Source organism: Homo sapiens, chromosome 1 (genome assembly GCF_000001405.40).
Source record: "Homo sapiens chromosome 1, GRCh38.p14 Primary Assembly".
Lineage (NCBI taxonomy): Eukaryota > Metazoa > Chordata > Mammalia > Primates > Hominidae > Homo > Homo sapiens.
In genome coordinates this window covers 229,808,698-229,871,604 of record NC_000001.11, presented here as the reverse complement: position 1 = coordinate 229,871,604, position 62,907 = coordinate 229,808,698, and the positions used below count along the sequence as shown (strand labels likewise).

General features: G+C 44.1%; 2 long non-coding RNA genes across 2 annotated transcripts, besides 2 other annotated features; both read left to right on the top strand.

Moving 5' to 3' along the window:
• Positions 1-4,642: 4,642 nt before the first annotated feature.
• LOC105373162 (uncharacterized) lies at positions 4,643-35,729 on the top strand. The gene is made up of 4 exons (XR_001737830.1): positions 4,643-4,846; positions 22,617-22,780; positions 23,596-23,781; positions 35,527-35,729. It is a non-coding gene; the product is annotated as an uncharacterized LOC105373162 (long non-coding RNA).
• Positions 13,655-13,850: a silencer, noted in NCBI's record as "fragment chr1:229993502-229993697 (GRCh37/hg19 assembly coordinates)". NCBI's record gives its function as "represses an EF-1alpha promoter that drives an FKBP-Casp9 reporter gene in an ReSE screen in phorbol 12-myristate 13-acetate-treated (for megakaryocytic differentiation) K562 erythroleukemia cells {active_cell/tissue: K562(+PMA)}" and the evidence as "EXISTENCE:reporter gene assay evidence [ECO:0000049][PMID:32094911]".
• Positions 35,730-51,007: 15,278 nt separating the features above from the next.
• On the top strand, positions 51,008-57,538 carry LOC107985464 (uncharacterized). The gene is made up of 3 exons (XR_001737829.1): positions 51,008-51,114; positions 57,216-57,354; positions 57,440-57,538. It is a non-coding gene; the product is annotated as an uncharacterized LOC107985464 (long non-coding RNA).
• Positions 56,011-56,566: an enhancer, noted in NCBI's record as "OCT4-NANOG hESC enhancer chr1:229950786-229951341 (GRCh37/hg19 assembly coordinates)". NCBI's record gives its function as "activates a minimal SCP1, AML or CMV promoter by ChIP-STARR-seq in naive H9 embryonic stem cells {active_cell/tissue: H9 hESC(naive)}" and the evidence as "EXISTENCE:reporter gene assay evidence [ECO:0000049][PMID:30033119]".
• Positions 57,539-62,907: the final 5,369 nt, after the last annotated feature.

The following is a 62,907-nucleotide window of genomic DNA, read 5'->3' as shown; positions in this document are numbered from 1 at the left end:
TCCCACTCCGCCACTATCTCTTGCTGCCAAGAAGTTACCTGTGACTTTCAGCTGAATCTGAGGTCCAACTGAGGTGTTGTGCCCTAGAGAGAACCTACCCTTTAAAGAAGTCACGTGCCTCCCATATCTGTGCAGGGATTGGCCAGTGCTTGTCCATCAGAGCACTGGGAACAGTTGCTCCAGAGGCATGAAACCAGGAAGCCAGGTTTAAGCAAACTTTTAGGCAAAGCCTCCTTAGATGGCTGGCAGTGGGTCGTGTTTCACTTTTCTCATAGACATGCTGACTCAGAAGCCTAGAACTGGCAAGGGCTGTGCCATCTACACCACTGGGGCGAGCTCTATCCTCTTCTCCCAGGAGGGGAGGCCCAGGGCTGTCCAGAGTGCCCAAGAAGGGCACAAGATAGTGGAAGAGCTGCGAAGGGAAACTCATCGTCACTCACTCGGTTGGCATCCTTCCACTCTACAAACTCCACACATGGCCCTACAGGGAAACTGTGCGTGTGGGATGTGTGTGTGTGTGTGTTTGGGAGTGTTGTGTATGTTATGTGTTATATATGTGTGTGCATGTGTGTGTCAAGTGTATGTGTATTGTGTATATGTGTGTTTGTGTATATGTGTTTGTGTATATGTGTGCATGTATGTGTGGTATGAGTTATGTGTTCATGTGTGTTGTGTGTTTGTGTTATATGTATATGTATGTTGTGTTGCATGTAGGTAGTGTGTGTTGTATGTGTCATGTGTGGAACTTGTGTTTATGTATATGTTGTATATATTGTGTGTGTTGTGTGTATGTGTACATGTGTGTTTTGTGCATGTGTGTAGTGTTATGTGTGTGGTGTTTGTTTCCATTTGGAAACTCAGGGATAGGAATTGTGCCCTGCCTAGGAAGCTGCCCCAAGCCCACAGAGGGTCCACGACTCTTTCCTCCACCTTGGCCTGTACATTACTTTGCTCATGCTTAGAATAACAATTACCTGTGTATACATCTGTCTCCACTACTGGACAACAGCCAGCCCTGTGCCAGCCCAGAGAGGGCACTCAAAAAGGCCTGCCAAGATACATCAAGCCACTCCTTCAATTGGCCTTCAAAGCCTGTCATGATTTAGCATGAACTCACTTTTCCACCTTGTCTCCCATTTTCATTACAAACTGTCATGCCAAGCGGAACTCTTTAGTATTCCTTGAGAAGAACCCTCTAATTTCCACCTCTGCCTCTTTGTTAACCCTCCCTTTCTGTTTCCTGAATTCCTCCCAGGTCTCAAAGACAAGCTTGTATGCTCCCCATCCATGGGCCCTCTGGGTCTCCTGCCTGACTGCTGTCTCCCTAACCTCCAGATGCCCTCTGTCAACTAGCCTTGGCACCCAGTGAAAACAGTGCCATCTCTGAGAATCCCTCCTGAAATTTCTAGTATACAGAGTCACAAGTTCCCTTTTCGTATCAATCACTATTTTCTCCGTCAGGAGCCAGGTCCTTTGTGCCTCTGCCATGCAGTGTCCTGCCTTACCTAATCAGTGAATCCCAAATTGCAGGTTGATTGAGAATCATCCAGGGAGATGGGGGAAATTCTGCCTTCACAAAGTTTCAGGTGAGGCCCAGAAATGTGAATCTGCCCTGCGAGTCCAAGAGACTTTCATGCAAATGGTTCAGGATCTCACTTTGAAAACAGCATCCCAAGTACTGAATAAGTGTTTGCTGATGGACAGATTTATGAGGACCACACCCTCTCTGATTTCCTTTTCAACTTGCTTGCCCAGAGCCCTTTCTCCATGTCTCAGTCAGATCCTTGGAGTCTCATTTCGAGGCAGACGTACTAAAAGCAAATAATGAAAACGTGTTCTGCAGAGACCCCTCCCCTCTGCACAGCTGTCTTGCAGCTCTCTGGGTGGCAGAGGCCCCATAGCTGAGAACCTCTCTGTGGGCTGCAATCCTTACCATTGAACATTCTTCTCTGGCTCTCAATTCTCTTTCTCCACCTTTCCACAGGCTCCTGTTGTTCAGTCTACAAATATGCCTACAATTTCTACAGCCTCAGTCCAGCTTCAGCCTCAAACTAGCACTTGGCTGCTTTCTTTCTTCCCTGCCTGAGTTTTTGACAGAGTGACCTGAATTCACCTCTCCTCTGCTTCCTTGCCTCCCATCGTGATCTCCCTGAGTCAGATTGGTTCCAAAGCTGTTTTCTCAGAGTTTGTCTGTGGGTTGGTTGCCCCCAGCTGGGAGTACCAAGGCTAAGGGATGATGGTCACAGCAGAGCTGTGCACATGTGTATATTTACCACACCAGTGGCCAGGCAGATGGCTGTAGGGGGTCCAGTTCCAATTACATCACTGAATTATAATGATTCCCCACCAGTGGAACATGAGGCTTCTGAGGAGGGTGTCTCTTTCTAGTTTGTATGAAGCTGCTGGAAAGGCCCAGGCACAGTGAACTCCAGATCCCCAGAGCCATGGCCCCACCCTCTGTCCTCATCAAATGGGAGTTGTCACCAGTGTCTGCCCCCCTCAACACTACATCCTCCTGAGTTTAAGAGTTACAAGTATTCAATAATGTTGGGCTGATTCTTCCCCATCTCTGCTACTGGTTTCTCTCCTTTCTGCTCCCTCAGTTTGGGTCATTCTGAGGGGGTCCCACCACCTCCCTCTCCTCCTACTGCACGCACTTCCCCTGGGCCCCTTCATCCCAGCCCGTGGCTTCACTCTGCACTGCACATAATGAGTGACATCGTCACCTTTGCATTTCTCCAGCATGAGAGTTACTGTTGACCCTTGTACAATGCGGGAGCTCGGGGGTGCCGACCCTGCGCAGTAAAAAATTCATGTATAAATTTTAACTCCCCAAAAGCTTAACTACTAATGGGGTACAGTTGACCAGAAGCCTTACTGATAACATAAACAGTAAATTAACACATATTTTGTATGTTTTGTGTATTATATACTGTGTTCTTATAATAAAGTAATCTAGAGAAAAGAAAATACTACTAAGAAAATCATACGGAAAAGAAAATACATTTTTTATTAAGTGGAAGTGGAGCATTGTAAAGGTCTTCATCCTCATTGTGTTCATGTTGAGTAGGCTGAGGAGGAGGAAGGAGGAGCTGGTCTTGCTGTCTCAGGGGTAGCAGAGGTGAAAAAATAATCCCTATATAAGTGGACCTGGGCAGTTCAAACCCGTGTTGCTCAAAGGTCAACTGTACTATGAATATTTCAAAAAGGTTCTTAGAAATCTAAAACATCAGAGCCAAAAAGCACTTAGAGGTGACTTGGTGAGAACTGCTTTAGTTAAAGATAATAATGAAAGAAAATAATAATGTATAGTATGTTCCATGGACTGTCCTAAGCCCTTTCCATATATTAACTAATTTAATCCTCACACCAACCATCAGAAGAGGTGGTATTATTACCCCTACTTCACATTTGAGGGCCCTGAGGCCCAGAGGGGTTGAAAGGCCATGCCCAAGTTCTCTTAGGGAGTGTGTGGCAGAGCCAGGGTTCATGCCCAGGCAGCCTGGGTCCAGATTACAAGATGTTCAAGGTTAAAATCAAATTAACCACTTGGCGTAATCAAAATCCCACACAGTCCAGCCCCACTCACCTCCCCAGGTATTTGACAGACTGAGCCCAAACCTGCTTTCATCTTACCCACATTGACCTTTGTACTGCATCCCCTCTGGCTGGCCGCAGTGCCTTTGCACATGCTATTCTCTGCTTCAGGCAGTCATCCCCACCCACTTTCTTCTAGTCCACACCATTCGTCCTTGTGGTTTCTGCTGCTGAAGCTTTCCCTACTTTCTTAGGTTAGGGCAAAATTTCCTCTTACAGCCTGTAGTACCTTGCAGTTTCATATCTGTTGTGATAATTCAGCTAACATCAGCCTCTCACTACACTAGAAACTGCAGGAGGAAGGAATAAGGTCTGCTTGCTGCTGACTCTTCCCGGGCTGGCACAGCGCCTGGGCCATTGGTATCTGTGGGGGAAATAACTGGATGGCAGGACCCATGCCTCTCCTGAATCCCAACCTATGTTTTCCTGGGATTCTAGGCTTTTCCCCTCCATTACCGTTGAGGAAAATAGCCCTAGTAACCAGCAAAAAAGCCTGGTATTATATCTCCTGGGTATAGAAAAGACATCAGATGTTTTTCTCTCTGGTCTAAATTTCTTTTTATTCTCTCTGTAAATCTAGAAAAGTATTCACATTTCATTAAATTGATTCAGATTGAATCTAAATGAGGGTTAAATATAATTTTCTGAATGCTACCAACCTATAATTCCTGTGTCTAAATAAAAATAACCAACAGTTTAAAATGAGGTGATGGGTGAGATTTCATTTGGTGGTTTGAAGCCCTCTGAATTTGCTACAGATAATCAGATTTGCCACAGAAAGTATTTGTATGCTTTCTTTACTTGTGCTTAATATTGGCCCACTTTTTTTTTTTTCTTTGAGACAGGGTCTTGCCCAGGCTGGAGTGCAGTGGCACAAAGCTCACTGCAGCCTTGAACCTGTGGGCAAGTGATCCTTCTGCCTCAGCCTCCCAAGTAGCTGGGACTACAGGAATGCAACACCACAACCGGCCTTTTTTTTTTCATTTATAGGGATGGGTCTCAGCGTGTTGCCCAGGCTGGCCTCAAACTCCTAGCCTCAAATGATCCGCCCACCTCAGCCTCCTAAAATGCTGAGATTACAGGCATGAGCCACCCTGCCCAGCCTGGCCTGGTTCTTTTACAAAACATTCTAGATGTTTATGACTCACGTGTCTTTGGTACAAAAGAGGGGTGGGGGAAACAGGGTGTGTCCGGAATTGGTGGGTTCTTGCTCTCACTGACTTCAAGAATGAAGCCGCAGACCCTCACGGTGAGTGTTAACAGCTCTTAAGGTGGCGCGTCTGGAGTCTGTCCCTTCTGATGTTCAGATGTGTTGGGAGTTTCTTCCTTCTGGTGGGTTCGTGGTCTCGCTGGCTCAGGAGTGAAGCTGCAGACCTTCACAGTGAGTGTTACAGCTCTTAAGGTAGCACGTCTGGAGTTGTTCATTCCTCCCGGTGGGCTCATGGTCTTGCTGGGCTCAGGAGTGAAGCTGCAGATCTTCGCCGTGAGTGTTACAGCTCATAAAAGCAGCGTGGACCCGAAGAGTGAGCAGTAGCAAGATTTATTGCAAAGAGCGAAAGAACAAAGCTTCCACGGTGTGGAAGGGGACCCAAGAGGGTTGCCAATGCTGGCTCCGGCAACCCGCTTTTATTCTCTTACCTGGCCCCACCCACATCCTGCTGATTGGTAGAGCCGAGTGGCCTGTTTTGTCAGGGTGCTGATTGGTGTGTTTACAATCCCTGAGCTAGATACAAAGGTTCTCCACGTCCCCATCAGATTAGTTAGATACAGAGTTTCGACACACAGGTTCTCCAAGGCCCCACCAGAGCAGCTAGATACAGAGTGTCGATTGGTGCATTCACAAACCTTGAGCTAAACACAGGGTGCTGATTGGTGTGTTTACAAACCTTGAGCTAGATACAGAGTGCCGATTGGTGTATTTACAATCCTTGAGCTAGACATAAAGGTTCTCCACGTCCTCACCAGAGCAGCTAGATACAGAGTGTCGATTGGTGCACTCACAAACCTTGAGCTAAACACAGGGTGCTGATTGGTGTATTTACAATCCCTGAGCTACATGTAAAGACTCTCCACGTCCCCACCAGACTCAGGAGCCCAGCTGGCTTCACCCAGTGGATCCCGCACCAGGGCTGCGGGTGGAGCTGCCTGCCAGTCCTGCGCCGTGCGCTCGCATTCCTCAGCCCTTGGGTGGTCGATGGGACTGGGCACCGTGGAATAGAGGGTGGTGCTCGTCGGGGAAGCTCGGGCCGCACAGGAGCCCATGGAGTGGGTGGGAGGCTCAGGCATGGCGGGCTGCAGGTCCCGAGCCCTGCCCCGTGGGAAGGCAGCTAAGGCCCGGTGAGAAATCGAGCGCAGCGCCGGCAGGCTGGCACTGCTGGGGGACCCAGTACACCCTCCGCAGCCACTGGCCCGGGTGCTAAGCCCCTCACAGCCCGGGGCCGCAGGGCCGGCCGGCCGCTCCGAGTGCGGGGCCCGCCAAGCCACCCCACCCAGAACTCCAGCTGGCCGGCAAGCGCCGCGCACAACCCCAGTTCCTGCTCGCGCCTCTCCCTCCACACCTCCCTGCAAGCTGAGGGAGCCAGCTCTGGCCTTGGCCGGCCCAGAAACGGGCTCCCACAGTGCAGCGGCGGGCCGAAGGGCTCCTCAAGTGCCGCCAAAGTGGGAACCCAGGCAGAGGAGGCGCCGAGAGCGAGCGAGGGCTGTGAGGACTGCCAGCACGCTGTCACCTCTCAAGGGGATATGGGATGAGCCAGATACCCCAAAATATCTTCCTAAACTCCACAGAAGGGAGCGAGGCAGGGCAGAGGGCACCAAGGGAGGTGCCCCGTGAGATTCTGCACAGAGGGTTCGAATGACAGGGCCTTGCTGTGAAAGTCACCGAGTGCGCTTGTTTTTGTTTGGGTGGAAATCACTCAGAATAACATGGCTCGCTGCACTCAGATGCCAGCTCTTGGGATGATATTAAATCTCCCTACTGAATACAAAGTCTCCTGTTAAAAAGCAATCAAAATAATCCTCAGGAACAGGTGGACGATAAATTAATGAGCACAATCTTTTCCTTCAAATTGAGCTGGGGAAGAAATTAATTACTGGGCAAACCGGTAACAAAGAGGGATCCCCGCCTCCTGCAGCCTTGGAGCCCTCTGTGATTTTGTTCTCCCGAAATCTAATTTCCATGAAACACTTCAGGGAAGTGTGTATCGCAGCATAAGAATTTCTTAGCAGGCGTGCTAATATGAACGCCATAATTCCCCAGTAAGGAGATCTCGCTCTGCTCGAAAGGCCTGGGACTGACAAGGATGATATTTCAGAGAGGTCTGCAGTTCGTTCCCAGACACTGTTAATAACCACCATACAGATTAAATGAGGACTGAGCTGGTGGGACTGGACCCCCGGAAGGTGGATATAAATTTTATTTATAGGATAGATATGTACAAATACATAAAATCTTTATTTTCAGTGGCATAACTTCTATATCTGCCTAGAATACAAATACACTTTCCTGGGTGATCCAGTGTCCTTTGCAGAGAGTTTCTAAGGCAGAAGCCTTAGCAATGTCACCCTTGCAGCTATTTATAGGGCCCTGGCACTTGGTGGAAGCTGACTAATGGTGGCATGCCAAATGACACCGAGAACACTGCTGCTGGCCCTAAATCATCCTCTCATGAGTCCACACTCTGTGGCCCTTCTCCCTTCCCAGGCTGGGATGCCGCTTCTGTCTGGGGTTGGGCAGACACGGCCAGGACTCAGCCCCTGTTAAGGGGAAGGAGAAGGAGAGTAATGTTTGCCTGAGCCAGGTCCTGTATTAGGCTACTTACATTAAATCCTCTGGGCCACCTGGGAGGTTGGGCAACTGGCTTCCTTGGCTTGAACACGAAGAAAACAAGACTCAGAGGTTACATTTCTTCCCTCTGGGACAGACCACTGAGACCTGGCTAATAGCAGTGGGATATTCCCGACTCGGTGGCCTTCCTTTGTCCCTTACGCTTCTCACTGCTGTTCAGTGAGTAACACTTGATTTTCTTTATCCTGCTTGACTTTCAGTGAGCAGCTGGATCTCAGCTGGGAAGGAAACCTTGGAAGTGCTCCTAGGACCAGGGCTGGAGGAGCCAGCCGGCCCTGCCCTCCCTGTGGGAGATGCTGACCTCCTCCTAACCTCCCTTTCTGTTTCCAGCCTGTAAAGTGAGGGCGTGAATGCTTAATTTCCCAGGCTGGTGTGAGGAATCGATGGGACAACTCAGTAAACGGCTGACCCCTGCCTGGCACGGAGGTAGTGACAAGCCCTGCCAGGGTGGCCCGAGTGTCCCGGTGCTGGGCCCGCCACTGCCTCTTAGATGTTCTTTCATCTTGGACGTCTGAGAGGCAGTGAAATCGCTTCATTTCTCTGAGTCTCAGTTTCCTCATCTGTGATGTGACAATCACATCCTCTCATGACTTTACGTATAAATCAGTGAAAATGGTAGGTTATTAATTTTTAATTTGAAAAACAGAAATTTTTACAAATGCAAGCCCCATTCTACAATAGTGGGCCACATGGGACTCAAAAGTGATGGGACCCACCCTTAGACCCATTAGGATGGCTATTATAATAAACAAAACAAAATAGAAAACAACAAGTGTTGGTGAGGATATGGAGAAACTGGAACCTTTGTACCCTGTTGGTGGGAATGCAAAATGGTGCAGCCATTGTGGAAAATCACATGGTGGTTTCTCAAAAAATTAAGAATAGAATTGCCATGTGAGTATATTCCACTTCGGAGGATACACCTGAAAGAATTGAAAGCAGGGTGTCAAAGAGATACTTGTGCACCCATGTTCACAGCAGCACTATTCACAATAGTGAAAGGAAGGAGTAACCTACGTGTCCACTGGTGAAAGAAGGAACAAACAATACGTGCTCCACATACAATGGAACATTATTCAGCCTTAAAAAGAAGGAGATTCTGGCTGGGCGCGGTGGCTCACGCCTGTAATCCCAGCACTTTGGGAGGCTGTGGCGGGCAGATCCCCTGAGGTCAGGAGTTCCAAATCAGCCTGGCCAACATGGCAAAACCACATCTCTACTAAAAATATAAAAATTAGCTGGGCGTGGTGGCACACACTTGTAGTCCCAGCCACTCGGGAGGCTGAGGCAGGAGAATAGCTTCAACCTGGGAGGCAGAGGTTGCAGTGAACAGAGATCATGCCATTGCACTCCAGCCTGGGCAACAGAGTGAGACTCTGTCTATAAAAAAAAAAAAAAAGAAAGAAAAAAGAAAAAGAAAAGAAGGAGATTCCTGCAACATGGGTGAAACCTCAGGACATCATGCTCGGTGAAATCAGCCAGTCACATAAGAACAAGTAACAGTATGATTTCACTTATATGAGGTACCCAGAGAGTCAAATTCATAGAGACAGAAAGTGGAATCGTGGCTGCCAGGGTTGTGGGAGGGAGAATGTGGAGTTCGTGTTTAAGGAGTACAGAGTTTCAGTTTGGGACGATGACAGAGTTCTGGAAGATGGATGTGGTGAAGGCCGTGTAACAACGAGAAAGTACTTAATGTCACTGGACTGTTAAAAAAAATGGTTAAAATGGTAAATTGGTTAAAAAAAAAGAGGAGGGTTTTTAAAATGTTTCCCTTCCCACTCTGCCTTTGCCTGCTTCTCTCAGGCAGGGCCAGCTTAGCCATGAGAAGCTGACCCCTTCGACATCGACTGTCTTGTTTTAGACAAGAAGACTCAGAGAATAAACAGGCTTTGTCCGGGCAGTTTACATCGGTGGGAGGGAAGTGAGCTCAGGGCGGGCTTGCCTGAGCTGGAGTCCCTGCCGTGGCCTTCCTCAGCAGGCCTCAGCTTTCTCCCCGTTACACTGGGGGTGATGATAATGACACATCTCAGAGGTGGTGAGGTTTGAATGAGCGAACACACAAAACGTCTCACAGCCTGTGGCATGCATAAGCAACTCAATAAGTCTTAGCTATTAGTATTTTACATGTAAAAAGAGAGAAGGAAGGAACCACTTCTATTATTCCAGCTTACATGGAAAATAAAGTGGTCTGTGCAAGCAGCTTAATGCAGCTGCTGGCAAAATTTGGTTTGCCCTTCCAAAGTCAGCCCAGAGAGTCTGCTGGGGCACTCTCTGTGTAGCTGGTGGGACCTCTATATGCACAGGAAGGTCCACTGCACCCCAGATACCCCTTTCCCAAGGGGAGCCTCTGGAGCCTGCCTTACCTGGGAGGGAAAGACAGAGGAAGAATTATCTCTTCTCCCTGCCCCGTTAGTCTCGGGAAACTTCACAGGCTTGTGACAACCTGCTCCCCTTTCACCTCCCACTCCTCCTTGCCTGCCACAGGGGAGGATGAACTGAACTCAAAAAATGACTGTTCATGGCACAAAGCCTAATGTATTACTGGGGCCATATTCATGGCACCAGCATAATGACAGCCTCAGATCTAATCACATAAATATGAACGTTGAGATTTGGACAAATCATGACCTTGTTGCTGTGTTCCATCGCTAAATCCAGAAGAAAGTGTTCTACACTATAACTATGTAGGAAGCCGGGGTAAAACACCAAAGATCATTTAAACTGAGATGAAGCTGGCAGAAGCTTCTTAATGCTGCACGCAGTTGAGAGGTAGAGACTCAAATCACCCTTTAAGAGCTGATAGTGCCTGTGTTCTAAGAAACCCACCCTACATGAACAAGTGACCATTAACCACAAGTCAGAATCTGAGAGTTGGGTCTGGGGAAGCAGGTGTGGAGGGGTGACGAAGTGGGGTTGTCACTCTGCAGCCCTTGCTGATTTGATTTAAAAAAAAAAAAGAGTTTCAAGTGTATGTTTGGGTGGAGATGAAAATGTTCCTTCACAAACAGCTGCTCCAACAAATCAGAAACCAAAGCTGGGGGCCTGGAGTGGCCCCAGCTGAGCTGATTCATCCTAGACTGCCCTGACGGTCTATATGTGGAGTTATCTAAGACAAAACAGCCGGGACGTTGGCTGATGAAGAAGTGACCATTCGGCTGGAGACAGAGTCAACGCTTTCTCTAAAGCAAGAGCACATCCCTTAATCTCCTGCTAAATACTGTAAGGAGACATCAGCATAAGATTGGGGTTGAAGGCAGAGGCCCCTAGGTTAAACTCCTGCCTCTACCATTGGCTAGTTTATAATCTTGGGCAAATTTCTTAACCCCTGGAACCTCAGTTGGCTCATCTGGAAAATGGAGATGATATCTCTTTCTTACATGATAAAATGAGATAATTTTATGAAGTATCTAGCCCGATACCCAGGCTGAATCTGTCCTGGAGAAAGACGATTCTATGGCAGGACCTGGGAGGCTGTGGCCAGCAGCTCTGTGCACCATTCCAATCTTCGCGACCCACTCTTCCTCCAGCCGCTACTGTGCAAGCTTCAACCGGCTTCCAGCAGGTGTAAATAGGTGGCCCACATGGCCTATCTTGCCCAGGGCTGCTTTGAGGTGAGAAGTGGAGTGACCCAGGGAACCTCCTCTACACACACACACATACACACACACACACACACACACACACACACACACACAGAGAGAAGCACAGGGCGTTGCAACCCCTGGTCAGTGTCAGCCTCCCGTGGGAACGCAGCCTCAGCTGCCCATAGCTGTGGCATATGGAGACTGTGTCCCCGTGTGGCTTTCTCTCCTTCTCTTCTTCCCAGTCAGGCCCCCTCTCTGGCTCTGCTCCCTGGGATCACAGCTTGTACTGTGATAAGATTTAGTCCCAGGCTCTGCTTTCCAGGTGCCAGGCTGAGACATGGGATGAGTGGGGCAAGGGGAAACATTCCCCTTCTTTTGGCGTTCCATGGCTGCTACTAGACTTGGAAGGGCTCCAGCATGCTGGGACCCTCTAGGTGATGAAGGGAGGCTGCTCCTTAACCCTTGGAGGCCCTCAGAGCTTGGCAGGGCAGGGAAGAGAAGTCTCTGGTGGTTGCCATGCCTAGAAGCTCTTCATTCACCCCTAATATCCTGCTAAGTATTGTAAGGAGGCATCAGGGGAAGATTGAGGTTGAGGGCAGACGACCCTGGGTTAAAATCCTGCCTCTACCATTGGCTAGTTTATAACCTGGGGCAAATTTCTTAACCACCAGAAGCTTGGTGGGCTCATCTGGAAAACGGAGGTGATGTTCCTTTATTACAAGATAAAATGAGATAATTTTATGAAATATCTAGCCTGATACCGAGGAACTGCTTAAGAAGTGGTTATTGTTATGGCATTCTCTTTGACCTTGGCTTGTCTGTGTTACAGAGACTTAGTGAGTGACTATTAGATGTTGATGCTTCCTTTATTCTAGAAAATAACCTAAACAAGTAAGGCTCCAACACCATTGTTCTTGGAGAAAGCTGTAAAGTAACCATTGATCTAAAGAAAGATATTTTAGACTCAGAAACCAAGTAAGTTGTTTTGCTTTTATCTTTGCAATACAAATGGTTGGGCTTGGTGAAGTCAGAGCTCTTTTCTGTATAGTTCTGTCTTGGGCCTGTGTGGTCAGGGGAGGACAGCACAGGGGAGATATGTGGACGAGAAGGTGCCGCAGGAAAGAGCGAGAAGCACAGCAAACAGAAAAGGCAGCAGGAGATAGCCTGGAGCTTGGGGACAGTACCACTGCCACTGAGGACACCCATGAGGCACTAAGGGCTGGAGGAAGATGAAAGGGAGTGCTGGGCCTGATCTCCCTTAAAATTGTGTCCATGTACACGTGACATCATCGTTTGTCACCAGTAACACAAGTCTGAGGATTAATTCACCATCAGTGGCCAATGCAGCAAAGGGCCTGGGTGGCTGGACACCCCCAGGCTGGCTACATAAGAATTCCTCAAACAAGGCCTGCTTCTGACAGCCACACGCAGATGAAAGAGGCACCAGATGCGGAGGAAGGGCCTGCTGCGGGTGACATTTCAAAAACAAGGATACTTTTGATATTTCAGACTTTAAAACAAAGACCTTTCTACAGTGTTTATTTTTGTTATAAATCGAATGTGTACTCACGTTAGAGATGAGAAAAGTATCTGAGGACAGAAAGACCCCCTGCTCTCTCGCTTTCTAGATACGACGTCTTCATAGCTCCTTCCCATTCATCTCCTTCATGCACATTGAAACTCTTTTTGAGGAGATTGGGATCGTCTTATATAAAGAGATTTTTATGATGGGCTTTTTTATTTATTATTATTATACTTTAAGTTCTGAGATACATGTGCAGAATGTGCCGTGGTGGTTTGCTGCACCCTATGATGGCTTTTGTTTAAAGACAGTTTTTGCCCTGTTGCCCAGGCCGGAGAGCAGGGGTGTGATCATAACTCCCTGTAATCTTGAATTCCTGGGCTCAAGCAGTCCTCTCACCTCAGCCTCCCAAGTAGATGGGACTACAGGTGCGCACTGGCTAATTTTTCTAATTTTTTTTTTTAGAGACAGGGTCTCACTATGTTGCCCCAGCTCATCTCAAACTCTTGGGCTCAAGAGATCCTCCTACCTCAGCCTCCCAAAGTGCTGGAATTATAGGTGTGAGCCACCACGTCCATCTGATGGGCTTTTTAAGAGCGAATATTTCTGTTTTTACTAAAAATTCTCTTTTTTTAAGTTTTAATGGCTATATGTCATTCTGCTTTACGGCTCAGCATCCATTTTTAAAATAATCCCCTATTGTGGACCATTTTGGCTTTTTCCAATTTTTGTAATAATTAACACTCCAATGACTACTAAATTCTTTACCTTCATCTCTGGTTGTTCCCTTAGAATAGCTTCCTTGAAGTAGAATTGCTGGGACAGGTACATAAATATGGTAAAGCCTCCTACCTCAAACTATCAGACTGCTGTCCCGGGGGGGACTTCATCCATTTTATGCCCACCATCTCTGCTATCACTTATGTTACCTTGTGTCAAAATTAATATGCTATGAGTTGTTTGATAGGGGTGGGGACAACTTTTATTGCCTTGCCGGTGGGCTTAGGACTGTCTGAGTAAGATTCCATTAAGGGCTAAGCTAAATGAACTCAAAATGCCTACCCTGGCCCCATTAGCAATGGGCCTTCCCACCACCCAGGAGCCAGGGATGGGCAGGAATGGTTTCCATGTGAAGGGTTTTCTCTGCTTCCTGGTCTGCAAACCCTAAGAACCTCCAGAGTGGGTGTGTAATAGGAAAACACAAACCATTTTCTCCACTCTCCACACTTCCAGAGCCCTTCAATTCTGACACCACAGTCAACACAGAACACTTCGGTGACTCAGATGTGTGGGTTTTGTTTTTTTCCCCCACTGACCAGTTCTCCAGCAGGGTGTCTTACAATTCAATTTAATTCTGGCTCGATCTGAAGTCAGCACAGATCCCACAGGTTCAGGACTCAGTCCCACAAGCCTGCCCCTAACTTCAGACTCCAACTGCAAGGAGAGGGTCTTCAGGCTACCCGCGACACTAGTCTAACTTGACTACAAATGGAGGTTCTCACAACCTTTTTCTCGGGTTTGATCCTTTCCTAGAGGGGCTCACAGAACTCAGGAAAACAGTTTGTTTTCTAGGTTACCTGTTTATTACAAAGGATACAACTCAGGAACAGCCAGATGGAAGGGATTCCCAGGGCAAGGTCTGGAGGAAGCTGCTCGGGGCCACCATATCTCCCCAGGGTGCACCACCCTCCCTGCACCCCCCTGTGCTCACCAACCCAGAAGCTGTCAGCACAATGTCCATTGGGGTTTTTAATGGAGGTTTTCATGGTGGCCAGCAGAGTAAATACAAGCTGAGTATCCCTAATCCAAAAGTCTGAAATCCAAATGTTCCAAAATTCTGAACTTCTTGAGTGTCAACATGACACTCAAAGGAAATGCTTATTGGAAAATTTCAGGTTTTGGATTTTCAGATTAGAAATCTTTAACTGGTAAGTATAATACAGACGTTTCAAAATCTGAAGAAAAAAATCTGAAATCTGAAATCTGAAACAGTGCTGGTCCCAAGCATTTTGGATGAGGGATACTCAACCTGTATATATATTTTTTCTTTTTTTTTTTTCCTTTTCCTGAGACGGAGTCTTACTCTGTCACCCAGACTGGAGAGCAGTGGCACAATCTTGGCTGACTGCAACCTCCACCTCCCAGGTTCAAGCAATTCTCCTGCCTCAGCCTCCTGAGTAGCTGAGATTACAGGCACACACCACCACGCCTGGTTAATTTTTGTATTTTAAGTAGAGACAGGGTTTCACTGTGTTAGTCAGACTGGTCTCAAACTCCTGACTTCAGGTGATTCACCCACCTCAGCCTCCCAAAGTGCTGGGATTACAGGTGTGAGCCACCACACCTGGCCTATATTTCTTATTCTACCACAAAACCACCATGGGGCTGCTCAGGTTGGGGAACAAGGAAAAAGCCTAGCTCATGCCAGACAGTCTGATACACCTGGCTCTTCCAGGTCCCAGGTGTCTGCTTGATTTTCAGTGCTAAACCGAGCTTCTGAGTCGGAGGCACCTTCCCTCCCAGTTTCACGCACCAGCAGGGCCCTTTTGAGCACTGAAGCTGTGCTAAGGGGAGGGGCTGGTGGCTCCTCTGTGAGAGCCTGGGCTGCTGAGCAGCTGTGGGCCTTGCAAGGCCCCTCCCTCCCCAGAGCTGTGCCTTCTCCTGCACGCTCATGTCCAGAGGGGGCTGGCAGGACCAGTGGACCAGCAATGTCCAAGAGAAATTTTGAAGGAAATTAAAACCATGGCTTGCAAGCAAAATAGAATGAACATGTAGGGGAAAAACATAATTTCTTTGCCTTTTTAGATTCTTAGTGGAGACACTCTCTTGAAAACGAAAGTCAGATTAACGAAAGAGAAAAGCAGAAGTTTACTAACCTTGCTGTACCCATCACACGGGAGAGGCCTTAGTTCAAAAGGATTTCCCTCTCAAGGCAGTGGCTTTGGGGTCTTGCTTAAATAGCACTAAAGAACTAAAAATCCTATGTAGTGACAAGACAAGAAAGAGAGTATCTTCAGGCTTCCAAAAGGTGGGAAAATGAGGGAAAGTAAACTAATGGGAAGAGTGAAGTCCACTCCTGGGTCCTCTGGCACTGCTGTCTCTGAGCTCTGTTTCTGAGCTGATAAAGATAGGAGGGCAGAGAATATCCCTGTGTTTTAACTTTAACTAAAATGCCCAGTATTTTAGAGAGGAATATTTTGATTTCCTTCAAATGCAAGCTCTTGATTTTATTCAGCTCATCACTTAAGGAGAGAGCCAGAGAGTCAATAATGCTAGTCAAATGGCATTTGATGCACTGGGATTTATGTAGCCCACTGGGAAAGGCACACTGAAATCGATTTTTCAATGTTTGTGACAAAACCGGTTCATGTCCTACAGGGCAATAAATCGGTGGATTATCTTTTCACTAGATGGGAATCATTTGCATCTCTACTGGACAAACATCTACAATATAACATGGAATGCCATAGAATCTGAGTCCTCAATAGTAAATGGCAGTCAAACAACGGCCCATCCTCCTGAAAAGTAGATCATCCTTGGGCAAGCCTGTGAAGCAAAGCTCCTGTATGACTCTGGAAACATTCTTTCATCCCCTTGGCTTTATTTCCAGATTTTGGATTCTTCTGGTCAACAGCACAAGCTTATAACACCCCTGCAAAAGCCACCCAAGTCACACATTCAGCTGTGGCTGCTCCACAGGGACAGGCATCTTTGCACATAAAATATCCCTAGAACTTGGAGGAAAACAGTTGCCATGCCAGTGGGGATTCTTCCCTGAATCTGTCTTAAGTGAGATACTTGTGCTCTCAAAATATTTTTGCTACATTTATGTGTCTTGTATCTCCAACTATGTTGCAAACTTTTTGATGGCAGGGTCCATGTCTTCTAAATCCATAGACATCTAGAAATATAGATCCTTTGAGATTTTTAGTTCAATGCCCCCATTTCTCAGATAGCCTGTGACCCAGCTTTATTAAGGGACCTGCCCAAAGCCAACTGACTAGGAGGTGCAGAACCAGGAGAAACAAAAGACTTTCAGATCCCTGCCCCATGTTCTGCCCAGCCTTGCTTCTCTACCCCCAGCACAGCTGTGAACACAGTATATATGGGTGAGACAGAAGGATAGAAGAATGGATAGACAAATGGTAGGATAGAAGGAAGAAAGAAAAAAGAAAGGAAGGGTGAAAGAAAGGATGGCAGGAAGGATGGATAGATAAATAAATGGGTAGAAAGATAGATAGATGGAAGGACGGATGGATGGATGCATGGATGGATGGATGGATGTAAAGAATTGACAGAAAGATGGAAAAAAGGAAGAGAGGGAGGGAAGGAGAGAGGGAGGGAAAAGTGAGCAGATGGATGGATGTGTGGATGGATGCTGAAAATAGATTATCCTTTTTCTCTTTGATGAAGAAAAGAACTTGTGACCACTGGCACAATTATTCACTTTGCTCGTGGGAGATGAAAAATCAATTCTAGCTTTGCAAAATCTCTTCCCCAGTGTCCCATGCCTGCATTTTTTCTTTTATTTTAAAAGTAATGCATGTTCAATTTTTACTTTTAAAATGAATTTTATTGTGCATATTTGAGGTTTATAACATGATATTACAGGATGATATAGACACACAGAAACATATAGAAACAAGCAGACTGAACAATGGTTACTATGGTGAAACAGATGATCACATCTATCATCTCACATAGTTCCTTTTTTTTTTCTGATAAGACCAGCTAAAATCTACTTATTTACAAAAATCCCTAGTACTGCTTCTGCGTTTTTGTTAGGGACAGTCAGCTCCTCAGGGGTTGGGGGCAATGGTGAGAACTTCATCTTTGGCAGTGGTTCTCTCCCGAGGCTACACGTTGAAATTTCCTGATCCCAGATTTCCTCCTCAGACCAATCCCATCAGAACCCCTAGGAACTGGGCCCTGGATCACAGTTGTTTCCCAGCTCCTTGGGGTAATACTCCCTGACAACTGCAGTGGGAGTGTGAGAAGTCAGCGTGAGGGGCGCGGCCCCAGGTCTTCCTCTTAATAGGAAGAGCCACCTTGCAGGGAGCCACTGAGACTTCACAGCTGGGTTCTACTCTCTGGGGCTCAGAATTAACCCATCAGCTAAAATGCCTTTCAGCAGGCCCCCTTGGGTGAGTGGAGAAAGCCAGACCTCTCCTCTCCAGGGGAGTGAGTAGCAGACTATTCAATGGCCTTTGCTAGAAGTCAGTTTCCCAGATGGTAGCAACTGGCATTGCCTCCTAAGGCCAGAGCAATGGGCATCCTGCTGGCAGCCCCTGAGGAGACCTTCAGTGTTGTGGGGGCAGGCGGTGGGCAGTGCACCTGCTCTACATAGAATATTTCTGAATCGTTATTATTAATTTGTACTTACATCCTTCTAAGAAAAGAATAGCTCCCCATGGAGCTTTAACTTTTATCCAAATTCGCTATAAGAAATGGACATATGACAGCTTCTGAATTTTTTGACACCGCTTTTGAATACACTGTCCATTGTGTTGTTCAGAGTCACTATAAAGGGGCCTTAACAACACATCCCTATTAGAGTTAATGACAGGAGAGTGTTTCTTTCTTTAAATAAATGGAGTATCCTTTCGGCAAACAATTAGAACCATTTTTGCTTTCACATCAAGGCAGAGCTACTTTTACTACTAAATTACATCAATTCCTGCCAGCCCTGGCCCCGCAGAGCATCATTTTCCTCTTGTGCTCTGCGTCTAAACCTCGGCTGATGGCTCATGATCTCTGTCTTTTTGTATCTTTCCTACATATGTATTTAATGGGCATTTATGGGATGCCAGGCCCTTTACATACATTATTTCATCTAAACTGGACCAGAAGAGCGGCCTAGGAAGTGAGAACTCGTGAGGTCAGCACTTTGCCAGTTTTTGCAACCTCCTAGGCCTCCTCTTGCTGAGGCAGCCACCACCTCAGAGAAGGGTGCCTGGGAAACACATAGTCCACACTGACTTTATTCCTTTGGACTATGGTGGCACCAGAGCCCATCTGTAAAGGACACAGCTCTGGAGCTTGACAAACATCAAATATGAATTAGCTACATGTCCTTGAACAAGTCTTTTACCCTCCCTAAACCTCCATTTCTCCCCTGTGAAATGCAGATATGAATATCTACTTTATGAGGACTAATTTGGTTCTCAGAAACAGACACTCACTTGGAGACGAATGTGGGTTACATAGGAAGTTCCTGGGGCCCAAGGCAGAGCTAGTGGGGGCCGTGGGGGAGACAGACGGCCCCCAGACCCAGTGCCTATAACTCTCAACACCTCCCCAAGCCCTTCTCTGTGTTCCAGCTTCCAGAGGCCTCCGTTTACCCTGCTACGATGCTCTGAGGCACACATGATAGGACCTGAGCTCTGAGTCTCTCAGGGCAAATGACCAAAGAAAAGGGTCTGGTTGGCCCCACTTGGGCATACCCGGGTCCAATGGGCTCTGGCCACAAGCTAAGCATGACCTACAAACAGGAACGGTGGATGAGGGCTGGCAGGGGCAGTGCTCAGAGCATCTGAAACATCACTTCAGAGGACTGTCAAATGCATTGATTGAAATCATGTAAAACACCATGCAGGGTGCATGGCACTCAATGGGGTGGGGAGGGGGAATTATCGCTGGACCAGACTTAGTACAGCTCAGGTCTAGTCATGACAGAGGCAGTGAGTGTGTCATCAGCATGCATTATGCCATTTGGTGACATTTTTAAATTAAAAAAATAGTCAACTTTATTTACGTGTAATTTGTGTACAGTAAGCTGCGTTCATTTTAAGTATACAATTTGGGCTGGGCACAGTGGCTCAGGCCAATAATCCCAGCACTCCAGGGCATTGTGTAGGAGGATCCTTAAGGCCACGAGTTCGTTCAAGACCAGCCTGGACAACATTACAAGACCCTATCACTAAAAAAAAAGGTAAACAAAATTTGAAAAAAATAATAATAAAGTATACAGTTTGATGAGCTTTGATATCACTGTCCTGGCAAAGACATAGACTGTGCAGAATCACCCCAGAAAGTTCCCTCCTGACCCACACACTTTACCTCCCTCTCCACCCCCTGGCTCAAGCAACCACCAACCTGCTTTCCGTCACAACAATTTCATTTGAAATGTCTAGAATGTTCTACAAAGGGAACCGCATCAGAAGTATTCCTGTGTCTGGCTTTCACTCAGGCTGATCATTTTGAGATTCACCCCTGTTGCTGTGTGTCAGAAGTTGGTTCCCCTTTCTTCAACAGAGTAGTGTTGCCTGTACCACTGACCCCTCATTGGCCCACCAGTCCTGGCTGGTGAATGCTCTTCACGTAAGGGGTGAGGTCAGCACCAGGCAGATGATCAACACAGCAGCCCTGCTTCATCCGGCTGCCTGACACCCTCTGGGGAAGTCAGACGTGAAGCAGCTCTGTGCCTAGCTCCTTGTTCCATGACAGCCACAGTAAGCGATACTGGAGAAATGCAGGCCCAGAGGGCATGGGCGCCTGAGGGCCAGTAGCCTTGAGGGAGGAACATTTGTGCCAAGGTAGAAAAGAGGTGTTTCTTTGACGAAGATGCCAGAAAAGGCCCTGGTGTGGAGCGGTGCCCTGGTGAAGGCTCCGAGGCCAGGAGGGGATCCTGGGAGGGAGACAGGGGCTGGATGGTTCGGCTTGGTCAGGTGTCTGGAATTATCCCAGCGACAGAAGAGTTTCAAGCAGATGAGTGGTGTGATTAGGTTAGCTGTTTACCAAGGCCCCTGGCCTTGGTCTGAAGAATGGACCTCAGAGCCAATGGTGAATGTGGGAGATGGACGAGGAGCTTTGCCACAATCCAGATCAGAGCCAGGGGTGGCATGAATCACCCTGAGGACCTAAGGCAAAGATCAGGAGACGGCAGGCTCCTGGGGACATAAAATGTACTTCAGTTTAGGGACCTGGGGTCCCATAGCCAGGCATAGGAGAGAGACCTGGGTGCTGGGAGGAAGACTGTCTGGCGGCACTCCCTGAGCTCCACTTGCTGGATGTGGCCTTCCTAGCAAAAGACAGTTGCTCTGTCTGGAAGCCCTGCTCTGAACCCAAATCCCCAGTTGGGTCTGGGGCGGGAGCTGGGTGTCCTGCCCAGCTCTGCAACCCTCCTGAAGATCAGCTCTTGCATCCCAGGCCCCTGGGCACCAGTGTGAGTCTTTCTGGGAATCCACAGGGCTCTGGACTCCTCTGAGGCTCTGGCCTCCCCGTGAAGGTGTCCAAAGAGGCTCCGTGTCCCTAAGGGCTTCCCCTCCACCCAGATCCAAGGCTGCAGGCCCCTTGGAGAAGCTTCAATCAGGTGGCCTCTCTCTTGGTCACAGGAGTCTCTTCCTGTCCTTAACATTTGTTAAAGCCCCTCTGTTCTCTTACTCCTGTTCTGTTGCTCCAGCCAGACTGCTCCCCTCTGCTGACGCTTGCCTGTGGGCCCGTCCTCAAGCTGCACCACTGGGCACTGCCTTTGGGATGTTTTGGCCCCACACCCAGTATCCCACTCACTGCTGGCCTTTCTCTAAGCCCCAGAACCTCTACAGCCTCATGGGGCCAGAAGGGGAGGGAGGACAGGGATCTCTCATTGCCACCTGCTTCACCCTCTGTAGGGTGCCCTGGCACCAGGCTTACCTGAACTGTTGTTGATGGGTCTGCCTCACCCTGATGCCTGGCCCTGCTCTGTCCCACTGCCCTGGGACAGAGGACAAGGACATCCTTTGTAGTCCCCATGTCCCTCTAGCCCGTTGGTCACTGCTTCCTGCCCTCCTGCTCCTCTGCTGAGCCCTACTGTTCTTCCTTCTGGAGGATCCCAGATTCCAGTTCTAACCAAAAGCATACCCCATCAGACAGCCATACCTGTGAAGATAACGAGTCCTGGGTCACATAGAAACTTAACACTCTCCAGCCAGGTGCAGTGGCTCCCTGCTGTGATCCCAGCACTTTGGGAGGCCAAAGCAGGAGGATCACTTGAGGCCAGGAGTTTGAGAGCAGCCTGGGCAATATAGTGAGACCCCCATCTCTACAAAAAATATTGTTTAAAATTAGCTGGTCATGATGATGGGTACCTGTAATCCCAGCACTTTGGGAAGGTCGCTTGAAGGCAAGAGTTTGAGACCAGCCTGGGCAGTAAAGCAAGACTCTACCTCTACAAAAAAAATTTTAAAATGTAGCCAGGCATGCTGGCATGCACCTGTAGTCCCACCTACACCAGAAGCTGAGCTGGGAGTATCACTAGAGCCCAAGAGCTTAATGCTGTGGTGAACTATGATTGTGCCACTGCACTTCAGCCTGGGTGACAGAGCAAGACCTGTCTCAAAAAATAAAAAAGAAAGAAAGAAACTTACTCTGTGTGGTGATGTTGGACGTGAATCAGGTGTTAGGGAAAGACTGTATTCACACTCGGTTTCCTTTTGCCAGTAATTCTACATAATTCCCAGTTTCATGATGTACTTCTTATGGAATTTCACTTGAATGGCTTAAAATTATGTACTTAATTACCTACAGCTCCATTTGCCGTGATCAATGGTTCAGTCCTGCTAAGGTGACACCTGGCAGCAGTCATTTACAGTAAGCTGGCAGGGGCTAAGTGGGAAGGCCAGTTCATTCCATTTGTTCACATCGTCTATCGAAGATGCAAAATGTTTTTTTTTTAATGAAATATCTTAGACAGACCAACACCTCAGGCCAAGGAAGCTACATTTCACCAGGTGCTCAAGAGCTAAACGATCCCCAAGGTCCCTAGAAGCTGTACCATACCACCATTCCACTGCAGCCATAAGTGGCCCTGTGTCCTCTAGGGGCAGTATTTCCAACAAATTGCCTTGATTTTTTTTGTTCTTCTGCCAGCAAGACGCTTATGCCTGTCTACTTAATTATGTTTAATGCTTCTAGCTAAACTGACTTGTTTGAAGGGGAAGAGACTAATTCGCACACCAATGCAAATAGAACGAACATGAATAGATTATGGGAGAAGGAGGGAAGTATTTATTGTTTATCAAAACAGCAATGCAGACTCCTCATTGTGCACATGAAAGTCTACTGATATTTGTACTTTATGTTTATACAGTACCTAACCATGTGCAAGAGCTTCCACATACATGACCTCATCATATCAAGAGTTCTTCAATGATACGACTTTCATTCCTGTGCCAAGTCAAAGAGTTTCAGACAAAGTCAAGAGACCCTCTTGCTTCTACCTGTGGCTCTAAGACAACCTTGATTCAAACCTTGGTAAGTCTTTTCCACTTTGTGCCTCCAAAAACAAATAGTTGAATCTCACTCCCCATTTCCCATGGGGCAAGAGGCTAGTGAAGCATGAGGAATTTACTGGATACTCTTTGGAAGAAGGGAATTAGGACCTAGGTTGTGGCCTCATTACCTTAGATCCCAAGCATGCTAGTAGGCCTGCAGTTGTGTTACTCAGACTTATGGTGGGGTTTCAGAATCTGAGACTTTTAAAATAGGAAAAGAATATTACTTTTCCCTATTACCATTTAGAAGTAACTGAAGCTATTTTCCACTGACTTCACTAAAAATGCCACTACTGGGCTAAAAACAAGCAGAAAGTGTTTGATTCTGATGGAAAATCCTTTCCAAATTAATAGAATGCAACCAAGGGGTGTACCTAGAGTGGTGCATTCCAGGATGATCAAGCTGGGAAGAATCAAGGAGATCACCTTGCCCGATGCTCCCATTTTACAGATGGGCAAACTAAAGCCCAGAAATCGCAGTCTGAGGTCCTCCGGCAAGTGTGACAGAGCCAGGGCTAGAATGCAGACCTCCTGACTCCCAGGCCTGGGTTCTTTCCACCACCTGCGCTTCTCAGATGGGACACCCACTCCCAGGAGGCACCTGGTGGTGAACCCAGCCCATGCAGGGCCATGGGCCACATGTGCTGTAACTTCTGGATCAACAATTCTACTTGATGTGTTTTAGGACTAACACTGTGCAAAACATACAGCAATCTCTCATTGAGTAGAATGAAAAACTCCCATAAATTTTCACGTGACACAAATTTCTACAAATGCATGTTGGCCACATGGTAGGTCACCGTGTGCTGAACCCCCAGGTGCCAGACTGGAACGGAGATGTTTGGTTAGGACAACTTATATGGAGAACTTGGAGAGGCGCTGCACTTTACCATTCAACATCAGAACACCACCACTGCCACTCTAAGAAATGGAAGGTCATGCCTCGTTGAACCTTCCTTTTTGTTCAAGAAGACTAGAAAGGTGGGTGAAAAAAGTCTTTCCTATACCTTTTCTAAAGCATTCCTGCAACAGATTTGATGCTGGTTTGCACTGTCAAAGCAGCATTCAACAGGGCAAAGGGATGCTCTCGAAGGATACTCCTGCCATGGGGCTGCCAGAAAGAAACAGAGCAGTGACCCTACCCAAGCCCACACGTCCTGGTCCCATCCCTGTAGGAGGCCAAAGATGTTCCCCAACAGATTTGCCTTGGTCATTCTGCTGCTCCTGAACCCTGGGACCTGTAACAGAAACCCTTTTCTCCATCTCCACATAGAATTCCTGAGGGGTACTGGGGGTGAAATGAGAGGATGACCAAATAATTTAGCTTACTCTGATAAAACTTTTCAGGGAAACTGGCATGTTCAATGCAAGTCAGCAAGGTTGTATGTTTTAAATTAAGCACCTTGGGACCAGGCAAAGTGGCTCAAACCTGTAATCCCAGCACTTTCAGAGGCCCAGGAGGGCAGATCGCCTGAGGTCAGGGGTTCGAGACCAGCTTGACCAACATGATGAAACCCCATCTCTACTAAAAATACAAAAATGAGCTGGGCATGGTGGTGGACGCCTGTAATCTCAGCTACTCAGCAGGCTGAAGCAGGAGAATTGCTTGAGCCCGTGAGGCAGAGGTTGCAGTGAACCGAGATTACGCCCTTGCACTCCCGCCTGGGTGACAGAGCAAGACTCTGTCTCAAAAAAACAACAACAACAAAAAAAATTAAGCACCTTGGGAAACTCTGCATATGTGTCATCAGCCACCATGAGGGTCCAAAGCTTCCTTTATGTCATATTCATGACGAGTTTGTTCATTTAAACACCACAAGGCTCTGAATAACACAGTGGATAAAAACTGTGTGAGGAAAGAAAATATACCTGTGAGGAGGAGAAAAATAACAGGGCAGAAAGAGGAGGGGTGACACCGGGCCGTTAAGCATTCATTGGCATTTGGTGACTGGCACAGAGAGAATGCACTGTGCAGGGAGCCTGGTGCCCCATGGAAAGTTCCCGAAGCAGAGGCAGCCACAGTGCTTAGAATATGGCTGCTCGGTATTTCCACAGCATCTAGAACATCTTCCCTTAGAAAAGCCTTCCTCTGTCTTCAAGTGGAGGCACACGCTATGCATTTTTTTGTTTGCTTGTTTTTTTTTATTATACTTTAAGTTTTAGGGTACATGTTGTAAATGACAAGCTACGCAGTTTTAACTTCCTCTTGGAGACAAGGGGATTATTATGTTCCCTCTGCCTGGGGCAGCCTTCGCTGCCATAAACACACCTGGCCCCCACCTTCTCAGGTGTTTGCTCAGCAAGGCCTCCGGTCATCAACTTCTTTAAAATCAATCCCCATTCCTGGCCCCTGGCATTCTTCTACTCACTCACCTGCCTTATTTTTCTCTTGAACACTAATCATTGTCTATTACTATATATTTAGTCGTTTATATTTTTAATGTCTTGTCTTCCCCCATTAAGACTCCATGAGAGCAGAGATTGTGGTCTCTTTTGTTTACTGGATTTCCAATGCCTAGAACAGAGCCTGCCACATAGGCTGTATTTGAAAATTTTCATTTCTGATAGTGCCTTTCAGTACAAACACCTAAAGCTGCTGGGGGAGACATCTCAAACATTCTTTTGAACGCCTGACTAAGATGATAGCAACAAGCACAATCCTGAGAGCATCAGAAATGAGGTTTTTTTCTGAGACTCCATGCTGATCCCTGGGGGCTGAGATCAGGTTCAGAAGATGATGGGGTGATACGGGTTTAGAAGTAGCCAGGTGTCTGGTCAGGGTGGGAGATCACGTCAGAAACCCTTCGAGAAAGTCATCATTCCTGTAAGGTAACACATCCCCATGGGTGAACTAGGGCACAGCCCATCCTGCAGAGGGAGGCAGAGGGAATAACTGCCTGTTTTTGCCTTGGTTCTGAAATAGCAATCCCTCAATCAATCAATCAATCACATACCTTCTGAAAATTCCTAGCCACTCACCCACACTCATTCAGATCTGGAGTCTGAATTCCCACTCTATGAATGGCCTCAAAACTTCCAAGACAAATATCTACATAAAGTAATCCCAAGTTGGCGCTTCCCCAGATCTTGGCAAAGGAAAGTGTCAATTCCCAATTCTCTCTGCAAAACACAACTCTAAGAAGTACAAGGGACTTGAGCTCCCAGTCAAAAGTCACTAAATATATGAGGAAGTAAGTCACCATGAGAAAGTCAGCAGAAGCTACAAACCACAAAATAAGTACTGCAAAAACAACAGGTATGGCAATCATCAGATACAGAAAAAAAAAAATCTATTATTACATTTAAAGAAATACCAGGGAATTTCAGAAAAATATCTAAGTGAAGAACAAAAGACTATAAAATCACTAGGTAGATCCTAAAAGTACCAAGCAAAACTTCTAAAAAGGGAAAATATAATTGATATTAGAAACTCAATGAATGACTTAAATAACGTATCAGATTCAAAGAGAAAATTGGTGAACTGGAAAGTAAATATTAAGAAATAGCACACAAAATGAGACAAACAGAGAACATGAAAAAGAGGTATCAACGGAAATAAATCACCAAGAAAGAAGACCCAAAATATATGTTTTTAGAACATCAGAAGAACATAATAGAAACAGCAGAGAAAAGCCACACTTTGTAGAAATAATGACCAACAAATTTCTAGAATTGATGAAAGACACCAATCCTTAGATTCAGCAACACCAAGGAATCTCAAGAACAATAAACAATAAGAAATGAACACTCAGTCTGCAAAACTCTAAACAGTGCCTGTGAAGCAGAATAACATACATCAGTATCAATCCCTGTGAGGGGAACACTGTGTACCTGTTGCTAATCCTAGAGGAACACTCAAAAGTCCTTGCATTTTCTGCTAAGGTTCCTAGATATGGCAGGCTTCCAGGTCTAGCAGGAGGTTTTGCACTAGCCCGGCTGTCCCAGTGAGTCTGGTGAGATGGAACTGTCACACAAGTCAGGCAAAGCAGATTTACAACTCACAGGTGAGCAGCAAAGATAAACAGAAGCCGAGGATCCATGGCAAACCAGTCCCTCGGGTTCAGGAAAGCTGCCCAGGGCAGATGGAGTCTTGTCTACACGTGCCTCACTTCGCATCCCAGCCGAGAGACCCTGAAAGGGCTGTGTTTTGGTTTTTATACCCCAGGGGCAACATGGTTTGCTGAGCCCAAGCTTTGCAGGATATCCTGTTCTAGGAAGATGTCCTGGATGGATAAATCCCAGCCTGTTTCAGATGGTTCCTGCTTATCTCAGGGTGTTGCATTCTCAGTACCTTCTCTCTGAGAATTGCAGGCAAGAGGGGAGAGAGCTGGGTTGGCCAAGAAAAATTTGGAGATTTGCCTCCTGCCATGCCTTCCCTCCACACCAAAGACACTAAAAGCACTAAAAGTCGATGGAAAGAAAAGCAGATTATCAACAAAAAGAATGACAATTTCATAAAATCAACAGCAGTAATGGTATCCAGAAAACAATACAACAATATTTTCAATATCCTAAGGGAAAGTTCTGGTTTTACGAGACTGCATAGGCTAATAACAACTGAGCCAAGATATCACCGACTTTTTACACAAAGATTTATTTTATGTTTGTCCAAAATCTCCTATTAATCAAGTGACTCTCCAGGACATTGTGTACCATACAGTGAGTGACTCATCAATCCAGGCTGCCTACATCTTGAGGCTCCACCATCTCAACACATGGCCTGCAGAATCACCAGAGAAGGAGAAGAGCTAAAGGGTCATGCTGGAGATGCTCACTGTGCCTCAGTCCAGAAATGACACCTGTGGCTCCGGCTCCCAGTCCATCAGCCAGAGTGACTCACAGGGCTCCACCCAGCTGCAAGGGAAGATGTTGCAGGGGAGGGGAAGAGCATGTGAATGTTCAGGAAGCACTGAAACTCCTGCCACTCTTCCAAGGACAAAGGCAAAGTAAAAACATATACTGATAAACCAAAACTGTTAGAATCTGTTACCAACTGATTCTCATGAAAGGAACTTCTTTAATAAGACAGCATTTAGGAATAGGGAAAATGATCCCTCCCACCAAAAGGTCGGAGGTGCAAAAAAAAGATGGTGAACAAAGAAATGGCAGCCATGTGAAAATTAAGTAATTACTGACTGTATCAAACAATAGCAATGATACTCAATTTGTAGGATTAAGAAAAAGCTCAAGCTGGAAACGAAATTCTAGACAAAAGCAGCATAATCCTGGAGGGATATGACTAACAGTACAGTGTTTTATGGTCCTTTTACTGTTCTAGAGGACTCTGTCAAGTTAAATATAGATATTAAAATATCTAGGGTAACCACCAAAATAACAGAACTAAAATGCATAATTTTCAAACTTTTAGAGGGAGGAAAAAGTGAAATGAGAGAAGAATAATTCAATCAGTCCAATAAAAGACAAGAAAGGATGAGGGCAGGGGGAATGGAGAGACAAGATAGGACAGGAGTACAAAATAAAATCATATGAATAAATAAAATTATTTTAAAATTATGGTTTTTTTATTTTTCTTATATAAATGAATAAAATTATATCAATAATTGAAACAAGTGTAAATGGGCCAAACTCTTAAACTAATAAGCAAAGATTATCATTCTTGTTTTCCTAAGTCCAGCAATACACTATCTATAAGAGCTGTATCTAATCACAATGAGTAAACACTTACGTGGTCCTCACCATGTGCCAAGCACTGTTCTGTTCTGACTACGCCGTATTTATCTATTTAATCTTCCCAATAGCCCAGTGAGACAGAGACTGTTTTGATAAGAAAAGTAAATCATAAGGACACTGTGGGAGGCCACGGCAGGCTGATTGCTTGAGCCTAGAAGTTCAAGACCAGCCTAGGCTACATGGCAAAACCCCATCTCTCCAAAAAAATACAAAAATTGGCCAGGCGTGGTGGCATGTGCCTATAGTCCCAGCTACTTGGGAGGCTGAGTTGGCAGAATCGCCTGAGCTTGGGAAGTTGAGGCTGCAGAGAGCCGTGACCATGCAGCTACACTGCAGCCTGGGCAACAGAGTGAGACCCTGTCTCAAAAAATAATAATAATAATAAAAGTTAATCATAAGGAAGTGAAATAATTTGCCTGAGATTAAATAACTAATGAGAGTGTGATTTGAACCCAGGAAGGCCCCTCCTAGAGCCCATACATTTAGCCTTTGTATTACACCACCTCTTAACCCCAGAAAGGGTGAAAACGAAGTAACACTGAAAGATATACCAGGTAATATTAACCAAAAGAAAGCTGACATCATGACATTTATATCAGACTTTAAGGAGAAAAGCATTATCAGCAATAAAGAGATAAAAAAATAAAGATCACAAGAAGATTTAATAATTCCGGGCTGGGCATGGTGGCTCACACCTGTAATCCCAGCACTGTGGGAGGCCAAGGTGGGCGGATCACTTGAGGTCAGGAGTTCAAGACCAGCCTGGCTGAAATGGTGAAACCCCATCTCTACTAAAATTCAGAAATTAGCCAGGCAACATGGCGGGTACCTGTAATCCCAGCTACTCGGGAGGCTTGAGGCAGGAGAATCACTTGAACCTGAGAGGCGGAGACTGCAGTGAGCTGAGATCGTGCCATTGCACTCCAGCCTGGGTGACAGAGTGAGACTCCATCTCAAAAATAATAATAATAATAATAATTCCAAACTTCTATGCCCTTTATAACATAACTTCAGAATACATAGATTATCCAGTCTGTCCCTGGATCTAAGGGAAAGAAAAGAGCATAGAGTAAAAATGGACAAAACTACAAAGAGAGGTTGACAAATACACTATCACAGTGAGATTCTTTAACATACCTCTCTCAGTAGACAGAAAACCAATAAGGCTATAGAACATTTGAACAAGCTTGATCTGTTGGAGACATATGAAACATAGCACCCAACAACTCAAGAATACAAATGCTTTTCCATGTATATATGGAACATTCATAAAAATTAATCACATACTAGAACAATAAAACACAAAGAACAAATTTCAAAGCATTATCCAAACCATGGTTTCTGATCACAATGCAACTACCTTAGAAATCAATAATAATAATACACAGCTAAAAATAGTGGTTTGACCAGAGGGTAGACAATTCAGATGAAGAATGTGCCAAGTTAAACTAAGAAAGTAGCACTAGGAATAGAAAAAAAAAAGAGGATGGATTCTATAGATATGTCTAATATTGGCAAAGAAGGAGTTGAGGAGATTGCCAAGGATTATAGCTCAGACAACTGGAGGTTGGCAGCAGAGCCACTAATCAAGAAGTGGGGAAATCTGCGAAAGAAGAACGTGTGAGGGAAGAAGTGAAAGTGATATCAGCTACTGCAAGGAGTTGAAACAGGATGAGGGCTAGAAAACAGGACATTAGCCCTGCCTTCAGCGAAACTAATTTCATCAGTGCATAAAGCCGTGGGTGCCAAATCCAGACAGGACTTGTTTGAGGAGTGAACCGGAGGCAAGGAATGAGTCAGTAAGTGTGGATCTCCCTTTTAAGAAAGTTAACAAGGAAATAATTTAATAAGGAATTGTATAAGAATTTCTTTCTTTTCTTTTCTTTTCTTTTTTTTTTTTTTTGAGACACAGTCTCACTCTGTGGCCCAGGCTGGAGTGCAGTGGCACAATCTCGGCTCACTGAAACCTCCGCCTCCCAGGCTCAAGCGATTCTCCTGCCTCAGCCTCCCGAGTAGCTGGGGTTACAGGCATGTGCCACCATGCCCGGCTAATTTATGTATGTATATATATATATATTTTTTTTTTAGTAGAGACTGGGTTTCACCATGTTACCCAGGCTGGTCTCAAACTCCTGAGCTCAAGTGATCTGCCCACCTTGGCCTCCCAAAGTGCTGCCCACCTTGGCTCCCAAAGCATAAACCACCACACCCAGCCAGGAATTATATAAGAAATGTAATAAGGAAAGAGGGATATGGGAAGAGTCAGAATGCTAAAGAGGGAAGGATTTATTGTGTTTTCTAATTAATATTTAGAAAATAGATTTGGGGGTACAAGTGCAGCTTTGTTACATAGATATATTGTGTAGTGGTGAAGTCTGGGCTTTCACTGTAACCCTCGCCCAACAGTGTACACTGTACTCATTAGGTCCTTTTTCATCCCTCACCTCCACCACCCTCCCACCCTTCCGAGTCTCCAATGTCTATTATTCCATACTCTATTTCCACATGTACACATTTGGATACACATTTAGCTCCCACTTACAAGTGAGAACATGCAGTATTTGACTCTGTTTCTGAGTTATTTCACTTAAGATGATGGCCTCCAGTTCGATTTATGTTGCTGCAAAAGATATGTTATTCTTTTTTGTGGCTGAGTACTATTCCATGACACACGCAGACACACACACACACACACACACACACACACACTCATCACATTTTCTTTATCCAGTCATCCATTGATGGACACTTAGGTTGATTCCATATTTTTGCTATTGTGATTAATGCTGCAATAAACATATGAGTGCAGGTATCTTTTTGATATAATGATTTCTTTCCCTTTGGGCAGATACCCAGTAGTGGGATTCCTGGATTAAATGGTAGTTCTATTTTTAGTTCTTTGAAACATCTCCATACTATTTTCCATAGGGGTTGTACTGATTTACCTTCCCACCAGTAGTGTACAAGCATTCTCTTTTCTGTTTCCTCACCAGCATCTGTTATTTTTTGACTTTGTCATAATTGCCTCTGTTTGTGTTAAACGGGAAGACTTGAGAGAGTCAAAAGTAAAATAACTATGTACACAGCCACTAGGGGCTTCAGTGATCCCCTCCAACAGCTGCCCTCCATCATGACTGCATGCCACCCTGCTCACCGCCCTTTAATTCTTGTGGGGTTGTGGGGCTGGAGAGATGCTGCTGAGCCTGTTCCTGTCCTCTACCATCCCCAAACCCGATTACCAGCCCCTTCCCCTTCAACAGCTCCCTGCCCTTTCTAAATCCCAATGCTGGAGTCATGCCAACACTGGTGACAACCCCCAAGTTGAATAAAAATTGAGAGAACTGTAGTTCTCAGTTGCAAGGAAAAGAAAAGCCCCAGAGTAAGACGGGGTGTGGTGAGGTACCGGACAGAAGGAAGGTGGGTGCATCGTATCCTTGGGAAGACGCATTGCTCTTTCTGGTCCCAAATGATTGGTCTTTCTAAAAACTACTGCGGGATTGAATGGGTTGTGGTGGGATGGGACAATAAAATTCTCATTTTAACATATGCAGGCAACTTGAAAATGGTATTGTATCGGAGCCAAGCATGGGCTCTCGCTAAAATTAAGGATGCACGTATTAGACTTCTTCTTTTGTAGTAGCAGGATGTTAGGAACAAGCACAATGCCTTGGAGGATAATGAAAGTACAGTGTGCAGAAGAGGAACCTGAAATTGTTATAATTATCATGGTAATTGTTAGTCAACCTCCTAAAGCAGGAACACAATGGAGCCAAATTATGTTACCTTCAAGTGATGATCTGGTTCCTTTCCCATTTCTTTGTTTCATTGTTTCCTCCCCAAGTCCCCTATTCTGGTGTTCCCTCCCGCTCCCTGGCCGACTCAGACCTTCTCCTCCGTGCTCCTTGTGCCCTTGCCTTTGTCAGGGATGGCTCACAAACTATTTTAATAATGTTTTTCTTATTAAAATTTAATATATGTGCATTGTGCACATTTTATAAAATATGTTTATCGTAGAAAAGTAAAAAGAAGAAAATAACAATCATCTATAATCCTGACCACCCAGAGATACTCACTGAGTGTTAACATTTTCATGTATGTAATTCTCTTCTTTCTTATGTGTACTCTCTCTATACCTATACGTATATGTCTATATATAAAACTTTATTAACATAATAGCTGGCACCAGAATTGCTCTTCAGAAGATACCTGACTTTGGTTGGAAAGATGCTTAGATAAATACTTGCCATAGTTAAAAGTTGAGAGAGTCCCAAATTACCCCCACATCTGAGAGCCAATGGGGGAAGATCCTGTAAATATCCCAGGGAAAGGAATTCATTGTTTCCAGAGGGGCGAGGGAGAGGGAAGGGAAAACAGAGAGGGGGACGAGTGGAATGGCACAAAGCTGTGCACTTCATTATGTGACTTCTTCATGCCCCCTCCCCCCACACCCCCGCAATCCTCAATGAAGTTTGCTGAGCTCAGGAAAGCCTGGTGTAAGTGACTTCCATGTTGTGGAAATAAAAGAAGGGGCTGAATCCATATCATAAGCAGTGGTTGAGGCAGCCCTTGAGGAAGATGGAATCGCAGAAGCAAAGGAGATCAGAAAGATGTAAGACTCTGCACCAGCCTGCACCCTAGAAATTAGAGGAAATCTCAAAAAGAGAGTAGGGCCTCATGGGAATTTCATTCAGCATTCAGCAGACAGAAAGGCCAGTTGCCAACTTCGAATTACACACACACGCACATGCTCGCACACGCATACACACATGCACGCAGAGCCAGAAACCTCTCCCTTTTTTTTTTTTTTAAAAAAGGACCATATTACTTATAATTGATATAATTTACAAATCGTGATGATTAGTCTTGCTTCACCTATGCACAAATACCCTGTGATCCAAGTATATACTTCACCTGGTAGTGCCAAACCAGAAAAATGACCATGCAAGTCGCTGAAACCATGCAAAGCCATCATCTCAGTAATCAATGGGAGAAATTATTACTGTCTTACGGCTTTTAAAAACTCCCCTGCTGTCAGTTATAAATAGACAGGGAAATTAAAAGCTAGTAAAACGAATAGTTATTTAGTACACTATAATTTAAACATTAGAAACATTCAAAATTAAAGTGTTTTATTTCTTTGTAAAAAAAATACTAAGAGGTGTTTGAACAGTGGCTGCCTTCTTCTTATCATAAAGCTTACAATACTGAGTGAGCCTCTTTTTTATGCCTTGGCAAAGCATCCTACTCCTTTATAAGTCTGGATCTGTTTCCAATATTTTATCCTCAGTGCTTTCAATGTCATGGAATATCTCGGAGAGTTCCATTAACATTAAATTTTTTGCTGATGCCACTTTCTTGGTTTTTCTATTCTCTGAACTTTTAATATACAATTTATATAGAGTAGTTTCATGCAGACCTTGGTCTCTCCTAACTTTGCTTTCTTGTTGTTATTTTCAAATCATTTAATCATGTTCAATTTCACTTCCAGCAGGTGAAATTCACTTTCTTTGTTGTACTTTCATCTTTGTTGTCCAATTTCTTCTTTTGATTATCTTTTTTTTTTTTTTAAGATGAAGTTTCACTCTTGTCACCCAGGTTGGAGTGCAATGGCGTGATCTCGGCTCACTGCAACCTCTGCCTCCCGGGTTCAAGTGATTCTCCCACCTCAGCCTCCTGAATAGCTAGGATTACAGGTGCCCACCACCACACCCAGCTACTTTTTGTATTTTTAGTAGAGATGGGGTTTCACCACATTGACCAGGCTGGTCTCAAACTCCTGACCTCAGGTGATCCACCTGCCTCGGCCTCCCAAAGTGCTGGGATTACAGGTGTGAGCCACCATGCCCGGCCAATTATCCATTTTTGTAAAATGACACAAGGATTATCACTGGGAGACAAGGAGGTGACATGATCACACACTTTGCCATCTATGTAAAAACTGGAGTCCTGGATAACAGATGCAACAGACTTTGAAAGAAGTGGCATGGTTGGCCACTGATCATAATATGCATCTGTTATTTACTTAGGAATTAGTTGGAAAGAGCTACAATTATCCACAATTAATATATTGTGGTAACTGAAAGCTGAACGATGTTTCTGAGGGACTGGTATACACAGGAAGACTGCCAGTATATACTTGGATCACTAGTACAGTTTTAACTCAACTGTAAAAACTGAAATTCTTGCATGCAAAACAAGGACTGTCTGTACAATGTATTTTCTATACTTAGGGTATAAGAAATAAAACTTAATTTGGAATTCTTAGTTCAGGTTCTCACTCAAGTCTCTCTTTTCTGGAGTTCGTTTCTATTTTTTCCTCCCTATCCTTGCCATCTTCTCTCTTATTTGAGATCCCCTAGTCTCTTCACCCCCAATTCCCACTTCCCTAAGTTTCTTGTCTTCTTCTTGGCTCTGTTTGGGCCACCTGAATATTAAAAGAAAAGCTTTGGATAAATTAAATTTAACAGAGTTTAATTGAGCCAAGAACGTTTCACATATCAGGCAGCCCCTGAGCCAGAGCAGATTCAGACCCTGGCTTTGCCACGTGGTGGGAGAGGATTTATGGACAGAAAGGAGAAAGCGACGTACAGAAAGCAGAAGTGAGGCACAGAAACAGCCCGATTGGCTGCAGCTCGGTATTTGCCTTATTTGAATACAGTTTGAACAGTTGGCTGCCTGTGATTGGTTGAAGTACAGCTTTTGTGATTGGCTGAGACTCGGCTACTTGTTCCAAGAGTAGGTTACGGTCTCTTTACACATCCAATTGGGTTCACTATGTATGGAGCAACGTTTAGGCTGAACTTTAAATAGGTAAGGAGGCAGCTTTAGGCTAAACTGAATTTAACATGAGAATAATATTAAGGTCTAGAGAATGTTTAGACTGTCGATGGTACTGCCGCTCACTGACAGCCTAAATGGGCTGGGCTTGTCCCCTGAAAGATAAAACAAGGGAAACCAGCTCCCTAAATTAAAGGCATAAATCGTTGTCCAATCCCAAAACCAAGACACCATGGAGTGTTGATAGATTTTTTCCAGGTATCATCGCTGCGATTCTACCTGTAAAAGAACACCTTGAGAAGACGCCATTCATCACTCTGTCTGGGGGTGAGTATAAAGATGGCACCCAGAGGACCATCAAGGAGAGAAAACTCCAGGAGAGCTCATGGAAATAGTAACACAGCAAAGGGAGAAAGAGAGAAAAGTCGAACTCTGAGTTCCTCTCTAGGGGAAAGGAGGAGGTAAGGAGATGGATGGGATTCTTGAGGACCAGAAACTGTGTGTGTGCTGCAAACTCATTTTGTAATCACTGGAGCACCTAGTCTCTTGCATGGAGTGGCTATTCCTCCGGTATTTGTTCCACAGAGAAAAGACCCCTCATTTGACCTTCACCGGTGATGGGGGCCTGGGTTATTCTTATTTCTTCGGAGGAGGGATGCTGCTCTGTTATTTTCTATAAAATGGAGAAAATTGCCTCCAACTGACCTAAGGTAACTAATTAGCAATCTTAAGGGCGCTTGGGGGGGGGGGGAACACAAGTCATTTGATTAATAGAGCACAAACGAAATAGGTGAGGAGAGGCAGCCAAATGCATCTCCCCGAAACCCAGTCAGCCACACAAACTTTCCATATTCACTGGAACAACGGGGCTGGAGGCAGAAGGTGTTTGTTTTGCTCTGATAACAGGCAACCCCAGCATTTGGTGCCTGCTTCAGGGAGCCAGTGGAGCAGAGGCAGAAGCCTGAAGTAGCTGGGAGGAATTCAAGCAGACTTGAAGAGGAAAACAAAAGCTCCTCTGCATAAAATCCCAACAGCAATCTGATTTGGGCTCGTTATAATTCTGTCTTCACCTGCTTCTAATGGTCTCCCTCTTGGGGAAAAAAGAAATCAGAGACAGCTGATGCCATATAATGAATTCTATATGCAAAACAAACAGAGAGAAGGCTTTGTACCATTAACATGAGATACCACCACCCAACGCACTCTTTGCGTTTTGTTTAATAGAGCTACTCTCCAGACCCCTCATTAGCTGCTCTGAACAGGGAGGGAGAGGCCCAGCAAGGTGGTTCCAATAAAGTGATTTTTTTAGTTCCTGAGATCTGGGGCAGCTGGCAGAAAACTGTTTGCAACATAGACACAGCCCCTGAAGTCTTCTTCTGTCTTCTATGAATTCACTCATTTTTTCCTCCAATTAAAATAAAAAGAACAAACGGTCCGATAAAGAATGTTACTCAATTTATAAATTTGTTTATATGGGCTAGGGTGGTGGCTCATCCCTGTAATCTCAACACTTTGGGATGCCAAGGCAGGTGGATCACCTGAGGTCAGGAGTTCGAGATCAGCTTGGCTAACATGGTGAAACCCTGTCTCTACTAAAAATACAAAAAATTAGCTGGGCTTGGTGGCGTGCGCCTGTAGTCCCAGCTACTAAAGAGGCTGAGGCAGGAGAATCACTTGAACTTAGGAGGCAGAGTTCAGTGAGCCGAGATCGCGCCACTGCACTCCAGCCTGGGCAACAACAGTGAAACTCCGTCTCAAAATAAATAAATAAATAAAAATAAATAAATTTCTTTATATGAGAAAAATGCCAAGGAACAGAGATTAAAGCACACTTAAAAGTTTTTTGGTTTTTGTGTTTTGTTTTTGTTTTTTGAGACAAGATCTTGCTGTGTCACTCAGTGCAGTGGCATGATCCCAGCTCACTGCAGCCTCAAACCCCTGGGCTCAAGTGATTCTCCCACCTCAGCCTCCTGAGTAGCTGGGGCTACAGTAGGCACATGCCACAATGGCCAGCTAATTTTTTGTATTTTCGTAGAGATGGGGTTTCACCATGTTTCCCAGGCTGATCTCGAACTTCTGGGTTCAAGTGATCTGCCCGCCTCAGCCTCCCAAAGTGCTGGGATTACAGAGGTGAGCCACTGGGCCTGGCTACACACTTAAAAGTTTAATGGCTACAACTATATTTAAATTAGATGAAATAAAATTGATTAGATTCTAGAAGATGATATATATGAGTAATACATATATTTGGAAACTACAGGAGTATGAAAACATTTAGTGTTCCAATTTCTTTAAGGCTGTGGTTCTCAAAGTGTGGTCTATAGATCACCAGCATGGATGGTGAAACTTAAAAATGCAGAATCCTTGGCTTTACCCTTGGATATACCAAAGCAGAATATGGGGGAAAATCACTCAGGAATCTGCAATTTTTAACAACTCACTCACTAAATTTTGCCATGCTGGTCTAGGGATTATCTGTGAGAGAGGAGCAATTGGTCTGTCTAGGAATACTGTCAGAAAACCTACTCCTTGGCCCTGGACCCGTTCCATTACTGGACTTCTCTGCTTTTAGTAATGGCTTTCTTTACAGGGAGTTATAATGACAGCCTTCGGGTGTTGGATCTGCTTTCCAGATATTTACAGATTAAATGTGCTTCAGTTAAGATAGTGAGCCTCACTGAATGCCTGGCAGGCTGTGGCTTCTCGTGGGGACAGAATAAACATGTGCCAGTGGGACTGGACAATTGTCCTCAAAGATCAAGACTCTGGTGCTCAACTTCGATTCTCAGGAGGCTCTTGTCCTGGTGGTAGGGTGACAAGCAGTCTCAGTCTTCCCAGGAATGAGGCACTTCCCAGGGCATAGGATTTTGGGGTTTAAAATCAGAAAAGTCTTCTTCAGCAAACCAGGGTCTGGGAATCCCATTTGGTGGTAATACTATACCCTAGCAAGAGAGACTAGGAACCCATTGCCTCATTCTATTTATTCTGTGCTGAGAAATATAATTCCTAAAATGTGTTGATTAGTCAACTCAATCTTTCTACCATAGAAAAGTCTGAGAAACCAAATTACCATCAAGGTTGATTTGTTAACAAAACTATTGAGAAAGAAGCATTAGATTAAGAGACACTTTATTTCTGTGAGCAGTTTGCAAACCAGGGAGATGCAGCCTCCAATACAACAAAGGTACACTCAACTGGAACAAAGAAAGGGGTTGTCCTTTATAGAAAAAGTTTTTTCCCAGGCTTCCACTCCAGTATGCTATGCAAATGAGGGTTGCAAACTTGCTTAGTTCTTACTGGTTGATGTTAAGATTGACCAGAGGTTATAGTTTATTGGTTGGGTCCAGGTGTTGGCAGCCATTGATTCAGGCAGCATAAAAAGGGACAGATATGAGTGTCCCAAAGTTATGGAGTGTGTGGTTTTTCCAGGAGTACAGAGTACATGTTTAACCTTTAGTCAGTAAATGGCCGCTTGGGTCCATTTGAATTTAGGCTCAGTTAATCATTCACGATCAATCTTGAAGAACTGGCTTTTTCAAAGTAGACAGTTCCTGCTTTTGATCAAAACCTGTCATCAGACAGCTCTGGTGATTGGTGGTGGGTTATGTCCCATCATGGTGCCAGAGTGGTCGGCTTCCTTCTCTGGGCCCATCTAGTCCCACACTGGGATCCTCATGGCAGGGCAGTGGTTAGTTGAGCAACTAGAGCCATTTACCTACAAGAGGCAAACAGGTACCTGTTAAATTTGAATTAAAGTATCTTGGGTTAAGTTGGTTCATTTCTGGTATTTCTGGATGGAGTGAGTTTAAAGTCTTAAGGTATTGGGTCAGCATGATTCTGGTGGGAGTCTCTTGCAGACATCTCTTAAAACAGGCAAGAATGATTTTAAAGAGGAGCCAAATACTTAGTCCAAGTATGAGGAGGATCATTAAGTAAGCATTGTAGAGGGGAACACAAAAGGGATACTATACCAGACAGAAGTTGTAGTAGATCCAGTCAAGGGCTTTCTGAAGGTGTCCCTTTCAGAGATTTGGCTAGCTTTAGGATCTTGGATATTTCTAATTCAACTGACTGGCAGTATTTACCCAGGTGCAATGAGAAGTGTTAGTGACCACACAAACACCACCCAAGGAGATAGTCTAATGCAATGCAGTTGTCCAGGACCACATAAGCAAGGGAAAGTAGGGACGTCTGTTGTGCCATGATGGCTTGAGTGGTGGGCTGGGCCATTCTCTTAACAGTGTGGGAAAGGTGTCTCAACATATATTTCTCCCAAGCATGGCTCAGTCAAAATCATTACCCTGGAATCCTTCCTAATCTATAGCTCCTCTACTTGGGTTCACACCTCTGGGTAAACTGCATCCTTGGCAGTGTTCACAACTGTCATCTTCATAGTCTGAGGGGTTGTCACCAGGGTACTCATCAATTATTTATAGGACTCTTTTGACCCTGACCCTGGAATACAGACTTTATAGTCTCAGAGTTAGGGAGATAATGGTGATAGGAGAAAAACTCAACCCAGAAACCAAATGCCTGCATTTTCCCAGGACCTGAGACAATGGTAGGCAAAATCTCAGCCAAGATACCTGCAGCCAAAAAGACAGCCTGGAGGGAAACATAATTGTCCCAAGAGGTTATAAAAATCCAAGGAGCCACTTACAGACAAAAAAGAGGGTTCGGTCAAACCAAGAGCTGGTCTTAGGTAAAGACAGAGAGGTATGATTTAACTGGAAGACCTGGGAAGTCAAGGGGGAAACTCCATGGTTTCTTTCATATAATCTTCAGAGGGGGGGTTCCACTAAACATTTTATTTTTACAGGATTCTGTGAGGTATGCAGAACAGAGGGGCAGTGAGTATTCATTCCAAGTGGAGGAAATGACAGGCAGAGAAACAAAGATTTTCATGGGATATCCCAGTGAGGAAAAAGCAGGGAGAACTTCAGGAGCACAGGTGATCATCCAATAGGCTACAGCCAGTGGTTCAAAAAGGGGTGCTGAGCAGTTGGGCCTGTGAGTGAGGTTGGTAACTGAGATGATCAGAGGGTCATTGGTTTCTCCAAATGGTCTGGCTGGGGAAAGGTGGCATAACCAACATTCAGTTAAGTTGCCTGCAGAGGCAAAGGATTGGGATAGTTGTATTAAGGAATCATCTTTCCATCAGTAGGAAGAAATGGCAAGGGTAGTAAAGGAAGGAGAAGGAGAAAGTACAACATTAGGTAAAAGAAGGGTTTATGAGAAGTTCATCAGGCAAGATGTCCCACAGTTTGCAGAAGCTTATGGGCTAAGTCTGGTATCTTGGGAGAAAGTAGACTCCATCAGATGTTGTCTTCTTGTCCTGCCAGCTCTACTTTGATCAACTTAAGTTTGCTATCAGTGACAGGTTGGGAGGTTCACTTAGGAGGAGGATCAGAAGACTTTTTAAAATGATAAATAATAATCCATGAGTCAGTGCTTTGTAATTTAGCAGCACATGAGTCAGTTAAGAGTACCTGATAGAGGCCAGGCATGGTGGCTCACACCAGTAATCCCAGCACGTTGGGAGGCTGAGGTGGGCAGATCACTTGAAGTCAGGAGTCCCAGACCAGGCTGGCCAAAATGCTAAAACCTCATCTTTACTAAAAATACAAAAATTAGCTAGGCATGATGGCAGGCACCTGTAATCCCAGTTACTCGGGAGGCTGAGGCAGGAAAGTCGCTTGAACCTGGGAGATGGAGGTTGCAGTGAGGCGAGATGGCACCACTGCACTCCAGCCTGGGTGGCAGAGCAAGACCCTCAAAAAAAAAAAAAAAGTATCTGATTAAAAAAAAAGCCCAGCCCATTTAAGTCTCAAAAAAAAAAAAAAAAAAAAAGAAAGAAAGAAAAAAAGAGTACCTGGTCCCTTCCAGAAAGGCTGGAGGGAATTCTTAAGCTGATGTCTTTTCCAATACACAAAGTCTCCAGGTCTGAAGTTAAAAGGATGTTCTTCGTCTCCTGGGAGCACACAATTAAAGGAATATTTGACAAAGTTAATACTATGTTGCAGACATTAATGAGCTCCTTGCACTAATGTAGGAGGCCTCCTTTGATGAGTACTGGCTGGTGAAGTATTTCATCTAGGCACATAGGGTGGCTGCTAATAATTTCCAAAGGAGATAATTTATGTTTTTCTGTAGAAGTGGAATGAAAGTTGAGGATGACTAAAAGAAGAGCCTTGGGCCATGGCAGGTTAAAGACTGCACAGATTTTTACCTATTGGATTTTTATTATTCCATTGGCTCGTTCTATTGCTCTGGAGGGCTGGGGATGGTAAGCACAGAAATGTTGATAGACCAAATTTTAGAAACACTTTTAATAATTTGCCCTGTAAAACAAGCTCCTGAGTCACTGTGAAGTTCTCGTGGGACTCCTCAGGTTAGTATAATTTTTTTCTGCTAGGGCCTTAGCTACTGCCATGGCTATGGTCTGATGACAGGGGAAAGCTTCAGGCCAATGTGAAAACATTCAAACCATAGCCAACACATACTGGTACCCTTGTGAGGTAGAAAGTTGAACTGAATCTTGTTGCCATATCTTGAAGGGGCATTTGGTAGTGAAAAGTGGTCCATGGGGGCATGTAATCGTTTTCCAGGATTGTACTGTGGACAGATTTTGCCCAGTTAAGTAGCTGTAATCCCAGATACTCAGGAGGCTGAGGCAGGAGAGTCGCTTGAACCTGGGAGATGGAGGTTGCAGTGAGGCGAGATGGTGCCACGCACTCCAGCCTGGGTGACAGAGCAAGACCCTCAAAAAAAAAAAAAAAAAAAAGAAAAAGAAAAAGAAAAAAAGAGTATCTGATTTTTAAAAAAGCCCAGCCCATTTAGGTCTCGATTAAAAAAAAAAGCCCAGCCCATTTAGGTCTCAAAAAAAAAAAGAGTATCTGCTCCCTTCCAGAAAGGCAAGGTGGGCAATAGTGAGAGAGGGACCCCAACACTATTATTTCCCTCATTAGACCGTTTTTTCCATGTTCCAATGGTTAGGTCATGAATGAAAGTTAAAATATCCTTTTAGAGGCCATTAGGGAGAACAGGGTGGCAATTGGAACCCACCCAGAGGGCTGCAAAAAGTCAAAAGAACAACATTCTTCAAGCAGTTTCCCACTTTTATCCTTCATTGAGATAGCCTGAGATTTAGCCAGCGTTTGGTATAACTGGGGAACTGGAAGTAGGGCAGAAATGGGCAAGCTTCATGTTCTCATCATAAGTGGGAGTTGAACAATGAGAACGCATGGACACAGGAAGGGGAACAACACACACCGGGGCCTGTCGGGGGGTGGGGGACGAGGGGAGGGAGAGCATTAAGACAAATACCTAATGCATGCAGGGCTTAAAACCTACATGATGGGTTAATAGGTGCAGCAAACCACCGTGGCACATGTATACCTAGGTAACAAACCTACACTTCTGTACTTGTATCCTGGAACTTAAAGTAAAATTAAAAAAAAAAGAAAAAGAAAAAGAAATAGGCGAGCTTTTGATTAATAGAATTTATGTTATATTTTGGGACATGGATGACTTGGCAGCGATATCAACCATTTTGTTTCCAAATGTTTCTTTATTTTGGGCAGAGGAATGTCCCTGAACTTTAATAATAGCTAAAGCTCTTGGAGCTTGAATGGCATTGAGGAGTGCCAAGACATGGTCTTTGTTTTTTATTTTCTTTCCAGATGAGGTAAGGAAGCCTCTTTATTTCCAAAGCATGCCAAAATCATGAGCTACTCTCTAAAGGCATGACTACTGTTTACATAAATATTGGCTGTTTTATCTTTAGCTAAAAGACATGCCCTAGTAAAAACATGTAGTTCTGCTTGTTGGACAGATATGGCATCAGGAAAGGGACCAGACTCAATAATCTGGTTAAGAGAGACAACAAGTTTCTAGTTAGGTATTTGCCACTGGGTCCCCTCAGTTATAACCCATCAGTAAACCAGTTATAGTCTGTATTGGGTAAGGGAGCCTCCCAGAGATCTAGCCAAGGGGTGAGAAGTTGATCTGTTCAGGTAGCACAGTCATAGGGAATGTCATCTTTTGGAAGGGGAAATAAGGTGGAAGGATCCAGAAAATTACATCAGGTAAAGTCGGGAGGCTAGCAGGGAGATGTTGAGTGTGATGAGAATTGAGAAGAGCCTTGAGAGAGTAAGGAACATAAACAATGAGAGGAAACCCCATCACTATCTTTCCTGTGGCTTTTACAAGGATAAAAACAGCAGAAGCCATTTTGAGGTGAGAAGGAAGTCCTTGAGGAACATAATCTGTTGAGTATAGCATCCCATGTGTCTATTTTGTCCTCCAAGAGGTTGAGTAAAAACTCCCAGAGCATTCCCTTTGCATTCATGAGTGAACAGATTAAAAGAGAGGTTATAATTAGAGTGTCCTAAGGTTGGGGCCAAGGTAAGTTGAGTTTTTGTATTCTCAAAGGACTCCTGGGCATCAAAAGTCCATTGGATGGAATTGGGAGAGAAACTTTTAAGGAGATTACAGAGAAACTGAGACATTAAGGAAAAATTGAGAAGCCAATTTCAGCAACAGCCTGCAAGTCCCAAGAATCCAGAAAATTGTCTCTTTGGCAAAGGGGAAAGGCCAATATACATTGTAGGCACAAGGGGTCTACCTCTATTGAATTCCTAGGATACCTCCTAACCTCTAAGAGGGGCTTAGGAAATATCCCGTGAATTTGACAGAGGTCTGACAAAATTAGTTTTCTTTGGAGACTTTGTGTCCCTTAGAGGATAGATTGTGTAGTAAGTAGGTAGAGGCTGCCAAGGAGGCAAACCTCTTAGGAAGGGGAACATAAGAACAAATCATCAACATATTGAAAAAAAGAATGAATCATTGACATATTGGAGTAAAGTGGACCCTCACCAAAAAGAAATGGTAGCTAAATTGGCCCTATGGATCTGGGAGAAGTAGGTTGGGCTTGCTGCATACCCTTGGAGAAGGACAACCAAGGTGTATTGTTGGCCTTCTCAAGTTAAGGCAAAAAGGTATTGGCTGTCAGGAGCTATAGGTATACTGGAAAGGACACTACAAAGATTGATAGCTGGAAATTTCAGGGGAAGCATTAGAAAATAGGGCATAGGGATTGAGAACCACGGGTGTTGGGGATTGACTGTGTTACTGATAGCCCAGAGATCCTGAACACATTGCCATCCTGTACTGTTGGGCTTGTGGATGAGTAGGATGGGGGTATTGCAAGGACTGGTGCAGGGACAAATTTTTTTTTTGGTATAAAATCATCCATTATGGGTTGTCTGCCAGCCAGGGCCTCAGGATCTAGGGGATATCGTTTGACACTGGAGAGGGGTTTATTATGGTTAATGTGGATTTTAATTGGAGGTGCTGAATGGCTGTGACCAACATCAGTGTTGGATTGTGCCAAAGGCTATCAGGTAGCTCTTGGAAGGCAAGATGGGTAATGGTGAGGCTAACTGAATAGATGAGTATTTGGGTAAGAGCTGCTTCTGTGGCAAAAATCTCCTGGTGAATATAGTTTAAGCATTATTTCCTCCTTTTGGGAGAATAAAATATGGGCCTGGTAGGCTTCTGAGAAATCCCTTTCCAGGAGGTGTATGGGAGCTGATGGGACAAGCAAAAAGCAATGACTGATAGTGAGAGATCCTAGTTGAAATGGAAAATTGGTAGAGATTTAGGATCTGTCATAGGCTGGTTGGCTACCTTGACCATTTGGATGAATTCAGAACTCTGGGGAGAGGTCATTGAAAGCATGTCGGGGTTAAGGACAAATAGAGTAGAACAGAGTAGCCCCAGTGTCAACCAGAACTCTGACTACTTTATCATCAATTTTAATATCTAGTCCTTCTTGCTGGTTAGTTTTAAGTATGGGAAATATCCCCTGAATGTTCCCAAAGCAGGCCCAAGTAGCTTTATCGGCATTTATCTTTAGCCATTATTTACATCTGGGGTAATCCTTCTTAAAATGTTTAGTGCGTTTGTAGAAAAAGCAGGGTTTTTTAATTTTAATTTTGAGGAGAGGACATTTTGGAGGAATCCCTAATTGTTGTAGCTGAAGGGCCATTAACTTGGTAGTCTTTTCTTGACAATCTAAGGCTCAAGTGGCTGTAGATTCTTTGTCCTTTTCTAAAGTTTTGGATACTTGATTGGCGGAACAGGCTATTTCATGGGGTTGTTTTGCACCTCAATTAAAGTCATGCTGTTTTACTAGGGTATTGAGGACTTCAGAAAGATTGGCCACAAAAAAATGGAATTAAATGAATTGAGCATTTCATTATTTAAGTCTGTGATCTCTAAATTTTGTTGGAAAGTTTGTTCAAATTTAACAAATAATCAAAGACAGGTTTGTCCTTTTTCTATGTACAGTGCTATAAGGCTTTCCAGTTTACTTGGTGGGAAAAAAATTAGGAGAATGGCTTTTAGTAATCTGGCAGGCTGTTTCTGTGCCTTTTAAAATCCTTGAACACAAGCCAGTTTAAAGTCCTCTAGGGGGCTATCCCATTCAGCAGCTAGCACCCATTCTCTACCCAAAACATTTCCCGCAAGTACACGGATGAGTTGATAAAATCCAGGTTTCCAACACATGAGTTGGAAAATCCAGGTTAATAAGTTCTGATGATTAGACTAAAATGTTTGAATTCAAAAGAGTTGGTTTTAGGATTAGGGAAGTCTCTTAGCAGGGCCAGAAATTCTGACTTAGCCCAATTGGTGTATGCATGCATTTTGTTGGTTTCCATTTCCCATTGTTTGGACCTTAAAGGAGGCTATCAAAGAAGGGCTGGAAAAGTCAGCTGTATTGGAGGAAGTGGGAATATCAAGGGAGGAGAAAAAGGGGAGTTCAGAAAGAGTACAAGAAGAAAGGAGGAGTGAAGAACAAAGTGGAGGTGGTGGAAAGTGTGGAAGGCAGGCAGGGTGGCAGGTAAGAGGATGCTAGTGGAAGAAGTGTCTTCCAGAGGTGTTTCAATGGCTTTGGTTTTGATCTCATAGGCACAAGGGTAAGAGGAAAAAGAATCTTACAGTGTGTTGTAGCAAGTTTAGTTTCAGTTTTGAGTACACTAGTCTCTTTTTCTAATTTATTAATTTTATTTAATTATTAATTTTATTTAATTTCTATTTATTAATCTCTAATTTATTAAATTTATTCTAACTTTTCTAATTTATTAAATGGATCTTAATTTGGAATTGTCTTCTCTAAGAGAGGCAATAGTAGCCTCTCGGTTTCATGTAGAACTTTCAAAGTACCAATTAAAGAAAGCCTCGTGTTGTCTCTGGGAGGTTATGTGTTTTCTTTGTTCCAATTATGTGTGCAGATAGATACATTTCAAAATTTAGAAGGAGCCCCACTTTGGCCAGCAAAGTTTAAGACTATCCTGGGTGATTTTTGTCCAGAGGCTCAACCAATTTGGTTCAACTTTCTGGACCATAATTTTTGCTTATGAAACCAGCTGGAGTGCCAAAGGTGGCTGATCATCAGAGGAAGACAGAACATGAGTTACTCATTGCACATACCTATTGAAGGCATCTCTTCTGGTGCAATTTAAGTGTGAGTGTCCTCACAAAACATTATGGATTGGGTCTATAAACCAAATAAAAGGGTTCCCTCCCTAAAGTGAGATAAAGTCCCCAAGACCTCAACCAGAAGGCATGGGAGGTCTGGATCCAAGAGGACTTACCTGAGATCTCCTGGTGCCACCAGGAAGACAACTGAGTTCAAGGGGCTCTTACAGGTACCAATGCATGGGTTCAGAATGGCATCGATAGGAGGATCAAGGATTGCTTCAGTTCCCTCTTCTGACACCAAGAAATGTTAACAAAACTACTGAGAAAGAAATATTAGGTTGAGAAAGACTTTATTTCCATGAACAGCTTGCAAATTGGGGAGATGTAACCTATAACAAAACAAAGGTACACTCTGTCAGAACAAAGAGAGGGGTTGTCCTTTATTAAAAAAAAAAAAAGTTTCTTCCCAGGTTCCCACTCCAGTCTTCTATGCAAATGAAGAATGCAAGCTTGCCTAATTCTCATTGGTTGATGTTAAAATCATCACTAGATAGCCAGGCACATTGGCATATGCCTGTAGTTCCAGCTACTTTGGCGACTGAGGCAAGAGAATTGCTTGAGTCCAGGAGTTCAAATCCAGCCTGCATAATGTAGTGAAATCCTGTCTCAATTTGTTTAAATAAATAAATAAGATTGGCCATAGGTCACAGTCTATTGGTTAGGTCCAAGTGCTGGCAGTCATTGATTCAGGCAGCATAAACAGTAAGACAGATATGAGAGTCTCAAAGTTATGTGAGCAGGTGTTTTTTCCAGAACACGAAGTATGTGTGTGACCTCTAGACAGTGAATGGCACCTTGACCTCATTTTGAATTTAGGCCCAGTTAGCCAGTCATGATCCTTCTTGAAGGATTGGCTCTTTCAGGGTTCACAGGTTGGAAAGAGTAGAATCAGAAGAAAGCAGAGCAGGCAGGCTGATTGCAAGTGAGAAGCTAAGTGGCCTGATGCACCCTGTGTAGCTCCGACAACAACCAGTTCTCCAACACCAACTGGCTGCCCTACATTTCAGTTCAGTTCTGGCACTAACTCCCTGGAGTTAGTGCAGACCCCACAGGTGAAGGTCTCAGTCCCACCAAGCTTTCACTTTTTATGCCTATAGAAAATCCCATGAACCACCCACACTTCTGCCCAATGGGTTATAAAATTGGAAGTTCCTACAACCCCACATCACATTTGATAATTTGTTAGAATGAACGCTGAACTCAGGATTTTGTTTAAAAGAATATGTCTCAGAAACAGCCAAATGGAAGAGATGCACAAGGCAGGTATGGTGGATGAGGGTAAGGGTGCAGAGTTTCCATACCCTCTCCTTGTGGAATCTGGGCATACACCACCTCCTAGCACATCTATGTGTTCACCAACACAGAGCTCTCTTAGCCTCATTGTTTCACTGTTTCTATCAAAATTTTATTACATCAATTAAATCACAGGCCACAGGACTGAACGTAACCCATCACCTCCTCCCAGGAGGTCAGGGAGTGGAGCTGAAAGTTCCCACCCTCAAATCACATGATGAGTTCCCCTGGCCACCTGTCCTCACCCTGAAGCTGTCAAGAAGCCCACCAAGAGTCACCTTATTAGCATAAACTCAGGCATGGTCAAAGGGACTCCTTATGAGTAATAAAAGATACTCCTATCATTAGGGAAATTCTAAGGGTTTGTGTCAAGAACTATGGACAAAGACCAAACATATTTTTTATTATACTACACACCTGCAACACTATGGGGAGAGATCTGCTAAGGTCATCCTCTGCTAACATAGCACTGAAAAAGCATTCACATTTCTTGCTCTTTGACTCTTCTCTTATTCGGTTACCATATTGCACATCCTAATCTTTATGAGATTTAGTAAATCTCCACAATGGAAGCTTGGAAACAAGGCTAATGTTGCACATCTCCGAAGAGCCTATAGCATGCAATAAACACAAAGACTACACCCTGTGGCACACGGAGACCTTCCAAATGGGAGACACCTTAGCCTCAGCAACAACACTCTTAGAATAGGGTAATTTTCTGCGGCTGGATGATGCCCTTCATATCCCCCTTCCTCTCAAATCCTAGGAGTGTATGCTGTTTAGAGCCAGCATCTCCCTAACCCCATGCTGACTTCCTGAAGACAAAAATTTTCCATATTGCAACATTATTTATAACTGAAAATTGGAAAACAAGCACAAGGTTAAAGAAGCAATGGTGAAATACCAAATAAAATATTTTTCAGCCACTCAGTTTCACTTTTAATGACATGGGAAAGTGTTCATAATACACTAAGAGGTCATATGTGTACAAAAAAAGTTGCAAAGAAATGCATTAGGATGTTAACAGCTGTAATCTCTGGGGCAAAGGAGTAAGAGTTGATTCTTGTTTTCTACTTTATGCTCTACCTTTTTCCTACAATAATCATTCAACAGTTTTTATAGCCAGAACAAAATGTAACATTATTTTCTTATGAAAAGCCAATACAAATAGAAATGTTTCTTATTTGTTCCTTGCATAGGCCTGCCGACATGATTTTATCTCTAGTGTATGAGCTTCTGGCTTCTTTCCTGAGCCCCTATCTCCGCTGTCTCAAGTGAATGCCCATTTCTGAGTCATGCTCCACCTACAGAACTGCCTCCAACCTCAGAGGGAGCATGACATTGTACTGTACTCATTCCCATCCATCCCCAACCACATCCATACTACCAATTGGCAAAACTTCCTCAGATTCTATTTCCACGAAATTCTGCCACACCAAGGAACACCGGAGGATGTTAAACATTTAGGGAGTTAAATAGGTTGGTCAATAGAAATTCATTGCATTTTCATCATAGATCCAGAGTACTTATATGACTAGACCATCAAATGTCATCAGAAGGCAGCCCACCCACTGATAAGTAACATCTTGGTAGGATGAAAAGCAATAAAAAAAAAACATTTCCAAGAAGGCCTTATTTTCACAAGCAATTTTCCTTCTTAATCAATTCAAGAGCATGTTCGACAAGCACTTACTGAACATCTATCATGTGCCAGGCCCTGGGGGTGGAAAGAGATAATTCCATTCAATATAATGATATACATAGTAAGCACCAAATAAATATGCATTGAATAAATACAAGAAGTAAAAAAATAAATTTACTGAAACCCATCTAAATATCCAGAGGGGGAAAAAGACTAAATCTTGCGCCTCCTCATTATCTGATAACCTAAACCTTACACAAAATATTCAATGAATGGGATCCCATGGCTCCTGCTGCTGTAGTCTCATGACTCCACTCTGGCTCTCTGGCCAGGCCCACTTCTGTTTGGGGAATTTTTCTTTCCAGGCTTCCCTCTTCTAGCTAACTCTTACCCATGCACCAAATTTCAGAGGAAGACCCAATGCTTCTGAATCAAAGTGACTTCTCAGGGTCCTCATCAAGATCATACATCTTGAGACAGCCTTTTAAATATCTGATGACAGTATGTTCTCCTGAGCCTTCATTGCTCCAAGTCAGTGGTTCTCAGATGTAGGTTGGGTGGGTCCTTTGCCCATGCAGAGGACATTCAGTAATGTAGGAGATATTTGGGGCTGTCACAACTGTGGGAGAGTGTGCTGCTGGCATCGAGTGGTTAGAGCCCAGGGGTGTTACTAAACATCCTAAAATGCACAGGACAGGGCTTTCACTGACAAAAAACAACCCAGCCCCAAATGTCAACATGCCAGTTTCGAGAGACCCTGTTCTAGGTAAAACATCCCCAGATGCTTTACAGTTACATGGATGACATTGTTTGGTTCTCCCTTGCCATAGCCTGTGAATTCACTCTACTTACTTAAAATTTTCTTAAAATAAGAAGCCCAGAGCTGATATTGTCCCAGGGACAATGTAACAAGTATTGTGCTTAAGGCCAATGGCTTGGGCACTAGAGTCAGGCCCAAGTTCATCCTGGGCTCTGTCCATCAGTAGTTGTGGGACCCTTGGGCCAGACACTTCATCTTTCCAAGCCTCAGTTTTCTTATCTTTAAAATAGTTATACACAGTGATAAAAGTATAAATAATACTCACATCTTTGAAGGTGTTGGGAAGATTAATGAAACAATCGATGTAATACACTTCATCCAAGTGCATGCTCATTGCAAGAGCTCAGTACATGTTAGCCTGTAATAATAATGCTATAATTTTCTTTAAGATTTTAAAATTTTCTTTTAGGGGTTAGTTGCTTCTAAGCCAGCTATCTCGATGAGAGTTTGAAGATCTACATTGAAATCTTTTACCTAAGAAACTTAGTCCTTACCCATAAACCCAGGAGAAGAGGGGGAGCACGCATCAGAGCTAGTAAATATAGTAAGTACCAAATGTGGGTATTTGTTAAAAACATACACATACACACAACACTAATGGGATTCTCTTTTTTGTTGTAGTTTTAAATTTAAGCTGGAATTTCAATCAAATTTTTGTATGGAGTAACTTGCTTATAGTTAGAGTGCTTTTGCCCAGTCAGCTTGGGCCCAATGTCCACACCTCAAATTGAAGTACTCTGACACCAGTGCTGCCGAGTGGAGAGCTTTGTCTGCAGCATCTTCTGCTCAGCCAGGTTTGTCTTGGTGGCATCTGCCTGGCAAGCATTGGAATGTTAAAGCTTTCAAGCCCATATCTGTGCCTCTCATGAAACACATTTCTGTTCTTCTCTACTTATTCATGCAACAAATATTCATTGAGTATCTATTATGCACCATGGATGGTCTATATCACAGCTTCATTTCCTACCCTGCCATCTACTCCATGAGGTGAGTTGCACCTGTAAAGCTTTTAGTCCATCCACAGCACTGCTGAATAGAAACTCATTTCTATTCAGAGAGAAGCCCAGAGAGAAGAGGTAAACAAGAAAAGATAAAGAATATCCTTTGCTACTGTCAACCTAAATAACAGAGAGAGGCTCTCTCAAAGAAAAGGATGTTTATTCAGGAATAGGGCATTGCAATGGGAATACGTGTGCTATAGTAAACTATGTATGTAGTCAGGGAGGTAAAGGGAGACAAAGGTTTTCAAAGGAAAAAAATGGGATTACATAATTATTCTGACATAATTATCCTTGGCTACAAAGATTAATAAGAAGGGTGATACCAATTGAGGTTGGACAAGCAGTTGCTTGGCAGATGTCCTTGTGGAAGTATTCTTTTGTGTAAGGTTGTGAAGACCTTTGTACAAAGTATGGTTTTGGCAAAATTTTTGTGATAGTTTTTGTTGTTAGGTATACAAGTGTGAGAATCCTCTCTTTATAGCCTTCCCTGGCTCTATTTGTCAGTATTTTTTTAAATATTAGTGACCCCATTTTGATTCTGACAACTTTCACACTACAACAACCATTGAGATATATAAAGATATAGATTATATATATATGACAAATATATATACTGATTTACAACTTACAAAACACTTTTACATCCATTATCTCATTCAATCTATTTCCTGGATTTCTCTTTTGGCCACCTGGAGAGGGGAAGCCATTGTTACTACGTTCATGATGACTCATAAGCAATAATAGCAACAACCACTCTGTTCATAGAGTCAGTAGCATTGTAGCTGAACTAGTGAGGAAAATTTCAAGGGTGGGAATTGATGCAAACAAACTGCCAAATTGGGGCTTAGCCCAGGAGGGTTCTTGGCTTCACTTAGGAAAGAATTCAAGAGTGAGCAGACAGTGAAGAAAACAAATTTATTAGAGAAATAATGTACAGCAAAATGACAGCTCCATAGAAAGAACAGGGCTACCCCACAGGCACAGTGGCCCAGAGTGGCACTCATGGATTGCTGGCTAGCTGTATTTATACCCGCTCTTATTTGTATGCTAAATAAGGGGTGCATTATTCACAAACTTTCTGGAAAATGGGCGGGGAGCTCCCAAAACCTATAAGGTAACTTTCAGATCATTGTGACAGCATTTGTTAACTGTCTTGGTGCTGGTGGGGGTACTTTATGTAAATGTATTATAATTAGTATACAATGAGCAATGAGGGCAGCTAGAAGTTGCTTTTGACACCAGAAAAAGCAAGCCTGGCTGATGGAGGTGTGGTACAATAAGAAGAATATTTGGGTTTTGCCCCTGGCTCCTGGCACAGAGCTCCTAAAACCCTTGGAATTTCCTGAGGATAGGAGCCCCTTTCATATCACATCTGAGTTTATGGTGGTGAGGGGACTTAGGAAGGGGTCCCTAGAAAGCCTCAGGATGGGGCTAGTCACCAAAAAGACCAGGCAATTAGGGAGTTGGAACTTTCAACCCTACCTTCTGACCTCTGGGAAGGCTGGTGGTAGAGTGGGAAATTGGGGGAGGTTGAGCTCTACAAAAACTTTGAACACCGAGGTTTGATGAGCTTCCTGGCTGGTGAAGCATCCATGTGCCAGGAGGATGGTGCACCCCAACTCCACAACAACAGAAGCTCCTGTGTTTGGGACCTTTCTGAACCTCTCTTATAGATGTAATGTTGTAGAAGCCAGAGGAAAACCTCTCCTTTGCCTTCTAAAGGTTCACTGAAAAATCAACTGGGAAAAAGTAGATGAACAAGAGAAAAGACATACACAATTTTATTTTAATGTGCATAGCACATAAGAAGGATTGCCCAAGAACCTGGAGTGGTACAGAAGCTCATATACCCTTTTTCATAGGGAGGAGGAGGTAGGATAGGTAGACAATTCTTTTGCAGGGCAGTAAATCATTAGGGCTGGCAGGAGGCAAACCCCAGAGGAAGGTGGGGGTGGAGCTGCACAGAGACAAAAGTTGTTTGATTTTGCAGATAAAGTTCCCAGGTAATTTCTTCAAGTTGCGCTCAGAAGAATTGACAAAAATTTGTCTGGGCATGGTGATGACTCCCAGTCTTCTCTTCTCCAGTGGTTGATAGTTCCTAGTTATTTAATGGAATACCAGGTTGACAAAATAATCTGTACAACAAACCCCCATGACACAAGTTTATCTCTGTAACAAACTTGCACAGGTACCCCTGAACTTAAAATAAAAGTTAAGTTAAAAAAGAAATTCTAGGAAGGGAGTTTAAGACACTGTTTCTTTTAGAAAGAAGCTCTCTTGGTCAGATAAGGAAATTCGAAAGAGAGTCCCCTGCTTACGCCTGGAGGTGGAGATGGGAAACAAGACATGGTTAGAGGAACTTTGATTCTAGGGCAGCTTTTAAAACTGCTCAGCATGTCAAAGTGCCAGTTTTTGAGGGTATCAATTTCTGAGCCCCAAAAATATCTTTTACAATAAATCTGTAAGTGTAAGGAAAGTGTGTTAACTGAAAAATCACAGAATTGTAATTTTGGAAAGGAGACTTTATTTCTTATAAAGGGTACACCCTGCAAGGTGACCATCTTGCAGGCTGGGAAATGTAGCCTGCAGCAAAGACCAGAGACAGGCACTTCAAAGGAGGGAGAGGTAAGACAGGAATTTAAGTGGAACAGGTTAGTCAAACACACATGTTCAGCAGGTTACAGGAGAAACTATGAATGTTCATGAAGGTGGTCCTTATTTGCAGAGGAAGCCTTCAGGTAGTAGGCTTTAGAGAAAATAGGTTGTAAAATATTTCTTATCAGACTTAAAGTCTGTGTTGATTTTAATGCTGGAGAGGTATAATGAGGCAGGTCCGATCCCCACTTCCCATCATGGCCTGAACCAGTCTTTCAGGTTAACATTTAAGAGTGCCCTGGCTGAGGAGGAAGTCCATTTAGATGGTTAGGGGGCCTTAGAATTTTATTTTTAGTTTACAATGTTAAGTCTCCACCCCAAAGTGAACATGGGTTGTATGTTACATACCTGTTTGTTTAATATGCATTTGTCAGGGCACCCAGCTGGTTGTTGGAGAATTGGTCAGGGTTCAGAAAAAACCCACACATCTGGTATCAAAAGTGCTCTGGGTGAGAGTGTTTGGAAAGTGTATGTTTTCCCAGAGTGGGAAGAGGAGAGAAGGAACCTCTTCCAGCCACCATGAGCAATGGCTCATTATTAGGAAGCTGAACTCCCTTTTTTAGGAGGAGTCTTGGGTGGAAGGGGGGATGGAGGGAGTGGAGAGGGATCTTCCTCACCATCTGCATCTTCTTTGTCCACTGATAGTCTTTCCATTTTGCTCCTTCCAGTTCCTGCCCCACCCCTAAAAACCCACCACGCTGACAGTACACCTAACTAGGATCCTTCTCTGCAATGGTGTTTGTTATCTCTTCCCGAGACACTATTGAAATGTTCTGAAGAAACAGTATGTTAAGGAATGGGACAGTGTGCTCAGAGAGTGGCCCCACAGAAGCAGAAACATAACGTGCACATGTGCAAAGCCTGGAGCATTTAGAAAGAGAGGGATCCAGAAATGGCTCAGAGGCCCCCAGCAAGGTCACCAGCAGGTGCTATTGTTGCTGCTGCAAGACGCTAAGAAAATAGAGGGGTGTCAAGCATGTGGAGGGAGAGGGGGCTGTAATGAACATCCTGGAAACACTTTGCTAATGTCTTCAGGCAGCTAACTTAATGAGGCAGAGCCCAGCCAGAACCTTGTCAGCTGAGCCTTTCAGAATACCCCAGGACCCTGGAACCAACCCATGAGAAAAGGAAGCAAATTCCAAGAGAGCTGGATTTATCATGTCATCATGCACATAAGCCATTATTCTAATTGGGACATGGCCACTTAAAAAGCACTATTTCTTTGAGAATCACAAGGGGGTGGGGAAGGGTGGAATGTGGGAGTCATATGTAAGTTACAAAAGCGACCATCACTTACTGGGTTCTCACTATGTATGAGGCCTTGTGCCATCCTCACTAGAATCCTGAAACTGGTGCTATTAATGACCTTATTATACAAAAGTGAAAACCGGGCTGAGAGAGAACAGGCAGGAGTTCCTTGAAAGTTACACCCTGGTGAGAGCAGATACAGAATTCAAACCTGTGAAAATAAGTAATTCAAAATCAAGCTGTTGGAATTTTAAATTATTTTGAGTCTTAAAGGAATGCGGTGATGAGACCTGAGTCACATGACAGGCAGCTATAACCCAGGCAGCTGTAGCTTTTTTCCTCTGTCATAGATTAGCCCTTTATTTGTCTACATTGTTTTGTAAAATATTGTAATAGACCAAAAGGTTCCAGAGAAGACCCCTTCCCTCTTCACTGTTGATTTTCATCATAGATCAATTATATATATATATATAAGTGGGAAAGGAAAATAAAGCAAGCTGTAACTAATTAGATTGCTGTAACTCATAAACCAACCTTCTACGGAAAACGTTTCAATCCTGTTAAATTTATTTGCTTTCTGCCTATACAAGCAAGACCTTAGCCTTTCAACTTCAGAGCTCTGACCCGTTCCTTTGGAGTCTACGTTACCTGGTGGCTAGTCTATGTTACCCGATGGCTTGCATTTGAATACTCTTTAGAACTAAATTCTGATCCTTTCAATTATTTTGGGTTTGACAAGCCCATGCTCATGGGATCCTCAATCCAGTCCTGCAATCTCTTTCCATACACTGATTCATGGCTTAGCAGATCACTCTTAATGACCTGCACAGCTGGATACTGGAATCAGGCCTTTAGAAAGAAAACAAGCCTCTTTAAGGACAACCATGGGGGAAGGATCGCATGTGAGAGGAACCAGCCCTGTTCTGAGGGAGGGCGAGCTTGCTGGAAGTGTCCACCTCGCAGGCAGGTACCTTCTACTTCTCTATTTACCCACTTTGTGTTGAATAGCCTAGACCCAAAGATAGTCAGAGAATCTAGCCCAACTTTCTTTCCCCTCTTTAGATGAAATAGCACAGGAATGGCTAATTTTTAAAAACCCTAGAAATAAAAGGCTGATTGGACCACTGTTAAGTGGCAAGTTTCACTTGAGGCACCTAGATACAATAGGTATCAGATGATAAGGTGAATTCTGAGTCCCAGTAGAAATTGCAAATTTGAAAAGTAAGAGTGAAAATCTGTTAGAGGACTGTGGTCCACATTCATAACCACATTTTATCATTATAAAAAGGTAGAAAATGGTGTTTTTAGAGATCCTCTCTCTCCTAAGGACAATGGATTTGGGTGATTTTTCTCAAGTTCTAAAGCATGGTAGGAATTTCAAAGGAACAACAGGGAGAGTGAAATGTCTCATCTACAGTTAGTGAGAAAATGGGGCCTGGAGTCCACCTCCACCTGGGAGGTGCTGAGGGTGGAACCAGGTTGGCCAGCTGCAGAAAAAGAAACAGCGTTTGCTCCTCAGCTGGGGACAGCTGGCGCCATGCAAGTTTGAGGGGTGTCAAGCACTGCAGACATGGACCAGGACAGAGGGAGCAAGTCACTGCAGGCCCAAGAGGACTGCTTAGCCCCCACAAAAGAGTTCTCCCACAGAGAAGAGGGCCGGAGAAAAGCTGAGTTTGACAAGGGAAGTGCCAGACAGGAAAAACAAAACAAAACAAAAAACCATCTGTTTCTTCCTTCACAGGAAAAAGTCAAACATTCCTCATCAAGGCCTCGGAAGAAACCAAAGAAACCAAAAAAACACCAAGGGAGAAAATGTCCACTGAAACACGTGCCTGCCTGGGTGTGAGGATATCCTATGACAGTCACTGTCGCTCAGGCAGGTGAGACCTCTTGGCCCTCCCCACCCTACCACACAACCCTGGGGCAGTGCAGAAAAAGCCCTCACAGCCCCTTTCTCACTCTAAGCTGCCAGGCTGTTGCAGGACCCAGGTGGAAGAGAGAGGGAGGAGCTACGCCTTTGACTGAATTTGGAACCTTTCATTATTACAATTTCTGAATTGAGACTGTGTCTGTAGCTAAAAATGAGACAACATGATTTTTTTAAATCCAATAATTAGCAGAGAATTTATGGGACACTCCAAGTTTTTATCCAGGAGAAGAACTTCCACCACTGAATACATTTAAAAAGACAGTGGCATACAAAGGTAAAGATGTCTCCTGGCCGGGCGCAGTAGCTCATGCCTGTAATCCCAGCACTTTGGGAGGCCGAGGCAGGTGGATCACCTGAGGTCAGGAGTTTGATACTGGCCTGGCCAACATGGTGAAACCCCATCTAACACATGGGGAAACTATCTCTTATTCAGACTCTCTGAGAGGAAGGTGCTAGGTTATTCCCATACAACAGAGAGGGAAGCTGAGACTCCATAGGTGACCATCCAAAGAAGTCAGTCACATCTTCAGGAAGCAACTGTGGAGAAAGCAACTAAAAGCAACTTGCTTTTCCACAAGGCCCAGGTGGCAACCATCAAATGTGGCACTAACCAGGGTAGGGAGGGATGGCTTTACCCAATATAGAGCAGCTGTCTGAGAGTCAGTGGATTCTGTGACCACTGCAGGTCAGCCCACTCCTCTGGTTATAGAGGAGAGCAAGCTGGGCCAATCCAACCCACCAGACTGATCCTTGAGTCCAGCCCAGCTTTCCCACAGGTCAGTAAACCAGACACTTCATGGGCCACTAAGGCCATCCATAGTTCCTCCACCCAGCCTGTGCCACTACATGGAGGTCAGAGCAGACTCCAAGGTGTGGCCGGCTCACCAGATCCTGAGCCCAGGTGTCCAGCTCTTCAACTCAGCAGAGCAGCATTTTATTTTTATTTTTTAATTTAATTTTTTGTTTTGTTTATAATTGAGACATGTTAATTGTACATGCTTATGAGGTACAGCGTGATGTTCCAATTCATGTCTACATTATATAATGATCAGATCAGGGCAGTGAGCATGTCCCTCTCAACAGAGCAACTTTCCGCAAAGCTCTCCTCTCTCCATGGCTGTGTAAACAGAAAAGCAAAGAATAGGGAGGGACAGAGGGTAGAACATTGACTTCAGACTTCCAGTCCACAGCTCTGCTCTCCAAATACCGCCAAAGTGGAAGCTAGAAATACCTCATTATTAGGAAGCTAAACTCCTTATTTTTAAATAAAAACTTATTTATTTATCTATTTATTTATTTATTTATTTATTTATTTATTTATTTATTTGAGACTGGGTATCGCTATGTCGCCCAGGCTGGACTCAAACTCTTGGCCTCAAAAGATCCTTTATTAGCTGGGACTATAGGTGTGCCTGTGCCCAGCTGGAAACTAAACTCCTTCTAAGAAAGCACCAAGCCCAAGTCAGGCTCAATGCTGCCGTTGGGTTTGCCCCTCAGGACTATGAAATCCTGAACTAGAAGTGGGCTCCCTGCAGCAACTGGGGATTTGAGGGAAGAAGAGTAGAGATTTCTAGAGTTTTCTGTGGCTTGCAGAAAGTGTGGCTGGTGGAGGGGAAGTAACAATTCTCTGGAAACCTTGAAACAGAGAATTTATGAAGTTGCTCATCAGACGGTGCTGCAGTTTAGTCTTGTAATTTATGGAAAGAGGTAGGACCAAGAATCAATTCCTTCTTTTCCCTCTCTTCCTTCCTTCCCTTCCCTTTCTTTCTTTCCTTCCTTCCTTCCTTCCTTACTTCCTCCCTCCCTCCCTCCCTCCTTCCTTCCTTTCTTCCTTCCTTCTTGTTTCTTTCTTTCTTTTCTTTCTCTTTCTTTCTTTTTCTTTCTTTCCTTCTTTCTTTCTTCTTCTTTTTCCTTCTCTCTCTCTCCTTCCCCCTTCCCTTCCCTCCCCTCCCCTGCCCTCCCTTCCCTCCCCTTCTCCTTCCTTCCTTCCCTTCTTTCTCTTTCTTTCTTTCTTTCTTTCTTTTTTTCCTTCTTTCTTTCTTTCTTTATTTCTTTTTCTTTCTTTTTCAGACAGTCTCACTCTGTCACCCAGGCTGGAGAGCAATGACATGATCATGCTCACTGCAGCCTCGAACTCCTGGGCTCAAGCAATCCTCCCACCTCAACCTCCCAAGTAGCTGGTACTAGAGACAAGCACCACCACATTTTGCTAATTTTTTGTTTTTGTAGAGACAAGGTCTCTCTATGTTCCCCAGGCTGATCTCAAAGTCCTGGCCTCAAGTGATCCCCCTGCCTTAGCCTCCCAAAGTATTGGGATTACAGGTGTGAGCCACTGTGCCATGGCTTTAAATTCAAATAATACCAAAAAGCTAATAATAAAAACCTCTGTCTCTCCCTTCCCTGCATCACTCCTGCAAGCTATTCTTGAGATCATAGAGCTTTTTCCCTTGTCTTTAACCTCTTTGTTTCTAAATAATAGGCTTACATTGCTAAATTCTAATTTGTCAATTTTAGACATTGTCTATTGACACCTACCATGAGAGCTGAGGATTTAGCAATCCTGCTCCATTCTTCTACCAGCATTCCCTACAGCTCTCCCTACATATTTATATAATGATTTTTATTCTCAATAAGCAGCATTTACATCCCTATGACTATGAAATATGATTCACTCATGAGCCAAAATGTCCATTATGATGACATCTGTCTTCTACAACAGTTTCTTTTCTTCCTAGAGTTAATATTTGCTTTGTTTTTTTATTTATTAGATTTTCTATGTTACAATGCTTACTTCCCCCACCCCAAATAATCCAAAATCAATCACATTTTTTATGTAATCAAATATAGCAGTTCCATTTTTTATTTCTGCTGGCAAATTACTTCCCAAAGACCTCCAACTCCAGTCTAGAGGCTGAATATTAATGCCTGAGCTGTCCCTCAGCCATTCCCTGTGTTGAATCATCTGTTACCTAGGTGCCATTTCATCTTCCCCTTCCTTGATTAATTTTCTTTTTTTGCTGAGGCATATCTGCCTAAGGAAAGTGCGTAAGAGGTGAAAAAAAAAAGTCTTCAGTTTTCTGAAAATGTCTTTCTCTTATACTTACTCTTGATTAAATAGTTTGCCTAAGGGTAGAATTCTGGTTGAAAGTCATTGTCCCTCAGAATATTGAAGACATTGTATTATTATCTTCTTTCAGTTTTGCTATTAAAAAGTTCAATGCTATTCCGAATTCAAATCCTTTTTCTCTCTCTCTCTCTCTGTCTCTCTCTCTCACACACACACACCTGCCATGCCCAGAAGTTTATAGAAATTTTCACTAACTGGGCATAGTGACATGTGCCTATAATCTCAGCTATTCAGGAGGCTGAGGCTGGAGATTGCTTGAGCCTAAGAGTTTGAGACCAGCCTGGCCAACACAGTGAGACCATATCTCAAGTAAGAAAAAGAAAGAGAAAGAGAGAGAGTCTTTACTACTGGTCAGATGAAATAATAATAATGTGACACTTTTCTAAAAATTCACTATTGCGACCACTCTGTGCCCCTTTCAATTTGAAGGCTTGTGATCCTCAACTCAACATTTCTTTCATATCCTGACTTTGATAATTTCTCTCCACCAACTTTTCTGTGCTCTCTTGCTGTAATTTTTCTTCATCAGACATTGAACTGACTCAGTGCAAGAGGACAGCTTCAAGTCCCTATGATTTCATCCCCAACCCCACCAATCAGCATTCCTTCCTCTCAACCCCCTGCCCACCAAATATCTTTTAAAAAGCCTAGCCTCTGAATTTTCAGGGAGGCTGATTCGAGTAATAATAAAATTCTGGTCTCCTGTTTAGTAGGTTCTGTGTGCATTAAACTCTTTCTCTCTTGCAATTCCTCTGTCTTGATGAATTGGCACTATTTGGGCAGTGGGCAAGAAGAACTCATTGGGTAGTTACAAGTTGAGGAGTTTCCAGCTGCAGTCTGTCTGGGCACTGACAATGGGAACCAGTTTGGCTTGTAGAAGGGTGGGTCCTGTGACATTTTTACATCTTTCTGAGAACACAGAATATGTGACCACTCCTTCACCAGTCATGGACACCTGGTTCTGTGTTAACTTTGAGCACCTCAGGTAGTCATAGGAAGTCCATTTTGTCTGTCAGCCAGGAGCATACTTTAACAAGCCAAAAAATGGTGGAAACAACTCAAATACTCCACTGATGAATGAATACATAAAATGTGGTATATTTATTCAGTGGAATTTTACTTGACAATAAAAAGGAATGAAGTGCTGATACATGCTACAACATACATGAACCTCAAAAACATTATGTACGTAAGTGAAAGAAGTCAGTTCAAAAGTCCACATATTGTATGATTCCATTTATATGAAATGTCCAGAAGAGACAAATTTATAAATCTATAGAGATAGGAAGTAGATTAGTGGTTGCCTTTGGGGCTTAGAAAACGACACCCCAAAAGTCGATGCTTTGACATGCTGAGAGACCATAGAGGCTGCCTCATAATCAAGCTGCCTCTAACCCTGTTTTGTTCTACCCCCACCCACCAAGTGCAGGGAGGGACTCTCTTTGGAATTTCCTTCTCTGACCAAGAAAGCTTCTTTCCAAAAGAAACATAATTGTCTTAAACCCCCTCCCTAGGGATCTCATCAAATAACCAGGAACTATCAACCATTGGAGAAGAGAAGAGACTGGGAGTTACCCCATGCCCAGACAAACTTTTCATCTATTCTTCTGAGGGTAACCCCAGGAGATTACCTGGGGGACTTTTTTTTGCATAATAAGACAACCTTTGTTCCTGTGCAGCTCCACATCTTTTCTTCCTATAAAGTCTGCCTCCAACATCGTGGGTCCATTCAATTCTCCCTAATGAAAGCATTGCCTACAGTCTCCATCTCCTCTCTTCCCCGTAAAGCTTCTGTGCCACACTGGGTTGGTGGGCAATCCCCCTGTGATCCACTACTCCCCTGCCCACATCCCAACCCCACCATACACGTTAATAAATGTGTGTACCTTTTCTCCTGTTATTCTGCCTTTTGTTAGAGAACCTTCAAAGGGTGAAGGGGAAGTTTTCTCTTATCCCCTACATTTCATAAGACTAGGAATGAGAGTTGAGATGGAGAATACGAAGTGACTGCAATTAGGCAGAATTTCTTCTTGAGGTGAAAAAATTGTTCTGAAGTTAGATTGTGGTGATGGTTGCACAACTCTGCAAATATACTCAAAACCATTAGATTGTACACTTTAAATGGGCAAATTGGCTGGGTACAGTGGCTCATGCCTGTAATCCCAGTACTTTGGGAGGTTGAGGAAGGAGGATCACTTGAGCCCAGCAGTTTGAGGCCAGCCTGGGCAACATAGGGAGATTCTATCTCTACAAAAATTTTAAAATTAGCCAGGCGTGGCGGCACACACCTATAGTCCCAGCTTCTGGGAAGGCTGAGACGGGAGGATCATTTGGGTTTGGGAGATTGAAGCTGCAGTGAGCCATGACTGCGCTACC